Source organism: Rhododendron vialii, chromosome 11a, assembly GCF_030253575.1.
Source record: "Rhododendron vialii isolate Sample 1 chromosome 11a, ASM3025357v1".
In the NCBI taxonomy this organism is placed as follows: domain Eukaryota; kingdom Viridiplantae; phylum Streptophyta; class Magnoliopsida; order Ericales; family Ericaceae; genus Rhododendron; species Rhododendron vialii.
The window spans coordinates 3,140,882-3,212,970 of NC_080567.1; the positions used below are offsets into that span (position 1 = coordinate 3,140,882).

Here is a 72,089-nt window from a genome sequence, read left to right on the forward strand (position 1 = left end):
AAGGCTCGGATATTGATACCCCCAAGATGGGTATCAATACCCCCAAGATGGGTATCGATACCCCCAAGATGGGTATCGATACCACAGAGTTTTTTAGCGATTTTTAGACTTTCAAATGGTGAAATCCAACAATAAACAAGTCATAGCACGATCCAAGTACATAATCAACTCATAAATGCATAAAGAGAGCAAGAAAACCCTACCACAATGAACAAAAATGAATATCCATGCCCAATCAATTGAGCCCTAGAACTTGAAATTCGAATTCCTCCATCCATCCATTCATCCAACAAACCTCAACTCAAAGCTCAAACAACTTTGAAACCAAAAAACCAAAGATATAACACCTTTGAACTACATTCTGTTATGATTCTTGAGGGGGCTGGCAGGGTCAAGGCTGGTAATCAATACCAAGTCCTGACCTTAAAGCTAACAAGGTTTCAAAAACTGTGTTGCAGGTGACCAGCATGCGCCGGTCCATCGCACGCGCGCACCACTATGTGGCTGCGCGCGCAGATCTTGTGCTGGGAGTGGAACCTTGTTATTTCGTGTTCTCCTTTGTATATTGATCACTGCAAGCATGCTAAAAAATAATTTACTGCTTCCCTTAGTTAAAATTGCTAATTTTATTTCAATACTCATATCTGCTGCTATGGAGTACCCCTGGGGTCTTTCTGAACATGTCCCAGAACCATGTAGAACCAAGCATTGGTTTGTTGACTCAAACCTATGTGCAGCAGTGGTCTACTCGCGCGCGCAGGTTTAGTCTCGACCAGTGGCTGGCCTTTGCATGGGTAATTGGCTTTTGAGCCCTATTTTCTCCCCTCACACTATTTATGGGGTGTTTTATTCATTTTGAGGCTTTGTAGCCCTTTCAAACTGTCCATAACTGCCTATCAACTACCATATGAACTGCTTGGTTTGTCTTGGGTGTGCACTAGTCCTTCCAGAGCCTAAAGGGTTGAAAATAAGAACTGTGGGTTTGAACCTACTGTCGCGCGCTGGTCTTGTTGTAGTGCGCGCAGGTTGGGTTAGCATGCGGTGACTTGATCAGTGCATGCTGATTTCCTCCTGCGAATGACACTCCAAAATAATGGCCTTCTAGTCTGTTTAAACTCCCACAGGAGTCTGTTTTCATCCTATTCTAACTGTTTCAATAAGCGAGCATGGCAAACTTGTTACAGTTTTAATCCCCTTAAACTGTTCCCCCGCCTTAACTGGGTAAAAATTAATTAATGAGAGAGAATCGCAAATGTTTTACAAATGCCTGAGTAGAGACCGATCTTCGGATTAGGCGAGAGGTGCTTGAAAACCCTTCCCCTCTCGTAACCTAGCTCCCGAACCTCAGATATCAAGGTGACGATGGAACAGTCTACAAGCCTTTTGAAATTAAACAACGTGGCAAACGTTTCAAGTTCGGTTCTTATGGTGGTGGACCTTCAAACCCAAGTGGCGACTCTGAATTGAGCATTTCGCCGCGCTTTCCAAAAAAAGGGGCACACCCGCTTATTGCGATCGATTTTCGGGGCGTGTGTCCATAGTGGCGACTCTATTGGAGACTTTCTTCGTTAGTCTATACTTGAAAATTAATACACTCGTATCCGACCAATCGGACTGAGACTTTTCCAATTGCTCGCTGGAGTAGTTTTCTCCAAGTATTGATTAATAGTGAGCCACATTTTAAAAGGCATTTTTGCAAACGTTGCGATTCTCTCTCATTACTCAATCTTTTAGCATTTTCATGTGCATTAATGATGTTGGCTAGCCGCGTTGAGATGTTTTGAGTAACCGACATGGTTTACCGGAGCCCAGGGTCCTTGAATGCCCAACAACCTTGGATGATGATAAGTCATTTTGCCATCCGACCGTTGCTTTGCGATTATGCGGATAATGGGAGGTATATCTTGGCTTTAGTTTGAGGAACCATCTCGAACTAAAACCGGCCTTTGCATATACAAAGAACTAGAACTCACATTCAATCGTTCTGCGTAGGAGCATGTTTAGGGTAGCTTTAAGGGAGTCAGTCTTTCTTTTGAGTATGTCTCATGCTTGTAAGGATGCATGCTGGACCCAATGAAGAGTCGTGCATCTCGATGTTGCATGTTATCAATTTCAAAGTCCTTGGATCAACGAGACTTTGGGAAATCAAGACTTTCTAAGTCCTTGTCTAATGCCCGATCGAGGTTTCAAACAGAAAATAAGGAACAACAGAGAGAATGCCGTGATACTTACACCACCCAGGTTAAGTGCTAATCACTTACACTGATCAAGCTCCAGCACTGTGTCGCCAAAGCCGCCCCGGTTCCAGTATCACATCATCTACACCGAGTTGTTCTGACTCCAAAAGTTGAAACTTCAAGAGCGGAATAGTCAAAGTCTTAGACTATTTTGACATCTCTTAGTGTTAGTCGATTCAAACAAGGATACATTATCAAAAAAATTCTGAGGATTCTGGCAGCATCCGAACATCAAGAGACATACTCGTCTTTAGCAATAGAGTCGAGGCTCCTCTGTTCCGTATCTAGCCTTAAAGTATGCTGGTATCTAAGTTCTAGCAACCTCCTTGCATTGTCTCGGATGGTCTTTGATAAGGAGATTGGCTCTGATCCTAACAAACGGGATTTAACCTACTTGACACGACTTACCTATGGTTGTTGGAGCCCTTGGTACAAGCATGTCCCGAGTGAGATTTGGGGCTATGGTTGGTCTTGTAGAGTCTAGTTTGATACTAACGACAACGTGTACATTGCTTTCTTTCAAATAAACTGTTGCAGGGACACTTTCTGAGCCTCCAATTACTTTACTGTCTAGCTTTGAACCATTACACCGTCAAAGAAATTACCGAAAACAAGAGCCAAACCTGCTTGGGAACGTCCATGGGTCCGTACAGAAGAAGACTTGCTAGGCTTACTCCTCAATCAGTTGCAACGGAAGCTCTGGCAGTTTCACCGTCAAAGGCAGATTCACCGCCGTCTACACTGCACGAGACACCTCCATCCTCTCCTTCCTCGACGTCATTAACTACCTCTCAAGCATTTGTCATGGCCGTGTAGACACCCCAGTTTGGCCTAATGATTATTTCAAGTCCCACCTTGGGGACCATCCCGATGATGAATGGATACAGTGATTGCTGATTGACTTCTCGTGAACCCATTGACTTATGGTGAGTACTTTTAGCCACTTAGAGGACCCAATCCAGAGCCAAATAGCCTTTCAGACAGAAATACAGTATCCTAGGAAAATCTATCATTCGGCCATAACATTGATCTCATGGCCTCAACATCATTCTTTCACCCGTGAAACATGTTGCTTGAAAATCTCCCTGAGAGATCGATTCCTCGGCAGCCAGATCTATTCTTCAGCCGCCCAATCCATCCTTCGGCCGCCAGATCAATTGCTCGGCTGCTAGATCATCTATTTTTCAGATTCTGGAATGTTCTGTCATACGTTTGATCCGATCACCAAAACCCTAGCAGCCAAATTCTGATGCGTTCGGGCTACGTAAAGAGATTACCATGAAGAGTTAGAGTTGCCCTACACTTCCAATTTTAATCGTGCATTGTGATTGGTTGGAGTGAGTCACCCCCATGCCTATATAAAGAGGCCTTAGGGTTTCAAAATTAATATGTTCATACACCCTCTCAGGCCACGAAACTTTGCCAATATACTCTCTCATATCCCATCTACAAAAGCCCTAACCTCCCGAAGGCAGTTGCGATCCGACGATCAAACCCCAAAGTACAAACCCTATCAAGGCAGTGAGGCCTAGGGGCCTTTGGTTCGTTTTATTTTCAATTTATGCATGCTAATTGTAGCATTTTAATTCTTTGTTAATTATTTAGTTTGCTGTGAGGAAGAACATCAGCTGGATCTTCGATCCATCGGCCGGTAAATTGAACCAGGAGGGTCTCTAGGCCGTGACATCCATTCACCGGCTGCGAGATCCATCTCCTTGGGACATCTTGTTTTATTTTGTCCTTCTGATGCATGCTTTCAATTATCGTATTGGCTCACCTTATCAACTATTAAAGGCTAAAAATAGACTATGTGTTAGAATCAAATAAAGTAAGTATTAATCATATGTCGAACAATTATGGGCCAGTCTCACGACTGAGCAAAGAGGGATGCCTAACACCTTCCCCTCATTGTACTTTTGGCTCCCGCACCCGGAACCTCTATCTGTTTTTCCTAGTTTTCATAAACTAGGTGGCGACTCTATTTTGATGATAATCGATATCGTGTGGCTATGTTCCTAGCCATGGGAATATCCACGATCTTGGTTTATGAAGCAAACAACCAAACAAGTAACCAATGATGATCAATCTGTATGGCAACGCCCCGTTTGGGAGGTGTCTACAGTTTTTGGCGACTCTGCTGGGGACTTGAGAGCCATAACTAGAAAGTTTGACATAGGATTAACACTTGCTTTATCTAATTATTTTATCATTTGCATCGAGCGGGCAACCTCGTTGAGTTCACCTAATATCCCAGCATGTCACGGGCTATGTTAGGGGTTCCAACAAACTCCACATTCACATGTACCTAGTGGTATATCAAAAAAGGGAATCACCCGATTACCGCCTATGATGGGCTGGTGAAAGGACTAGTGCCCTTTTGACAACGGAGCACCCTTAAGACTACCCAAACCTTTCATGTGTTAGAAAACCATAGAACATATCAAAATAAGATAGAAACCTGCAGGCTAGGAACCTATTTGCATTTGTTTGTAAAAGTTGTTCCTCACACCCATTGTACATGTGTATGTTATAAAGTTCTCTTTTGCAGGTTAAACCTTAGGGACTTTTGAAATCAAGAAGGAAGGGGTAAGCTAAACCAACCTAACTAAAAAATTTTCAAGTGAGAATGGCTACATCACTGTTCACGTTCGATTCACACTTTCAAATTGTCACCAACCTGTTTGGCCCATTCTATCCTACTGCCCAGATTTTTTACCCTTCCAAGTACATCACTTATGTGGATCAACCAAAGCCTACGGTGATTATCTCTGAGGATAACCACATCATGTTCACAAGAACAACCGACGATGAAGAGAAAGAGGACATAATTGAAGTAGAAGGGCTTCGCAGGGTCCTAATCTATTTCTGTGACCCTTATGCACCTACTGACGACTACTAGCCAATAGACGAGGTCGACAACCTTGAGGTTGAAGAAGCAAGAGAAGAAGAGTCTGTTGACAATGATCCACTAGACGAAATATCACTAAACCTACTCTTTGATGAGGGGGTTACTAACAATGAAATAAGGGTGATCCACCCCATCATAGATAGGTTTGGCAACCGGTGGGGATTTGTTGGGACACGGACAATCGACAACAACGATGAAGTAGAAATCGAAGCTAAACTAGAAGAAGCAACAATAGTGGCAAACCAAATGGCCCTCCAAGACTTGCAGGGTGACAATAATGAAAGTGCGAATCAAGATGACAGTGAAGTGCTGATGATCAACCTTGGTGAGGAAAAAGATTGCTCTGAGCTGATTGTGGATACTACAAAAGGGGCTTACCCAAATTGGACCGTGGAACACACTTTAACATACAAAGTAAAAAATGCTGACTCCGATCTTAGTTCCGATTCTGATTCCGACTCCGAGTCAACCCAATCTGAGTCTAGCTTTTCATCTTTTCAAACAACCGAGTCTAGCAAGGAAAGCCTGGTCAAAGCAGCAAGGCATGATATCTATTTTGAATTCGATTCTGAAATGTCTCTTGACAATTTTAGCAATGAGAAGGAAGATTTAAAGTATTTCGCTTTGCCTATGATTAACTGTGTGGATTCTGACAATACAATTTTTGAGGAAGAAATTCCAAAAGAAATTCTAGAATTATCCAGAAAGAAGAAGAGAGGCACGCCAAACCTTTTTCTAAGGAAATAATCACAGCAAACGTAGGCTCTGAAAACGAGCCCAAATTGGTTAAAATTGGTGCAACACTATCTTCTCAAGAGAGTAAAAAACTAATCCTTTTGCTAAAAGAATACAAAGATGTTTTTGCCTGGTCTTACGAGGACATGCCTGGAATAGACCCCGAAATTGTTTAGCACAAAATTGCCCTCCATCCTAATGCAAAACCAGTTAAACAAAAGCTAAAACGTATGCGCCCTAATTGGGTCTTCAAGATAAAAGAAGTCACTAAGCAAATCAACGCTGGTTTTCTCATAGTCACCAAATATCCTCAGTGGGTAGCTAACATCGTTCCAGTACCAAAGAAGACTGGGGGGATCAGGGTCTGTGTAGATTTCTGAGATCTCAACAAGGCCAGTCCAAAGGATGACTTTCCATTACCGCACATAGACGAACGGGTGGACAAGACCGCATGACATGCACTGCTATCTTTTATGGATGGATTTTTTTGGATATAATCAGATTCTGATGTCTCCTGAAAATAGTGAGAAGACCACCTTCACTACGCCATGGGGAACCTACTACCACCGAGTGATGCCATTCGGGTTGAAGAACGCTAAAGCCACTTACCAAAGGATGGCAACAACACTACTGCACGACATGATGCACAAAGAAGTGGAGGTATATGTTGATGATATGATAGTCAAATCAAAGGAAAGAGAAGGACACTGTGAAGCACTTCAAAAGTTCTTTGAGAGGATTAGGCAATACAAGCTACGTCTTAATCCTCAAACATGCACTTTTGGGGTAACCGCTGGAAAGATGCTAGGATTTCTTATCACTCAAAGAGGAATCGAAGTAGACCCTTCCAAGATACAAGATATCAAGGAAATATCACCACTAAGGATAGAGAAGGAGGTAAGGAGCTTTCTGGGAAAAGTGCAATTCATCAGTAGGTTCATCTCCAAACTCACAGCCACCTGCGAACCTCTCTTCAAGCTTTTGAATAAAGATACGGATTTCAAGTGGAGCCAAGACTACCAACAAGCATTTGAAGCAATCAAAGAATACCTTTAGAATCCAACTGTGTTATCACCACCCATCCCTGGAAAACCATTGATTCTGTACCTCTCGGTAACAGACACATCCATTGGATGTATGCTAGCGCAAGAAAACGATGCCAAAGTAGAGTGTGCCATATACTACCTTAGCAAAAAGATGATGGACTATGAAACAAGGTACACTCCCTTGGAGAAAACCTACTGGGGGCTAGTATGGGTCATGAAGAAACTAAGGCATTACCTGTTACAACATCCGATAGTCCTGGTTTCTCGTTTAGACCCAATCAAATATCTTTTCAAGAAGCCAGCACTTATTGGAAAGCTGGCTGGATGGTTGTTGTTGCTAGCAGAGTTTGACCTCAAATACATGACAAGGAAATCAGTGAAAGGAAGGGCTATAGTAGAATTTTTGGCAGATCATCCTATGACAAAGGTTGAGGCAAAAGACTTCATGTTTCCAGACGAAGACATCTTATGTCTCCTAGACGACACCTGGCAGCTTTACTTTGATGGAGCATCGAACCAATGTGGATATGGCATAGGGGTATTGCTAGTTTTCCCAAATGACGCTCATATCCCTCTATCATATAAACTGAGGTTTGTAGTCACCAACAACTAAGCTGAGTACGAAGCCTGCATTGTAGGAATGGAGGCGGCCCTAGAACTAGAGGCAAAAAGGGAGGAAGTCATTGGAGATTCAAACCTAGTGGTGTTCCAAGTAAGAGGAGACTGGAAGGTCAAAGAAGATACGCTGAAACTATACCACTCTGTGCTGGAAGCTTTAATTCCACAATTCGACTCTGTTATCTTCACACACACTCCACGAGTGAGTAATAGGTTTGTAGATGCACTAGCGACATTGGCCTCTATGGTCGAGATACCCCTGGGATTCACAATGTGGCCTCTCATGATCGAGCAAAAGATCAGACTAGCATGCGAATGCGCTTTCGTTGAAGAATGTGAGGACGATGGAAAACCATGGTACGAAGATGTGAAGAAATTCCTGGAAGAGGGAGAGTATCCCTCCGAAGCCACCTCGAAGTACAAGATGGCCCTACGAAAATTTGCATTCCGATTTGTAGTTTGTGGTGGAGCACTGTAACGAAAAGCAAACCTAGGCCCCAATCAACTTTGTGTCACAACAGAAGAAAGCCAAAAGGTGATGAAGAAAATACACGAGGGAATTTGTGGGCCGCACATGAGTGGGGCAACAATGTCAAAGAAGATCCTACGTCAAGGATATCACTGGACTATGATGGAGGCCGACTGTGCTGACTATGTTCGTCGATGCTACAAGTGCCAAACTCACACTGATCGCTTGCGCATTCCTCCTACGGAATTATATAGCATGACATCCCCTTGGCCATTCTCCACCTGGGGAATAGACGTCATCGGGAGTATAAATCCGAAAGGAAAATACAAGCACCAGTTTATCCTAGTGGCCATTGACTACTTTACTAAGTGGGTAGAAGCAGCTTCTTATGCTACCCTCAAAGCTACTCGTGTAGCCAAGTTCATCCGCACCAACATCATCTATCGATATGGTGTACCTCATGAGTTCATTTGCAATAACGAATCTCACTTCAAAAGGGCAACGAAGAAGCTTTTCGCTGAATTTGGCATACAGAATCATTGATCATCTACATATCTACCTCAAACCAATGGAGCAATTGAGGCCGCAAACAAAAACATCAAAAAGATTCTATGGATGACTACCGACATCTACACAGACTAGCCAGAAATGTTACCCCTGGCACTATGGGGTTATTAAACAACTGAAAGGACTTCAACTGGGGCTACCTCCTATTCTCTAGTCTACAGGATGGAAGCTGTCTTGCCTGTTGAATTGGAACTACCCTCACTAAGGGTTTTGGCTGAGATTGAAATGATCGAAGAGGATTGGGTTCAGAACCGCTACGATGAGCTAACATTACTGGATGAAAGATGGCTGAGGGAGTTATACCATGTACAAGGGTATCAAGGCCGCATTGCATGAGCATTCAACAAAAAGGTGAAGCTGAGAGACATCAAGGTGGCAGATATGGTACTCAAAGCAATCCGTCGCCATATTTCAGACCCGAGAGGCAAGTTTAAACCAAACTGGGGAGGACCCTACTTTGTCAAACGCATACTATCTGGACGAGCAGCATACATTGCAGACTTAGATGGGATGGAATTCGCGACACCAGTCAATATCGACAAGCTGAGGAAGTATTACCCTTGAGAGACGCTTTGGGCCGAAAACCACAAGGGTGGGCGGACCCAAGCAAAAATTAGAGCAAGCCAGCTAGGTCGAAAACCCGCAAGGGTGGCTTAGAGAAAAACAAAGCCATAAATAAAGAGCTCACTAGACTGAAAACCCGCAAGGGTAGTTTTAGGCAAAATCAAGAGCATAAAAGGAAAGGAAAATACCCGAGTGAACCCCAACCAAAAAAAAAAACAACAACAAACAAAATCTTTTGGAACTATGTTTATGGCTTGATTCCCTCCATGGGATATGTAGGCAGTCTCCAGATTGAGATTCGGCCATTGCTATCACTATTACTTCCAAATAAAGCAACCAATTTTTATTATTTCCTAAAGAAAAAATGAAGAGCAAGCTTCAACAATTCTTGATCTATGAAAGCTAGAATCAAACAAAGAACAAAAAAAAAGCATAAGCAATATGTCAATCTCTAGGTCTTCCTTTTCCTTTCACTCTTGTCTTCTAAAAGGTTTTTCTCCAACCAACGCTTATACAAACCTGATAGCTTGTCAGCACAGTTCTCAGTAACATCTTGCATCACCCTATTTGGCCATAGGCGAAGCACATTGCGACAAAAATTAGCATCATGGATTTTGGAAGTTGCATACTCAAGGTCACCCAAGACTTTGGCTTGTTCAGCCCCAGAGTGTCTTTGAAAACGAGCAGGAAAGTAGAAGTTGACTTGAGTAATACCAATCACCGCAATGCCAAAAATGGTTCATTGTGCTTACAATCATGCTTTCAATGCCATACCAGGGGCAAACCCATTGAATTCGATCACCCTTGCGAGTATCCATCCATGCCTTCCAAGCAACCTCAGTTGGAAACTGTTTGGTTACATGACGCTCCGTGCAATGATTTGAACTATAGGGAAGCCGCTCTGGCGCATCCCACACCCTCAATTTCTCAAAAAGCCATTTCTATAGGAAACAAGGGAAAATTGCGAGCTGTGAGAACATGCGAGTCAAAAACAAAGGAGTGATGAGCAGAAAGATAATTTGGCAATAAACAAGTAAAGAGCGAACCTGTAGTAACAAAGGACTGCTTGAGAACTGAGCTGTTGGATTACCCTTCACTGCATCAAGACCTATGAAGGTCTCTACCAATACTAAACCAGCAAAACCTATACGGTTTCCAATCTGTTGGGTGAAATCAAGCAGCATAGAATCAGCATGGCCAGAGGAGGGGCCGAGCAAGTAATAGTGAAGAAGACAGACACATAGCGCATGAAAGCACGCTTTCTGTTGAGGAACTCGGCGATGAGCTTTAGCTGTACCAAAACACTGAATAAGCTGTAGGGTTTCCAACCTTCCATTTACCACAAAGAACCTGACTTCGTGTTTCTGAACTTGGAACAGAGCCTTCAAAAGGTCGCCATGGTTAAATAGAGGGTTAGGGATAATGAGACCTTCTCTATCCGAATGATCCATAATGGCTGCAAACTCCTTGAAGGTAGGACACAATTCTTTTGTTCTAAATCGAAAAACGTGAAGAACATGATCCCATAAGCTAGTGGCTGCACGAAGAAAAGCAAAATTCACCGAAATTTGGGAAAGGGAGAAGAGGAAATCCATACCAAAAGACCTAAAGAGTAAACGGTCAAGGCCATTGAAGGAATCCAACCACTGATCAAGAACTGGTTGTAGAACGCGTACTTATAGGCTAGGTCGAATCCCAGTCCAAATTTGAATTGGATTCTAAAATCCACGTTAACCAAGTCGGTCTCTTGGCCGGCACTTCGATATAATGGCCATAGGATCGATTCCCCAGCCCATGAAAATCAAGGCTGACTCAAAGTCAACCCCAGGAAGATGAATCAATCCCTCAGCCGCTTGATCAATATCTCAGCCGCCAGAATGGCTGTTTTACAAAAGAGTTCCATGGTTCTGCTCAATTTGTTGAGATGCAATTTTCATAATAAGCAAAACGGCCCAAATGCAGCATGCACAATCACATATCAGAGCAAAAAAATTTGTTTCATATAACAAAAGCTTTTTACATCACAAGGTGAATCATCCCACATTTCCTAAACAAACTATACATCGGTTTCCTGTCAGACTAACCTATGTAGGAAGAAAAACAGAAAAGAAAACAAGAAGGAGAAGAGGATGCCGAATTCTCTGGTGGTCCAAACACCAGAGACCAGCTGCAAAAAAGAAGAGGACACCCCCAGGGTGAGGTATGCCAGAGAAGTACTACAGTGCAGAAGAGACACCAAATGGCTCAAAAGAATCACCACATGGCCCAGAAAAATCATCATACCGCGTACAAGCGCCACTCCAGGAGTTCCGCATCACGGAAGTAAGCCCCCCATGCGAGGGTCCCTAATCAAGCAACAAGACAAGATCAAGAACAACGCAGACTCCCTCCGCAATCGCTGACCACACATCACCCATGGCCCGGACCTGATGGGAATGAAGGATAGAAGAAGTGAAGAGGCTCTGGGTGGAGATTTTTGGTAGAATGGAACGAAGAGAGAAAGGAGAGAAATGGAAATAAAACGCCAAGGTCGCGGCCTTTTATAAAGCTCTGGAAACCAAGCGATTAAACTGCTGAGATTTTGATCCTTCGGCCAAGGTATCCATTATTCGGCCGCTAGATCTATTTCCTAGCCCCTTAATCAATCTCCAACAACAGCTTCAGATTTTGCTTAGTGCACCAATTCAAGCAATTATGAAATTCTGGGTCTGTGACCAACAGAAACAATGATGGAATTAACCTTGGGGGCATGCCCGGGCACGAAGAATGTTATACACAAGCTTTCTCCATAGTGTTAAGCTTACCAGTTATTAATCATTTAAACTTTCACTCAGGCTCTACGCTCAAGTTACTGCACTCCAAAGCAAACAGCTCCATCAAAGCTACTCAAACAAACTCCACCGTCCCAAAAGCAAATCCATGCTCACCAAGCTTAGTAGCACCGCGTGCTTCATGACTCCGTGCTCACTATCTCGCCATCCCAGCAGCTTTGTGCTCAAGTAGCCTCGTACTTGCTCACCATCATCAAAGCTACTCCATCTTCACAACCCCATAACCCCTGGCCACCTAAAAGTCTAGCAGCATTCATCAGGATTTTTAGCCGCTCCACATCCCTCCGCTTTATCAACTCCATCATCACCATCAGCAGCTCTAAGCTTGCCTAGCAGCTCCGAGATCGCCATCTCAATAACTCCTTAGTGGTACCCACTACTATCAAGTCACTCGATAACTCCATGTTCATCTGTCTAATAGCTCTATACTCCCAACAACACAACAACCCAGTGCCTAAGTTACTCTATAGCACCATACTCCTTGCACCATCAATAGCTTTACGCTTACTCAGTAGCTCTATGATCAACTACTTCAGCAGCTCTACGCTTGCTACTAGTTCACCATCTTGATAGCTCTAGCTCAACAGCTCTATGCTCATTCAACAGCCTCGTGCTTAAGTCTCGCAGCAGTAGCTCTACACTCACTGTTGTAACGAACGCTATGAATGCAAACTAAGAACGAGAAATTGAAAACTAAACAAGAAATCACAAAGACACAAGATATATGTGGTTCCCCAAGATGGGTACATCCACGGGCGAAGAGAGAGAGGATTCACTAACCAACGTGAAGAAGAGATACAAAGAGCCGGCTATAATCCGTAACTCTAGAAAGGCCACAATCTGAAAGCCCAAAAGATAATTCCTAGAAGTCCCCCAAAAGCCCTATTTATAATAGGCTACAAAAACGGGAACAACATAATTAACCAATGTGGGACTAAAGAATACAAGGCATTCCCAACAATTCTCCACCTTGACTTGAATTCCACTGAACCAAATCACCAAATATAGCTATCCCCTTCTAACCTCTCACTCGCCAAATGCCCCCGAGGGGCGATCAACTACAAATACCAAGCAAGCCCGAGCAATGCTTGAACTTGGCAACCGGAACCGGTTTAGTCAACATATCTGCTGGGTTATCTGCCGTATCCACTTTCTTCACCTCAACTTGCTTCTGTGAGATGATATCCTGAACAAAATGATACCTGACATCGATATGCTTGGTCCTCTCATGATACATTAGATTTTTAGTCAAATGTATAGCACTCTGCGAATCACAAAATACTGAACTCACACCCTGTGCAAGACCAAGCTCACAAAGCAAACCTCTAATCCACAATGCCTCCTTCACAGCTTTAGCAATGGCCATATACTCCGCTTCTGTTGTAGACAGCGCGACTGTAGCCTGTAAAGTAGCTTTCCAACTAATGGCACTTCCGGACAGAGTAAAGACATAACCTGTCAGAGACCTCCTCTTATCATGGTCACTGGCAAAATCTGAATCAATATAACCAATAGCATGATCACCAGAATTGGCAACCCCAAATAATAAACCAACACCTGCAGTTCCGCACAAATACCATAGTATCCATTTCATAGCCTCCCAATGTGCCTTTCTTGGACGCCCCATATAACGACTAACGACACTAACTGCATGTGAAATATCAGGATGAGTACATACCATAGCATACATAAGGCTCCCAACTGCGCACGAATATGGAACCTGAGACATATACTTCTCCTCATCCTCCGACTGTGGTGACAACTCAGCTGAAAGTGTAAGTGTGCTGCCAAAGGAGTACTGACTGGCTTCGAGTTCTGCATGGCAAAGCACTCAAGCACTTTAAGAACATAAGACTTTTGATTCAAAAATAATTTTCCAGCTACTCGATCTCTGCAAATCTCCATACCCAAAATACATTTTGCCGCACCCAAATCTTTCATCTCAAATTCACCACCTAACTGTTGTTTCAACCTGTTGATTTCTGACACACTCTTGGCAGCAATAAGCATATCATCAACATACAACAGTAGATAAACAAATGAACCATCTGGAAGTTTTTGAAAATATACACAACTGTCATACTCACTTCTTGAATATGACTGGCTTATCATAAAAGTATCAAACCGCTTATACCACTGCCTAAGGGATTGCTTGAGGCCATACAAAGATTTACGAAGTAAACAAACGTGATCCTTCTTACCAGAAACAACAAATCCCTTAGGCTGACGCATATAAATCTGTTCCTGAAGCTCGCCGTGGAAAAACGCAGTTTTGACATCAAGTTGCTCTAACTTAAGATCATAACATGCAACAATAGCAAGTAAAGTACGAATGGAACTATGTTTTACAACTGGTGAAAATACCTCATTGGAGTCAACACCCTCCTTCTGGCTGTATCCTTTTGCCACTAGCCAAGCTTTGAACCGAGAGTCTTCTACCCCTGAAATACCTGGTTTGCGCTTGAAGACCCACTTGCACCCCACAATCCTCTTATCTTTTAGCTGTTCTACTAACTCCCATGTCTGATTCTTCTGAAGAGACTCAATCTCCTCATTCATAGCAACAAATCACTGTGTAAACTCAGCACTCAAAACAGCTTCTGTATAGCTTGAAGGCTCCTCATACTCAACTATTTCATTAACTGATAAAGCATAGGCCACAATCTCAAAATAAGCCGAATACCTTTCAGGAGGCCGAATTCCCTCATTGGCCTATCTTTAGCAATAGTGCGTGGTTGCTCAACTAACGCATCAACCTCTATGTCTGAACTCTTGAACTCCTCTTCAATTGGCTTCTCAATATGCTCTTCCCTGAGTCAGAAGATTCACCCAAAAACTCCACCTGCTTTGGAACACTATGTTCCTGAACTGTATCATCAACCTGCTTAGACCCCTTAATCAAATAATTTTCATCAAAAGTCACATCCCTACTGATCAAAAACTTCAAATCATCAGAGCACCATAACCTGTACCCTTTGACACCTGCTGCATAACCCAAGAAAATACACTTCTTGGCCCGTGGCTCCAATTTACCTTCATTCACGTGAGCGTAAGCTGGACACCCAAAAACACGCAACACAGAATAATCAGCCGGATGACCTGACCATACCTCAAACGGAGTCTTACACTCAATAGCAGTCGACGGAGGCCTATTCACCAAATATCATGTTGTGGAAACGGCTTCAGCCCAAAATTCTTTGCCCAATCCGGAATTGGACAACATACAACATGCCTTCTCCAAAAGAGTCCTGTTCATTCGTTCAGCCACACCATTTTGCTGAGGGGTTTTTCTCACTGTGTGATACCTCACAATGCCCTCATCACTGCAAAATCTATCAAACTCGCCAAGACAAAACTCCATACCATTATCAGTTCTCAAACGTTTTATTTTCTTACCAGTCTGATTCTCAATCAAAGTTTTAAACTGTTTGAATGTATTAAAGGCGTCACTCTTATGTTTCAACATATACACCCAAACCTTACGAGAGAAATCATCGATAATACTCATAAAATATCGAAAAGCACCTTTAGAAGTTACCTCTGCGGGACCCCAAAGATCCGAGTGAAAATAATCCACTGTACATTTGGTGCGATGAACAGCTGTACTGAATTTTACCCTGCATTGCTTGCCACAGACACAATGCTCACAGAAATCCAGCTTCTCAATTTTCTGGCCATATAGCAAACCCTGTTTGCTCAAAACTGTCATCCCCCTCTCGCTCATATGCCCAAGGCGCATATGCCACAAACGAGTCAAGTCTGAATCTGAAACCTTGGATGAAGCAACCGTTGCCGCATCACCTATAACTGTACTGCCCTGGAGTGTATAGAGGTTATCACGCTTCTGACCCTTCATCAGTACTAATGCACCCCTTGAGACTTTCAAAACTCCACCTTCACCGAGGAATACCGAGGAATTTGCAATCATGAGAATCAAGAGCACCCAGGGATATAAGATTTTTCTTCAAATCCAGAACATGTCGAACCTCAGATAAAGTCCTAACAATACCGTCATGCATCCTAAGCTGAATCGTTCTAGAACCAATAGTCTTACAGGCCATGTTGTTGCCCATCAAAACTGTACCACCATTGACTGCCTCATAAGTAGAAAACCACTCTCTATGCAGACACATGTGGTATGAACATCCAGAATCTAGAACTGTAACGCCCCGAATTTTGGGTACGTTAAAAGGACATTTTATTCATAAAATCAAATGGAGTCTGGCTCGTTATTACAACAAAACTCTCTCAAGAGTTCAATATTTACATAAACGGAGGGGGATTCTAGGGTTCCTAACTACAGCTCCTCAGCTCCTCTATTCTTGCCAGCTCCTCAGCTCCAAAGCCTCCACGGTGATCTGCTAACCCTGATTATCTACAAAATCTGACACATTATACCAGCGTCGCCACCGATATAATATGTCAGGGTCACCAAAAAGGCAACACCGTGAGCTACAAAGCTCAGCAGAGTAATCCCATACCCGCTACCCCATAACTTATAAACAAAACTATAATACAACATCAATTTCCACATGATAAGTATAAACACAGTTTTAATCAATGACACATCCACATTCATTAATCATCTATCGTTGGTGTCCAAGAGTTTCGTGTTTCTCCTACGTGACTCATCGTAGACTGTGTCAACAATTTCATTTACAAAACAGTCTTTCAAAAATCATTTGCATTGGCTCCGTACCGCGGATAACCAAGCTACACACCCAACCTTTTAAAATCATTTGCATTGGCTCCGTATCGCGGATAGCCAAGCTACACACCCAACCTTGGTTCCGCCGCGCCGGGTTCCCAAGTATCCTCACAATGGTTCCGCCGCGCCGGGTTCCCATTGGCACACAAAAATATTTGCATTGGCTCCGTACCGCGGATAACCAAGCATACACACCCAACCTTGGTTCCGCCACGCCGGGTTCCCAAGTATCCTCACAATGGTTCCGCCGCGCCGGGTTCCCATTGGCACACGAATATATTTGCATTGGCTCCGTACTGCGGATAACCAAGCATACACACCCAACCTTGGTTCCGCCGCGCCGGGTTCCCAAGTATCCTCACAATGGTTCCGCCGCGCCGGGTTCTCATTGGCACACAAAAATTTTTGCATTGGCTCCGTACCGTGGATAACCAAGCTACACACCCAACCTCGGTTCCGCCGCGCCGGTCTCCCGAGTATCCTCACAATGGTTCCGCCGCGCCGGGTTCCCATTGGCACACAACCTCACAATGGTTCCGTTTTTCCCGGATCCCATTGGAACACACACCACACAATGGCTACCACGTCCGGCCACATTGTGGTTTTCACAATCCACGCAATGGGCTACGAAGTCCGGCCACATTACGAGTTTTCAACGGGCTACCAAGTCCGGCCACGTTGCGGTTTTCAAAAATTCAAAACCTTTTCAAAACACATCTTTTACACACGCACACAACTCACATAATGCTACCCAAAACCGGTCATTATGTTGTTTCAAAAATATTTCCTTCCTCGGAAAACATTTCTTTTAATTAACCACACCCTAGGTGTCATGTTTACATACAAAGACCCCGCGGTAGGACAAACGTAAGCAAGAATCATCCTAACAAGATCATCCAATTCTATATTACTGATCACGCTCAATTACTACTTATAGCATAACGCCACATATACGGACGCCTTTGGAGTGTATCACTTATGCTTTATTCAAAGCACTACGCCACATGTACGGACGTCTTTGGAGTGAAATCACTTATGCTTTATCACATACCACAAATAATACAAGCAACTTATATATACATACTCATAATCATCTTAAAGATCGAAATACAATATTTCTAAACAAACGATAAGTACGTAAATAAAGATAACCTACTTTATACTTAGGGAAGTGAGTAGAGGTATTCTACCTTACTTCTTGGCGGTAGTCGGCTACGGAAGGTACGTCGGTGGTCGGGCGGAGTAACTTCCTACTGTGGTCTCCGGTAGCTTCGAAAGAGAAAGGTTTCTCTCGAAACTTCTACTTGACTATTACTACTACTACTTTTGGATCGAGAGGGTGGTCGAGTGGCGGTCTAGTGGCGGCTTAGGTTGAGTTTCTTGAAGAACTCAAGAACAACTCAAGAACAAAGAAAGAACTAACAAGAACAAAGAAAGAACAAGATTTTTCTAGAGAGAGAAGTTGCTAGGTGAAGGTGTGAGTTGAAATGGCATGGGAATGGTTCTATTTATAGGCAAAACTTTGGGCTCTCCCTCTCTCTCTATGGCCGGCCCTCTCTCTCTCTATATCTCTCATGGATTTTGCTCCATTAAGTCATCAAATCACCTCACATGACAAGCCATGCCTTGTCCAATCCAAATCTTAGGTGTAAGGCTATGTAATCAACTAAGATCTTAGGCTTTTTAGGTGAATCTAGGTAATTATAATCTAGGTTTAGCTTGTAGTCAAGGTCTAAGGCTAATAAAGGCTAGGATTGTGTCATAAAGGTCCATCATAGGTTGTCATTAGGCAAAATAGACTTAGGCCTAATAAGGTAGCTTGCAAGGCTAGGTTTAGTCCTTGGATTTGATCTTTGGGAGATTTGTTGGAAGAAAGGGGACTATGGTACAAGATTTGGTCATAAAACAAATATGGAAGTACAAATGGGGAGTTAAGTTTGGTTAGGGGAAAGATTCTCCCATGGACTTGAAAGGATGAGGAAGGATCATGGAAGGATGAAGAAGATCATGTCAAGTACCACAAAATCTCTCTCTCTCTCCTCTCTCGGCTCTCTCTCTCGGCCTCTCTCTCCTCTCTCTCTCTCTCGGCCCCTCTCTCCCTCTCTCTCTCTCAAGTACACACACACACACATATATATATACAAATGCAAGAAAGAATAAGAAAGGTACAAAGTACAAGATTTCCAAAATCAAATACCTATTTAAAGAAATCCAATTAGGCACATGCCCCTTTAAATAAATAAACTAGGGTACTTTGTAATCTAGGTAGATCACACCTCCCATTAAACAAATCCAATTGGGTACAAAACCCCAATAAAATAATAAAAGGGTACTTAAGAAAATCTTAGGCTTTAAAGGCTACTAAGTACTTTTATAATAAAATAACATGTACTTTATCACATGGGGTTTAAGAAAAAATATTATTTTAATGAACCCATGTACTTGCTTGGAAGAATAACTCTTTTACCCAATGGATAATAAATACCCTAACTTTTATTATCCAATGGACAATAATAACTAGGGAACTTTTTATAATAAAATAATCAAAAAGTACTTTAAAGCAATTATAAAAGTCTATTCAAGTACTTTTGCTCAAAACCCTTTTAATATAAAGAATTGGGTTTCTATTATCCAATGGATAATAGTTCCCCTAACTTTTATTGTCCAAAGGACAAAGAATAAAACCAAATTAATAAAAGGAAATAAATAAGTAATTTTCTAGGGTTGAAAAGGTTGACTAGTCAAATCAACTTTATTGGAAGGTTCCCTAGTCACATCGGTACTTTATTTGGTCAAAAGACTTTATTACCCAAGGGTTACTAACTTCCCTAGCGGTTATTACCCAATGGATAATAATTTCCCTAACGGTTAATAACCATTGGACAAAAGAGTACAAGTACCATTTATTTTAAAATAAGATTTTGAAAAACTACATGTACTTTTATAATAAAAAGTTTATTATCCAATGGACAAAAATTACCCTTGTGGTTATCAACCAATGGATAATGGAGGGGTGGGAGAATCCCCAATAAACAAAGAATAAATGTACTTTGCACATGTGTTTATAAACCCATTAAAATACTATATCCTTGTACTTATCAAAATATTTTAAAGGAAAGCCTATTGTCCAATGGACAAAGATTACCCTAACCATTATGGACCAATGGGTAAAAGCAAAAGGTTCAAAAGGTCCAAAAGGTTCATCTAGTAACTAGGTAAGTCGGTTGCTTGGTTCCTCCAAGTAGTCGGTTGGAAATTAACTAAATTGGTCACGTAGGTTTTTCTAGTCAAGAGTTTAACCAAGGACCAAAATCTAACTACGGCGAATATTAACAAGAAATCATATAACACTCAAGAGAAAATAAGTAATTAAAATAAAATTCAAATATTTAACGAAATTTTTATTGACCAAAATTCAGGGTCGTTACAAGAACCCACTCGGTATTAGAGTGAGAATCGCCATCTGTAACTGATAACACATTATCTGACTCATCTGAACTTTCAGCAATTACTTTACCCCATTTCTGGTCTTCTTTTTCCTTCTCCTTGAGTTTTAAACAGTCACTTTTCCAGTGCCTGGGTTTCTTGCAATAATTGCACTTTCCCTTCTTCTTACCTGATGACCTGGATCTTCCCCTATTACTCGACTCCACCTTTTCTGTTGTTCTTCCCCTAACAAACAAACCCTCCGCATGCGCATCACCCTCACCTGACACTTTTTTCCTCAATTCTTTCGAATATAGGCTGGCCTTAACATCCTCCATAGATATCATGTCTTTGCCATACAATAGGGTTGTAACAAAGTGCTCATACAAAAGTGGTAAAGAACATAGCAAAATTAGGGCTTGGTCCTCATCCTCAATTTTACTATCAATATTTTTCAGATCCATAATAATACGATTGAACTCGTCTAAATGATCCTTAACAGGTATACCTTCTCGCATACGAAACGTATAGAGACGTTGTTTGAGATATAACCTGTTGGTGAGCGACTTCGTCATATATATGCCTTCCAACTTCAGCCAAATTCCTGCTGTTGAAGTTTCTTTTTCCACCTCGCGAAGAACATCATCTGCCAGACTCAACTGAATAGAACTCAGAGCTTTGGCATCCGTATCATCCCAATCTTCCTCTTTAATTCCAGAACTAGTCTTGCCTGACAAAGCCTTGTGCAATCCTTGTTGGGTTAACAAAGCCTTCATCTTTACTCTCCAAAGACTGAAACTACTGCTCTGCCCATCAGACTTCGCAATCTCGAATTTAGCCGCCATAGCCACAATCGGAAACGAAACCCTAGTTTTTGCAACCTAAGGCTCTGATACCAGTTTGTTGTAACGAGCGCTATGAATGCAAACTAAGAACGAGAAATTGAAAACTAAACAAGAAATCACAAAGACACAAGATATACGTGGTTCCCCAAGATGGGTACGTCCACGGGCGAGGAGAGAGAGGATTCACTAACCAACGTGAAGAAGAGATACAAAGAGCCGGCTATAATCCGTAACTCTAGAAAGGCCACAATCTGAAAGCCCAAAAGATAATTCCTAGAAGTCCCCCAAAAGCCCTATTTATAATAGGCTACAAAAACAGGAACAACATAATTAACCAATGTGGGACTAAAGAATACAAGGCATTCCCAACACCCACTATCTCATACTTCAAGCGGCTCTATGCTTATAACCATTCAATGGCCTCGTGCTCTCTATCCCGCTTCAGCAGCTTCGCCTACTTAGCAACCATCTTAACAGTTTCACTACCTCCTAGCAGCTCACTCAACAGCTCTATGCTCACTATTAGCAGCTCCATGATCAAGTTACTCAGCGGCTCTACGCCTGTGCTCACTACCATTCTAGTAAGTTCTACACCTCGAGCTCTGTAGCCTCGTATTCAGCAGCCTCGCGCTCGCCATCTCATTCACCCAGTGGCTCTATGCCCAAGTCCACTATCACAGCGGCTCTACGCCCACTATTTAGCGGCTCTATGCCCACTCACTCAGCGGCTCTATGCCCATACTCACTATCGCTTAGCAGCTCTAAGCTCACTCAACAGCTCTATACTCACCAATCGCTCAGCGGCTCTACGCCCATGCTTACCCTGACCATTATCTCAGCAGCTCTACACTGGTAATCACTCCGTGCCCGCTAATCAACAGCTCTAAGCTCATTATCAGCAGCTCCAAGCCCATTATCTCAATAGGCTCCACGCCACAATCAATAAGATATCATCTATTCTCAAGCTCTGCTTTTGAATGCTCAAAATCCAAGATTTTGAATGCTCGAAGCTCTTCGAATGCCCAACCACTCTGTACTGGATGCTCAAGTTCTGTACTTGAATGCTCAAGCTGTACGGTTGAATGCCCAACCACTGCGTATTGGATGCTTAAAGCCTATACTTTGAATGCTTGGATTCTACCATCTGAATACTCGAGCTCTACGCTCTGAATGCTCAAGTCTAGAACTTGAAAGAAGCTCTATGCTTAAAACAAACACACACGCACGGGCCTGTGCACATATTGCATTGTTCACATCGAGTCTGCATCAATTACATCACCGTATCCATTATCATATCTAACCATCACCATCATATACATACTATATTTTGCATCCCTCTTCTCACTCATGAAACAGGTAAATCCTATAATCAACCGGCTTCACGCCTCGATTTTATTGATTAGTCCAGTACCTCGATCCTCTGGCTCTATGCCAAAATTTATGATAGGAAAGCTTTGTGCACAGACCTTCAAACTGCAACTGGCTCTATGCCTTGGTTCTATCAAGCTCCAAGCTCCAAACATCCTAGGCTCTCGCCATATGATTGCAACTGGCTCCACGCCTCGGTTTTATCACCTCAAGCCCAAAACTTCGACTCCTCAGGCTCTCGCCTTATGATTATAACCGGCTCTGTGCCTCGATTTTCTCATCTCAAGCTCCACGCTCCAGTTACTGGCCTTGTGCTCCCCATATCTTAAAAACCGGCATTCGATTGTCTCCAGGAGATGGTTTGGATTCCACCCAATTACATCTATTCCATCAACCTCATTTGTAAGGATAGGCTACTCTACTGAGCTCTCCTTAGTCAAAGTAAGGATGATCAAGAAAAGTAAATGACTCACCCGTTGTGTATTGATCTACCACAAAATTCTGAAGATGCTCTCCGCAAAAATTTCCCCGGCAGCTCTGTGCTCCTTCAACTACTCTCCGCCAAAATCCTAGTATTGCCCAGGTACGTTGCACTACGGCTTTTAAAGCCCGAAGGTATGTCTTCTATTCTCAATCCTCCAAAATTTTTATTTTTCTTTATTGCCCCGAACTATGGTTGGTCTTAATTTCCCTTGTGGAATACGTAGGAAGCCTGCCGACCCGACCATAACTAAAACCTTTTTCCAAAACCCTTGGAATAGTGATTGGACCAAGTTGAGTTGCTTTTACAGCTTTCACTCTTACTTAAACATGTCTCGCGATCCGTCAAAGTTCAGTCAAAGAGGGGCATCTGTAGACACCCCAATTTGGCCTAACGATTATTTCAAGTCCCACCTTGGGGACCATTCCGATGATGAATGGATACAGTGATTGCTGATTGACTTCTCGTGAACCCATGGACTTATGGTGAGTACTTTTAGCCACTTAGAGGACCCAATCCAGAGCCAAATAGCCTTTCAGATAGAAATACAGTATCCTAGGAAAATCTATCTTTCGGCCATAACATTGATCTCACGGCCTTAACATCATTCTTTCACTTGTGAAACATGTTGCTCGAAAATCTCCCTGAGAGATCAATTCTCGGTAGCCAGATCTATTCTTGCCGCCTAATCCATCCTTTGGCCGCCAGATCAATTGCTCAGCTGCCAGATCGTCTATTTGCCAAATTCTGGAATGTTCTGTTATATGTTTGATCCGATCACCAAAACCCTAGCAACCAAATTCCGATGCGTTTAGGCTACATAAATAGATTACCATGAATAGTTAGAGTTGCCTTACACTTCCAATCTCAATCGTCCATTGTGATTAGTTGGAGTGAGTCAACCCCATGCCTATATAAAGAGGCCTTAGGGTTCCAAAATCAATATGTTCATACACCCTCTCAGGCCATGAAACTCTACAAATATACTCTCTCATATCCCATCTACAAAAGCCCTAACCTCCCGAAGGCAGCCGCGATTAAACCCCGAAGGACGAACCCTAACCCTATGGTTTTCGAGAAGCAAATCAGTCAATCCCCCATAATCCGAAGCAATCAAGCCACTGAGGGATCAAGGCGGTGAGGCCCAGGGGCCTTTGTTTTGTTTTATTTTCAGTTTATGCATGCTAATCGTAGTGTTTTAGTTCTTTGTTAATTATTTAGTTTGGTGTTTGGAAGAACATCGGCTGGATCTTCAATCCATCGATCGGTACATTGAACCAGGAGGGTCTCTCGGCCGTGACATCCATTCACCGGCCGCGAGATCCATCTCTGTGGGACATCTTGTTTTATTCTGTCCTTTTGATGCATGCTTTCAACTATTGTACTGGCTCACCTTATCAACTATTAAAGGCTAAAATAGACTATGTGTTAGAATCAAATAAAGGAAGCTTAATCATATGTCGAACAATTATGGGCTAGTCTCATGATTGGGCAAAGAGGGGTGTCTAACACCTTCCCCTCATTGTACTTTTGGCTCCCGTACCCGAAATCTATATCTGTTTTTCCTAGTTTTCATAAACTAGGTGGCGACTCTGTTTTGATGATAATTGCTATCGTGGGGCGATGTTCCTAGCCATGGGAATATCCACGATCTTGGTTTATGAAGCAAACAACCAAACAAGTAACCAACGATGATCAATCTATATGGCGACGCCCCGTTTGGGAGGTGTCCACAGGCCGATGCTCCTCAAGACCAAGCCGCTATACTGGCAGGCCTCCAGGATAACATGGGCATCATGCAGCAAAGGGCTGATCAGGCTGAGGCTTCTATGGCCAACTTGCAAGCACTGATAAATGAGCGACTCTCGCCGAGAGCTAAGCCAAGAGCTGAGGAGGAGAGAGCCAATCCCGAGCTCGAAGTTTAAATTGCTCACCCTAAAGCAGTTGTTCAAAATCTTGAAATGGCTGCTCTGATAGCCAAGATGGCCAAGCTCGAGGAGACTGTCTCCAAATCTGAAAAACTAGGGGCTAGCAGGTTTGGACATGGACCGGGTTTGCCTTTTTCCGAATGCCAAGCTACCCAAAAGGTTTAAAATGCCAGACTTCTCCAAGTTCGATGGGACTGGTGACCCGAAGACTCATCTGTTGGGTTATCATGTTGCTATGAAGTTGTTTGGGGTCGAGGATGATGTGATGGTCCAGATGTTACCTCAAACGCTCTCTGGCCCGGCTTTTCAATGGTTTCTGTCTTTCGACGTCTCCAAAAGAAGGACTTGGGAAGACATAGGGGCTGCCTTTGTCTTGCAGTACAATTACAACTCTCAACTTGAGATGACCACTCGAGAGTTGGAGTCTACAAATATGGAAGCAAAGAAGTCCTTTGTTGATTTTATAAAAAGGTGGATGGGCAAGGCCGCCCTAATGACTGATTGCCTGAGAGAGAGGGATCAGATTCGCATCATTTCCAAAAATCTGCAACTCGACTATGCCAGGCATCTCGTGTTGGTTCAAGCATCTGCAAACTTTGAGACTTTCTTTGAGTCTGGTTTGGCCATTGAAGATGCACTGCAAAGTGAAATTCTGCATAAGGGAGAGCCCTCCTCAAAGAAAGCGAAGTTGCGTCTTTGTTCTAGAAATAGTAGCGCATTGTTTGGTAACAACAACTACTCCAATACAACTACAAGTGGGAGCGATGCTCCAGCTTTCAACTCCAATTATACTGCCAATATCAACCAAGTTCAAAATGCTCAAAATAGCCGACACCGAACCCAACGTCGGAACTTCTTTGCCTTTGAGGCGTCTTTGTCTGCTGTGATGGAGAAGCTTTTCCAATCTGAGCATTTCAAGCCTTTGACCCCAACTTCCTTACCCAAGGTCCTACCTGCCAACTACAATGCTAGCCACTTCTGTGCCTTCCATCAAATGCATGGCCATCTCACTGATAGCTGCTTATGTCTCTGACATGAGATTCAAGATCTCATTGATAATGACACTATTCAAATGCCGCCAAAGCCCAACGTCATCTCCAACTCCTTGCCTCAACACAAGTTTGACCCTCTGGTTGGTCAGATATCTGTCACCTCCTCTCAAATCAACCCAAGCTCCACCATATTGAACCCTAGCCACTATATCGTCCCTTAAAACTGACGCAAACCAACTGTGTCTATCCTGTCTGAACCCGAGGTTAGCATGATGGCCGTAGGTTGTAGAGTAGAAGATGGGGCTGAAAGCTGGAGAGCACTAGCTGATAATTTGATCGATCAAGCAAGGGAGCGGACTGACGGGCTGAGGTCCATTGATCAAGGGAGCACCGAGTAGATTTGGTCGAAGAAGCTAAGGAAGCTGAAGTGATGTTGCTTGGGCCTTACATCCTCTAGATCCTACCTCTCTATGAGGAAGCCATAGGTAACTATAAAAGTTGCATTTTCAAATCGTGTTTATTTTGCATTGACACTTTTGAGCCTGAGAGTGACACAATGTCTGTTAGGTCTGTCTAAGTCTAGCTCTGAGTCGGAGTTTGTGCCTCTTGACCCTCCATGTCGTACCATCTATTTTCAATTCGTGTCTTTTGCTATACTTGGCAACCCCGAGGGGCTTTCTTTTTGAATGAACTATTTTGCTTCTAAGTACTTCGCTGGCTTTTACATAAACTGTGTCCACCCTGACGATGAAGGGATAGATTTCAATGGGAATGTTCCCAAGGAAATGCATTCCCTCGCCGAAAGGGAAGACAAAAGGCATGCTCAGCCTATAATTGAAATAGTAGTTTCAATTAAACTTGAAATATGAGGGAGAACCCCTGCAATTCTTTGACAAATTCAAGATTCAAATGCATCAATTCAACAGTCTACCATCCACAGGAAAAACGGGGTAGTTAAGGCAACTGAAGCGCTCTGGATCCTTCATTATTAAAGCCATCTTGTCTGGAGGAGCAACCAAGATCACCGATTGCAACGGCAATGGATTCTCTACCATAGTCAACCAGGATCAATTCAAAATGTTACTATCCTTGAGAAAGGCTTGTTGGGCTGCAAAACCACAAGGGTGGGTGGTTCTAAGCAAAAGTTAGAGTAGCTTGCTAGATCGAGAACCTGTGAAGGCGGTCTAGGAAAAAATGATTAGGCAATTATCGAAAGCTTGCTAGACCGAAGACCTGAATGGGCGGTACCAGGCAAAAGTTAGAGTGTAAAAGGAGAAGTAAATACTCGAGAGTAACCTTGGCCTGAACTACGTTTTAACCTGATTCTCCAAAATGGGATACGTTGGCAGTCTCTTTTTGAATCTCAGTCACAATCTAGCAGCTAGATCACAGGTTTACAGCTTTGGTGCACTGCAATGGTCTCCTGAATGGGATACGTAGTCAAACTTCACAATCTATCAATTTGATCCAAGGCTTTTGTAACACCCCGAATTTTGGGTACGTTAAATAGACAATTTTATTGGAACTTCAAAATAGAGTCTGGCTCATTATTACATCACAACCTCCATAAGACTACTTTCATTACAAAAGGGATGGAAACTAGGGTTCCTAACTATAGCTCCACCTGTTCCTCCATTCTAGCCAGCTCTTCAGCTCCAAAAGCTTCCAAGGTGTAGAGTTCACCCTGTTCATCTATGAGGTCTGACACATTATACCAGCGTCGCCACCAATATAATATGTTAGGGTCACCAAAGGTAACACCGTGAGCTACAAAAGCTCAATAGAATAATCCATACCCACTAACCCTTAACTTACAAGCAGAAGATCATAGTTTGACAATTTCCACATAGTACTTGCATATCTAACAAATAGTTAACAATGACACATCCACATTCAATATCCAAACTAACGTTGGTGTTCATGATTTTTCTAAGTTTCTCCTACGCGACTTCTCGTAGACTGTGTCACCATTTTTATACCAAATCAACATTTTCAAAATTCGTCTTTAACACACCCAACCTCGGTTCCGCCGTTTTGCTCTCTCGAGTATCCTCACAATGGTTCCGTCGCATCGGGTTCCCATTGGCACACAAAAAACATTGAATTTGGCATTGGCTCTTTTCCACGGATAACCAATTCACAATTCAAAACCCTCGGTTCCACCACTCCGGGTTCCCGAGTATCCTCACAATGGTTCTGCCGGTCTGGTTCCCATGTGGGTTTTCAAAAATCATTAAACCAATTGCGTTGGCTCCTCTCCGCAGATAACCAAACCATAATTCATCCCTAGGCTCCGCCGCTCTGGGTTCCCGAGTATACCACAATGGTTCCGCCACTCCGGGTTCCCATTGGGTTTTTTGAAAATAGTTTACACACGCACTCCTCACAATGGGCTACCAAGTCCTGCCACATTGCAGTTTCCAAAACATTTCTCTTTTGCAAATCACATTACTCCATTAACCACACCCTAGGTGTCATGTTTCTACTTTCTCGATTTCTGTGTCTTGTTTTCATGCAACGACTCCGCGGTAGGACTTTTCACATACGTAATCATAAATCATTCATTGTAATCTTGAAACTAAACTAGCAAGATCATCCAACTCTATATTATTAATCATGCTCAAATCACCACTTAAAGCATAACGCCACATGTACGGACGCCTTTGGAGTGAAAATCACTTATGTTTTATCACACAACAAGTAATACAAACAATTCATGTATACATGATCATAATCATCCTAAAGATCAAAATACGAATACTTCTATCAAATGATAAAGTCTTATCTTTCAAAATCCGTTCTTTCCTCATTTGTGGGAAGTTCAAAACAACATATGTTTATTGGAGTAAAAGCTGGTTATTCCACATGTTCATATCTCCATTAGCAAAAATAAGATTATTAACTAACATGCATTTCAAACATACAAGTAATATACTACTTCTAGTTATACTTAGAGAAGTAAGTAAGGGTAATCTACGTATACTTAGAGATAACGAGGACGGAAAAATCTACCATTCTTCTTGGCGGTGGGTACGGCTACGGAAAAGTAAGTCGGCTATCGGACGGAGTGACTTCCTACGGTGAGCTTCCGGTAGCTTCGAAAGAGAAACGTTTCTCTCGAAACTAGATCTTGACTAAAACTACTAATTTTTTGGATCGAAAGGGTGGTCGAGTGGTGGTTTGGTGGCAGCCTAGGCTGAGTTTCTTGAAGAACTTCAAGAAAAACTCAAGAACACTAAGAACAAGAAGAACAAGGAACAAATGCAAGGATTCTAGAGAGAGAAGTTAAAGGATGGAAGGTGTGAGTTGAATGGTAAGTGAGAGGTACTATTTATAGCAAAAATCTTGCCTTCCATTGGCAAGACTAACTTCTATTATCCAAGGGATAAATTTTTCCCTAGCAATTATTGTCCAATGGGTAAAGGGGTAATTATGATAGGTATGGCCTTGAAATGACAAATCATGAAGGGTTTTTGGTCTTGTCTTGTCCTAGGATGGCTTGCTTGCAAGAAAGGACAAAATAAATTCTAGAAATGGGTTGTCATGTTGTACTTAGGTTGAGTGTGAGAAGGGCTAAAAGGGTAGCTTGTAAAAGTGCCCAAAACACAAGCACAGACTTCACTCCTCCCTCTCTCTCCCATTTGGCCTCTCTCCCTTTCTCCTCTCTCTCTCTCTCTTTGTCTCTTCCTCTCTCTCTCTAGTACCAAGTATGTATGTGTATATATATATATATATGTACATCTAGGAAAATCTAGGAAAGTAAGTCTAGGAGGGGAATTTGGTTCAAGGCTATTCTTCCTAGGCTTGCATGCATGAACTCCTACAAAAATCTAGGAATACTATTCATGGAAGCAAAATGATGGGATTTGGTTTTGACTTGTCTAGTCAAATCTATGTGTACTTCTTGGATTTTGGGAAGACTTATTTCTATTACCCAAAGGATAAAATTTTCCCTAACAATTATTATCCAAGGGTAAAGGAATAATAATGATAAGTAAGGCTTGAAAAGACTAGACATGAAGTGTAATGATTACCTCCCTAGGTCTAAAAGGTTCAACTAGGGTTGGAGGGCTTCATAAGGCTCAAAGATGGTCAAAAGGTTCATCTAAGATTAGGAGAATGTAACTAGGTGAATTGGTAGTTAGGTTTCTCCAACTAATCGGTTGGAAGCTAATCCTACTTGCCATGTAGGATTTCTAGCCAAGAAATATAATTTTAGGATTTTATTTAACTTGCTAAGAAAATATACAAGTGCTTCTACAAGCATACTTGTCTTTAGAAAAGGACTAAATTGTCCGGGATGAAAAGATATAGTTTTATAAATCTCAAATCTAATTATGACGGATTATTAGAAATAAAAATGGAATTTTAAAAGAAATCCAAGTAATTAAAATAAAATTTAAATATTTAACGAAATTTTTATTTACCAAAAATCAGGGTCATTACAGCTTTGGTGCATCGTCGTGGTCGCGAATAAGTCAAGTTTCATCTGTTTAGAAGGGGGAAAGCCCTTCGTCTTTCAATCTTATTTGAAGCTACTATTTCAATTTCAAAGCTGAGCAAAAGCCTTAAAATATTTGAACCATCAAAAATAGGACGAAATGCTTACGAGGCCTAGTGGGTCCATAGCTTATTCTAAGTTCAGCAAAGTTTGGTGTGAACAGGTGCAGTAGTAGTAGTATTTGTTTTGTGTATGCCTGTGTACTGAAGCCCTATTTCCAATTGGCTTCATTGTTCTTCTTCTCTGCCTAAAATCCGGAGTATTGCTCGGGCATATCCTGCCCATTCTCCGCCTCGCAAATTGTATCACAAAAGTCATTGCAAAGGCCCAATGGCCGAAGAACCTGTTATCCGTACTTTGCGTGAATATCTCAATCCAGACCAAGGTCCTCAAGTATCGCCTATAGTTATTCCGACTCCTACTGCTGGGAATGCATTTGATTTCAAAGCTGAGTATCTAAGGGTGGTTCCAGAATTTTGGGGGCGAGAATTGGAGGATCCGTATTCTCATATCCATGAATTTGAGTCTGTTCTGCATTCCTTCGTCCATGCTCAGAATCAACTCGATCAGGCTCGCCTCAAGTTGTTTCTGTTCACTTTGAAGGATAAGGTGAAACAATGGCTTAATTCTCTAAAGCCTCGGTCATTGCGTAACTGGGGAGAGGTTCAAGATGCTTTCATGACCAAGTTCTTTCTGGTGAGCCAAACAAAGTTGCTTATGGATCAGATTCAGAACTTTAAGCAAAAGGATGGAGAGACTTTTCACAAGTATTGGGAACGGTATAACGACTTACTCATGGCGGTTCCTCATCACAACTTTCCTTTGTATCTGCAAGTCAATTACTTCTACATGGGGTGTTCTCAAGAGAGTAAGCAACTTGTAGACACAATGGGTGGTGGTGACTTTATGGGAAAAACACCTGAGGATGCTTGGGATTATTATGAGTCATTAACAGAGAAAACGCAAACATGGCAATTCACGGATCTTGGAGAGTGGGCAATGCACAATCAAGGTTCTACCGGTTTGGGAAATTCTCTATTGTTGAGCAAAGTGCTTTTGAAACTCGCTTGGAGGAAATTTCTCGGAAGCTCGATAAGTATGAATTGAAGAGTGCTCAATCTCAGGAGGTGAAAGTAGTACATCAAGTGGAAGAGGTGTGTGTCATATGCGAAATGGTGGGCCATTCTACCGAGGCATGTCCCAATATTCCTGCTCTCAAGAATGTGATTAATGGGATTGCTTCGGAGGAGGTACATGCAGTGCAACGTTTTGATCCCTTTTCTCAATCTTACAATCTGGAGACAAGACAACATCCAGCCTTCCGATGGAATCAATCAAATGATGCAGGTTCTTCTTAAGTTCCACCTCCCGCTCCACAGTTACCATGGAAGCAACCTCAAAATGTTTTCCGTTTTCCTCAAGCACAAGGTTCGCCATGTTTTGTTCCATCCGAGCCCTTTCCAAACTCAGGCCAATTTCAGCAATAGCCCCCGAAAATGTTCATTGGAGGATCAACTGAATATGTTCTTGCAAGGGCAAACAATCTTCAATGAACAATGAACTCAAATGATGGGTGACATCAGGAACCAGTTGGGCAAGTTGACAACTACGGTGGGTCTGTTACTGCAAAAGAAGGGGAAGTTTCCTACGCAACCTCAATCTAATCTGCATACTACTTCTAATCCGCCTAATGCGCTTTCTCAAGGTCTTCTCTTTGCTAGCTCTTCAGTGACTTTCCCCGAGCAAGCAAAGGCTATTATTTCTCTTCGAAGTGGCAAGACGGTGGATAATCAAGTGGTGATGCCTCTGGAACCTACCTTGTTACCCCCTCCTATCGATTGTTCAATTCCAACATCAACCCTTGGGGAATCTCCCAAGGAGGCAAACAAGGAGACTCTAGAAGGAAAGGATAAAGGCAAAGAGAAGGAGAGTGTACCGGATCCTAAAGTTATTCCAACACTGGCACAGTACCCTAATCGTTTGAAGGCCTTGGCGAAACTGAATTTCAATGTGGAGTTGCATGAATTATTCAATCAAGTGAAGATCAATATCCCTCTCATGGATGCGGTCAAGCAAATTCCTTTGTATGCTAAATTTCTTAATGATCTATGCACTCGGAAGCGGAAGCTTAATGTTCAAAAGAAGATGTTTCTTACTAAGCAAGTGAGTTCTATCTTACAAACGAATATCGCGCCGAAGTACAAGGATCCGGGGAGCCCTACTATTGAAGTAGCTATTGGAGTAAGGCGTATCGAACAAGCCTTACTCGATCTTGGTGCTAGTGTAAATCTACTACCATATTCCGTATATCAAGAACTTGGGTTATGGGAGATGAAGCCTACTCGCGTCACACTCCAATTGGCCGATCAGAGAGTTCGTGTACCAAGAGGGATAGTGGAAGATGTTTTGGTGCAAGTTGATCAATTTATCTATCTGGTGGATTTCATGATTCTCGATACGAATCCAAATGACTCTTTTACTGCTTCTACTCCGGTGATTCTTGGGAGACCTTTTCTAGCCATGGCAGATGCGGTCATCAACTGTTGGAATGGACTTCTCAATATGACATTCGGTAACATGAAGATGGAGGTCAATGTTTTTAATGTGGGTATTCAAATGGGGATGACGAGAACGTGAATGAAGTGAGCCTTATTGACACTCTTGTAGAAGAACACGTGGACAAGTTGCTCTATAGTGATCCTTTGGAAGTTGCTCTTATGGCCAAAGAGGCCAAATTTCTTGACTCTTTTGAAGTGAATTATTTGTATTCATTGCTCAATGAGGAGGATGAAGCTTGTGCTATTAGTTCTTGGACTCCAAAGTTTGAAGAATTTGAAGAGCTTCCCCTAATAGAGAAGAAGGTTCTTCCATCTAGCGTTGAGCCACCGAAATTGGAGTTGAAACCCTTGCCCCACACTTTGAAGTATGTTTTCCTTGGAGATAATGAAACCTATCATGTGGTTATTTCCTCCTCTCTTAGGAATCAGCAAGAGATGGAGTTGATCAATCTATTGAGGAGACACATGAAGGCTATAGGGTGGACCATTGCTGACATTAAAGGGATCGACGCTACGCTTTGTTCTTATCATATCGCCTTGAAGGATAATGTCAAGCTGTCCCGACAACCCTAATGCCACTTGAACCCTATTATGAAGGATGTAGTACGTGCAGAAGTCTTAAAGCTGCTAGATGTGGGAATCATTTACCCCATTGCTGATAGTAAATGTGTGAGCCCGATTCAAGTTGTACCAAAGAAATCCAGGGTTACAGTTGTACGCAATGAGGAGAACGAGCTCGTGCCAACACTTGTTCAGACAAGTTGGCGGGTTTGTATTGATTATCAAAAACTCAATGCAAACACAAGGAAGGATCATTTCCCCTTGCCGTTTATCGAAAAGATCTTGGAAAGAATAGCCGGGCACGCATTCTACCATTTCTTGGATGGATATTCCAGGTATAATCAGATCGAAGTTGCTCTAGAGGACCAAGAGAAGACGATATTCACTTGCCCATCTGGAACTTTCGCTTATCATCGTATGCCGTTCGGTTTGTGCAATGCACCGGGGACTTTTTTCAAGATGCATGATGGTGATCTTTAGTGATATGGTTAAGAAGACAGTAGAGGTTTTCATGGATGATTTCTCTATATTTGGCGACTCGTTCAAGTCATGCTTGGCCAATCTAGAGAAAGTGTTGACAAGATATGAAGAGAAAAACTTGGTGCTGAACTTGAAAAAATGTCATTTCATGGTCACTCAGGGTATTGTTCTGGGTCACATCATTTCTTCTGATAGTATCGCGGTAGATAAGGCAAGATCGACCTCATTTCCAATCTCCCGACTCCAAAGTGCGTGAAGGATGTCCGTTCATTTCTCGGGCATGCCGGATTCTATCATCGTTTCATCAAGGATTTTAGCGCTATCTCTCGGCCCCTATGCCAACTTCTTGCCAAAGACGTTCCATTCGAGTGGACCCCCCTTGTGAGCAAGCTTTTACTAGGTTAAAGGCCAGTTTTACCACTCCTCCGATTGTGCAACAGCCAGATTGGAGCCTACCATTTGAGCTTATGTGTGATGCAAGTGATTATGCTGTGGGTGTTGTGTTGGGACAAAGGAAGGACAAGCGTCCGTATGTGATTCACTATGCAAGTCAGGCATTGAATGATGCGTAAATGAATTACACTACGGCAGAGAAGGAATTATTGGCGGTGGTGTTTGCTCTTGACAAGTTCCGATCTTACTTAATCGGTGGTGGTCCTATTATCATTTATACGAACCACTCTGATCTCAAGTATCTCCTCACAAAGCAAGATACCAAAGCCCGGTTGATAAGGTGGATTATACTTCTCCAAGAATTCAACTTAACCATCAAGGATAAGAAGGGTGTTGAGAAGGTGGTAGCTGACCACTTATCGAGATTACAGTTTGAGGATCCTACTTCGAGTCTCCCCATTATAGACACGTTTCCAGATGAACAATTGCTGACCATTTCGAGTACCCCATGGTATACCGATATTATAAACTATTTGGTGACGGGATTGACTTCGGCTCATTGGAATACCCAAGAAAGGAGCCGTTTTCTAGCTGAGGTGAAAAGGTTCTCCTTTGATGATCCATATCTTTTTAAGTATTGCGCAGACCAACTTGTTTGTCATTGTGTTCCAGATTCCAAGCAACAAAGCATAATCGAGTTTTGCCATACGGAGGCTTGTGGTGGCCATTTCTCATTCCAAAAGATCGCCGCTAAGATCTTGCAATGCGGGTTTTATTGGCCAAATTTGTACAAGCACACTTTTGGCTTTTGCCGAGGTTGTGCTCGGTTCCAACTTTTAGGGTGTGTTACTCAACGGAATGAGATGCCTCTAACCTCTATCTTGATCATTGAAGTTTTTGATTGCTGGGGCATCGACTTCATGGGCCCTTTTCCTTCGTCCTTCGGGTACCTCTGCATTTTGTTGACGGTTGACTACGTCTCCAAATGGGTAGAGGCAATTTCGACGCGCATTAACGATCATTCAGTTGTGGTCGAATTTCTGAGGGACAACATTCTATCAAGATTTGGGATGCCGAGGGCTATAATCAGTGACCAAGGGTCTCACTTTTTGTAACCGGTCCATTGCCACTTTGATGAGGAAGTACTCCATTATTCATAAGGTTTCAATGGCCTGCCATCCTCAAACAAATGGTCAAGCGGAGCTAGCGAATCGGGAAATTAAGAATATCTTGGAGAAGACGGTTAACCCTACCCGTAAGGATTATTCAACTTGTTTGGTCAACGCCTTGTGGGTTTACCGTACTGCGTACAAGACAATTTTGGGTCTATCTCCCTACTGACTCGTCTATGGAGAAGCTTGCCATTTGCCGGTGGAACTTGAACACAACGCATATTGGGCGATCAAGAAGCTCAATTTCAGTATGCCTCTTGCCGGTGCCCACCGGAAGCTCCAATTGACAGAACTCGAGGAGATGAGGTATGATGCTTATGACCACTCTGGTGCTTATAAGTCTAAAATCAAAGCCAGCCATGATAAAAAGACTGTGATTAAAAACTTTGAACCCGGTCAAAAAGTGTCATTGTATAACTCTCATTTGCATCTTCACCCCGATAAATTGCACTCACGCTGGGCCGGTCCTTATGTTGTTAAAACTATTTTCCCTCATGGGGCGATAGAAGTAGAGAGCATGAGTAACAGTTCTTCTTTTAAGGTGAATGGTCAAAGGCTTAAGCCTTTCCTTGGAAGCTTCGAAATAGGAGAGCCCGATGAGGATTTGGTCAATCCTGTTTACACAGATGACCCTGTCGAATAGATTGTGTTAACTTAATTTGCATGGAGAGCAAAAGCGTAACTGCTTAACTTAACTGTTTGTCAGACCCGGCCCTCGGGTAGGGGGCACCCACTATTGACTTGGGTATATAAAGCTTCGCACGCCGCTATTAAAATAAGGATTGTGTGCCCAGCTCCGGTTCGAAGGGCAAAAATTAATATCAGTGACATAGGACTTTAATTAGTTCTTCTGATAGGAGTAATTCATAGTGAAACACTCACGTCTTCTAGATTAGCCCCAACGGCGGCGGTATAGATCCTTAGGTTAGGCCTTGATATTCTCATGCTATCACGCTTGGCTCTATCTTGTTGCTTGCCTGGTTATGATCTTAGGGGACGCTGGACTTCATTGTTTGGCAGAGTCTAGCTGTGACTTGGACGCTCCGACTTCTGATATTAAATCTGTATATATTGTACATACTGCTTTCTTTCTTGTTTCATCATGTTTTGCCATGTTTTGTTACGTTTTATTGTGTTTTGCTTTCAATAAAGTCTTGGAGATTATTCACATGTAAAAGATTTCACCAATGTGTTAGTATAAAAAAGGCTTTAATTAGTTCTTCTTGGTAATAGTTTGTTGTTAATGATCCATGCTCTCCGAATATGCCCCTATCAGTGGCAACTTAGGTCTATGGGTGAGATTTGATATTTCCTTGAGTGCACGCTAGGTTGTATCTTTTCTTGCTTTGTTTTGATCGTAGGGGACGCCAGACTTAACTGTTTGGCGAGGTCAAGGGGTAAATTTTATAACAGGCGCTAGCATAACAAATCTCAACGATCTAGCAGCCAACCGTTTCTTACCCCACCGATAGGAAATGGGAAGAAAAGTATGAATCGTTTGATCCCGTGATGATCAGGTGGTGTTTCTGTCATTTGTTTTACATGTCTTTGTGTTTTCTATATGTTTTCTTTATTTTATGTCTTTTATGTTTCGTTTGGTTTGAAGCCGGATAACACGAGCCGGCGGTTCTAATGTCATTTGTCTTGTGGAAGGTCGTTCTCTTAAGTCTTCTGCAGGGTTAACATGCTACCACACCACCCTTGGTAGTTTGGGCCTAAAACCAGGGTGAGTGAGGCATTCAGGAGCCCTAAGCATGGGTGCAGCTAAGAGCCGCTGTTGTTAGTCTGATAAAGCCTTGGATATGATCCTGTGTGACTAGCTATGGTTTCAGGTTGGAAGAACCGAAGGAGTGAACCCTGGAAGCATCAAATTTGGCCGGAGCAAGACATTGGCATCAAATCCTCCAACTTGGTCGAGGTATTTAGGGGTTGACATTCCCCTTGGAAGATACATTCGCTCACTTTCCTCTCTTCGCTCTTGTTCTTCATGCTATGAGGGCATAGCATTGCTTTAAGTTGGGGGGAGGGGTTAGCTATGTGCTATTTGTTTCATTTGTGTGGAAAATTTGAAAAATCCAAAAACAATTGAAAATTGAAAAACCAAAAAAAAAATTGAGAAAATTCAAAAAATTTAAAAATAAATAAAGCTTTTTACTTGCAATCCTTCTTTTTGTCATTGTTTTTAGTTCTTTTCATGACTTGTTGCATGCTTAATAATTGTTAGTTGGCAAGAGTTTGGTGCAATTTTAAGAATTTTTGTGCTTCTCAACTTGCATGCATGGTAAAGATTGAACGGTCTAGGTGTTGAGTATAGTTTTTGAGCAAGTTTTGCCCATATCCCCATCATTCAATAAACATGTTCGTAGTGTATGTGAATAATTGCATGTCCATGTCTAATTGTGTGTGATGTCGACGTTGAATCATTTTGGAATCCATGGCGCACTTAGGAAAGGACGTAAGGCATTCTTTGCATGATCATACCACATATGTGTCACCTCGTCCTGCTTTGCATCCTATTCTTTTTCTGTTCTTTGCTTTAACCTAGGCGACCTATTGTTTGGAGGGTTGTTGGGATGAGTGTTCAATGTTCAAAGGTGTGTCTGAGGTGTGTTGAATGAGTATTTAGAAGTTTAGGGGTTTGAAATGAAGAAGGGTAAAAGTTTTGAGTTAGCAGCTTTAATATCGATAGTCTCATGTCAGATGGGGTACCGGTACTGAGGAGATTAGAGAGATCGTAGTCAAGCAGTTTGGTACCAATAGGAGGTTATCAAAGGTATCGGTACTGACCACTCTACAGAAACAGATTAGTCCAGATTCCAGTGCACGATCAAACCACCCCTCATCTCCCAAGTCTGAACCTTCCTCTCACTAAAACTTCATTGTTCCTCCAAAATACCAAACCCTAAACCTCAAATTACCCACTCAAACCTCCATGTTCCTCCCCAAATCATTCATATCCTTCATATCCCTCAAGAAACTCCAAGTTTTTCCCCACCAATTTCAAGGTTACAAGCAAAAAATGGGGTAAACCCTTTCCCCCTTTCAAATCTAAAATTTCCACTTTTTCCCAAAAAATTCCAAAATTCCTTCCTATTTTTCACATATATATCCACCCTCCACCATATTTTACCCCTACATTCCCTTTTTCCATCCAAAAATCAAAAATCTCAAAAACCCTATCCAAATATCCAAAAATTCCAAAATTAAAAAAAAATGAAAACCCCAAACCATTAGCCTACAATGCCGAGAATCAAACAGACCGCACACTAGGCTACCTCTTCTCAACCAGTAATTGAGGAGGAGGATGATTTTTATGGCCGAAATGGAGGAGGAAAATCAGCCCGGGAAAGCTTCGGGATCTTGGGGTCTGAAGAGGAGAAGAACTCCGCAAGAAATTGTAGTGGACAAAAGGAAAACTTGGGAATCAAGCATGGACACCAGGAAATTCAAAAATGAGCGGCAAGCGGATGCCAAGGCATTGCCCGATGATCACTTTGGCCTCCGCTACATCAATCATAAAGGTTTGAAATTCTGGACTGAGAGATTAGTTGGTTATAATAGAAATGCAATTATTGAGTTTTATAAGTTCATGCAAATTCCTGAAGGTGAATGGGAAAATGATCCTGCTGTGAAAATTACTTCAAGGGTGGGGGCCATAGACATTGAAATTGCCCCTGATGATATTGCTAAGTATCTGAAAATCCAATGCTCCCTTCCCGAGTCTGTGAATTACCCAAGGAAAGATGAGATGATTGATTTGCAAGTTGTGAATGAGGCCCTTTATCGAGACCCTGCAAAGGCTTCAATGCCCCATGTGCCTGGTAATTTCAAAGCTAGTTACAGGTTTTTGAATAAAGTGATTCATTTCAATCTTTATCCTCGAGGCACGGAACACAAACCTTCAAGGAAAGTGGAGAGATTTTGTATGCTTTCACGGCAGTTGACCTTGTGGTAGATTGGGCCATGTTCATTTTTACTCAATTACATGATTTCAGGGCTAACACATTGATTACTGCAAGTATGCCTTTTCCTTGTATAATTACGAGCTTGTGTAGGGAAAAAGGAGTTAGGGGGGCAACATACGATAAATTGGAAGAACTTTCTTCGGGGCCAATTGTAACGCCCCTAATTTTGGGAACATTAAATAGACAATTTCATTGAAAAAAACTAAATAGAGTCTGGCTCAATATTACATCATAATCCTTAAACAAGTAATTTTATTCAAATAAGGGAGGGAACTAGGGTTCCTAACTACTGCTCCGCCTGTTCCTCCATCCTGGCCAGCTCCTCAGCTCCAAAGGCTTCCAAGGTGTAGAGTTCACCCTGTTCATCTATAAGATCTGACACATTATACCAGTGTCGCCACCAATATAATATGTCAGGGTCACCAAAGGTAACACCGTGAGCTACAAAAGCTCAATAGAGTAACCCATACCCACTAACCTTTAACTTACAAACAAACGATTATAAATTCAATGATTTCCGCATAGTTCATACGTATTCAACAAAATAGTTAACAATGACCCATCCACATTCATTATCCAAACTAACGTTGGTGTCCATGATTTTTTGAGTTTCTCTTATGCGACTCCTCATAGATCGTGTCACCATTTTCCACATTTCATAACCATATCAACATTTCCAAAATCGTTTTAACACACTCAACCTCGGTTCTGCCATTTCGGTCTCCCGAGTATCCTCACAATGGTTCCACCGCACCGGGTTCCCATTGGCACACTTTGCATTGGCTCCTCTCCGCGGATAATCATGCCACACACCCAACCTCGGTTCCGCCGTTCCGGTCTCCCGAGTATCCTCACAATGGTTCCGCCACACCGGGTTTCCCTTGGCACACAAAAACACACACCACATAATGGGCTACCACGTTCGGCCACATTGCGGTTTCCAAAATATTTCACCTTTTCAAAACACACATTTTCATTAACCACACCCTAGGTGCCGTGTCTCTACTTTCTCGATTTTTGTGTCTCATTTTCATGCAACAACTCCGCGGTAGGACATTTCACATACGTACTCATAATTCATTCATTGTAATCTTGAAACTAAACTAGCAAGATCATTCAACTCTATATTACAAATCATGCTCAAAACCATTCTAAAGATCAAATTACGAATGCTTCTAATCAAACGTTAAATACTTATCTTTCAAAATCCGTTCTTTCTTCCTTTGTGGGAAGTTCTAAACAACATATGTTTATTGAAGTAAAAGTTTATTATTCAACATGTTCATACTACCATTAGCAAAATGAGTTTGTTAACCATCATGCATTCTAAACATTATAAGCGATAGATAACCTTATCTACTTAAAAATATTTCATGTTATTCTTTGAACTAAAGAGTAAAGACATCCTATTTTTCAACATACGAATCTACGCTATACGTTGAGTTAGGGGACAAGGGATTCTACCTCTCTTCTTGGCGGTTGGTCGGTTTTGAGAATAGGTCATCGGTTTTTCGAATCGGCGGCGTAATGGCTCCGAAGTGCTTCGAAAGGAAGAGAGTTGGATTTTCTCTTCCTAGAAACAACTGTGCTAACTAAACTAGGCTACTTTAAAGATCTAGAGGTGGTTTGGTGGTATCTCTCAAGAACTTCAAGAACTTAAAGAAACTTGAACTTTGGAACTTAGAATTTCTAGAGAGAAGTTGGAGCAAGGAGTGAAGGTGAGAAATGACTTGGGTGAGCTTGCTATTTATAGGCCAAGGCTCTCCTCTCTCCCTCCCCCACCCGAAATCTCTCTCTCTCTCTCTATCTTTGATTTTTTTCACTTGTCAAGCTTGATTGAAAGCTTGATAGGTTAGGTTAAGGGTTGCTTGTACATCTCCCACCTAGTTCTAGGCTTGCATGGCTAGATTTAGTACTTCTAGGGTTGGTTTGGAAAGATCTTGTGGAAGAAAGTAGGGTTTGTACAAAATTTAGTGATTAAAAGAACATATAAGGACAATGGGAGATAGATTTTGCTTGGAGAAGTGTATAACCATAGATTGGAAGGGTGTAAGAAGATTATGGAAGATCAAGACAAGGTACACTTCAAATCTCTCCCTTACTTTTCTCTATCTTCTCTCTCTCTCTCCCTCTCTCGGCTACTCTCTCTCTCTCTCTCTCTCTCTCTCTCTCTCTCTAGTACTAGGTGTGAGTATATATATGTATGACCAAGCATATATATAAATAAAGAAGTACATAATGTACTATGTAATCTACTAAGATTTCCAAGTATCCAATAAAAAATTATAAGGTCAAGATTTCCTAATAAACTAATCTAATAAGCGCATGTTCCTATTACATTATTATATTAGAGTACTTTAGTACACATATCTATATATAACAATATCTTTAGAAAATCTAGGGCTATAGATTTATAAGGTACATATACATTGTAACAACCCTGATTTTCGGTAAATAAAAATTTCGTTAAATATTTGAATTTTATTTTAATTACTTGGATTTGCTTTTAAAATTCCTTTTTAATTTCTAATAATCTGTCATAATTAGATTTGAGACTTATAAAATTATATCTCTTTGCACCGGACAATCTAGTCATTTTCTAAAGATATGTACGCTTGTAGAAGCACTTGTATATTTTCCTTGTAAATGAAATAAATCTTAAAATTATATTTCTTGGCTAGAAATCCTACATGGCAAGTAGAATTAATTTCCAACCGATTAGTTAGAGAAACCTAACTACCAATTCATATAGTTACTTTCTCCTAGCCCTATCTTTGAACCTTTGCCCATTGGACAATAAAAGTTAGGGAAACTTTTATCCATTAGACAATAGGAAACCTAGATTTTCCACCTAAGGTACCATTCTAGATTTATTAAAGTACATGTATAAGATTATATAGTCCTATGTACTTCATAGATTATTATAAGCATAGTCATCTCAAGTATTATTCTAGTATATAATACCTCACTCCTTTAACCATTGCTCAATACATGCTAGGGTAAACTTTACCCCTTGGATAATAAGTTAGTCTTACTAACTAGTACTAGGATTTATTAAATAAATCACTTCCTAGATTTTCCTATGTGTTTATATGCATTAAAGATATGTGAATATCTAATTTCCTAGATTTTTAAGTACACTTATAATTCATTACATCAGTACAGAGGATCGGGAAAGAACTAACCTTATTATTAGAGGGAAAGAGAGTGCAAATATTACAAGGGGGAGAGAGAGACCGAGAGCTTGGTTTTTACAGAGAGAGAGGGCAAAACCAAAAACCTACCTAAACAAAAGCAGACGCGTCCTTTATATAGAGGACTCTACAGGAAAAGAAATTATTACAATACAACTGTACAACTGTGGAAAAAATTGACAGACCAACTTTTCCACCGAAATTTACTCTATTATTGAGTAACTTTGAAAATACTCCATTATTGAGCTTTCAATACACTTCATTATTTTGCTTTTACGCTAAGCAACCATTATTGGTCCCGCTTTTCTTTTCCTTTACGGGTTTGGGTGGTCACAATTTCCACCATGCTGTCCCAAAAGTCACCCAATGTGGGCTCATGTTGATCTTCTTCATAAGGGTCTTGAGATTCGCCAGCAAGACAAGTAAAAGGATTGCTGTCAGCCTCATTGCTGGTGGCTGATGTCATGGATGCATCATCGGAAGCTTGATTGACCGACTGTAAAAATTGATCCTTCATATAATCCATTGTTTTAATAACAATTTCTTCATCAGAAAGGGATGGATTTTTGGCCCTTATTTGAGCAGAAATTTCCAAAAACGGATTCTTGATTGAGGGTTTTTCCCTCTGCTGAACCTGCTTGGCTAGCTCTTGATTTTTCAATTTTATTATAGATAGCTGCTCTTCAATTTGGAGCCCTTTCCACCATTTGTGTTGGTAGAATCGTTCTAGAATTGGAAAGCCAAAATTATCTTTGGCAACCTGAATATCCCATCTCCAGATCCATGGGATTCCGCAACATGACATGGCTTGAAGGAATAATTTTCCTTTTGGAATATTGGGTCCCCATAATTGAGACTGAAGATTCATGAAGGACTCCATATCCTCTTGTAAATCTTGTGGAAGATAATCCGGATGAGGCCCAAATTTATTCCACCAAGATTTGAACCAATTTGGAAAATCATTTTGTCCAACAGATTTTGGACATATCTTGAAAAACCAAGAATGTTTCTTCTTGGGATTTTGATAATAAAAAGCTTTGGTCCAAGCTTCAATATAATCCCAATAATTATATTGAATTGTGGAAGTTATATTGTCCTTTTTCATAGTCAGAATTCTTGACTTTTGTGGGTGAATTCCCCATCTGTGGACTGGAATAACCATCTTTATTATGGCTTTGCTATAACTGATTGGACCATTCTTTTGATCCACTTTTTCGAAGGTGTGGCTAAATTCCACTGATCCTGTTTGAATTAGCATTTGTTCATAGCAAGGACGATATTTCCCTTCAGGAACTGGATATCCCATTATATCCATGTATCGGGACTTAATTTCCCAAGGATCATTGAATTGCTCATCCTGAGATTCCAGGATCATAATTGTCTCAGTTAATTCTGAGGTTCTGAAGATTTCTTCAGTTTGAACTACCTCCGCCATTGAAGGTGATGATGGTGAGGCGAAATTGGCCTCTTGCAGAGATGGATATTGCAATCTCTGAGCCTTCAAGTAGGCTTCTACTTCTGCTTGGGTCACCTTTGGACGACCCCTGCCTCGAGGAGAATTTCCTCGACCACGCCCTCTATCCGGTGGTCTGTTCATTCTGCAAAATTAAGCAGTAGACAATAATATTAGCTCCGATTGAAGCCTGTCAATTGTCAACTGGAGAAATTCCATATCCCAGTCTTCATCATCATCAGTTCCATATTTTTGATAATGTCTCAATAATGCCTCTCTGGTATGAACCCATCGTAGGACATTACTACGAGTATGAGGCCATTTTAAAATTGTCATTTCAACATGGGAGTTGAAAACAGCTCTTTGCAATTTCAGATATTGCAATAATATTGTTCTTTGTAAAACAAAATTATTATGATTCATCCCTGCAAAAATTCACGTGTAAGGAAATCAGGTAGAGAATTATTTTCTCCCTTAATGTATTCAATTTCAAAATCGAAAGCAGATAATTCAGATTGCCAACGAGCAAAAATTTGCTTTGAAGCAAGATTTTTAATATCCTGTTTCAAGACTTGTTTAGCTGCACTGCAATCAACTCTGATTAAAAATTGTTGATTGAGTAAATCATCTTGAAATTTATTTATACATTTGACAATTGAAAGAATTTCTTTCTTTATTGTACTATAATTGGTTTGAGCATTTTTAAACAAACCAGAAGTAAATCTTACTAATTCTTCTTTATTAGAATTAGTATTATATTGTTTCAAGATACCTCCGTATCCTAAATTCGAGGCATCTGTCTCTACAATTTTCCTCCAATCAGGATTAGCTATTGCTAGACAAGGCAATTGCTTTGCTTTTAATTTAATTTTTCGAACAGCTCTAGTATGCTGTTCAGACCAAGGAGGAGGATTCTTCTTAAGTCTATCGTATAATGGTGCAGAATCCTGAGCCAATTCTTTATAATAGTCTCCTATATAATTGAGACTTCCTAAAAATCTTTGCAATTGGGTTTTATCCCTAATTTCATCTGGGAATTTAGAAGCAAATTCTATACTTCTATCAATGGGAATAATTTTTCCCTGGTGAATATTGTGTCCTAAGAACCTGACCTTAGTCTGGAATAATTTCATCTTAGGAGCAGAAACTACCAAACCATTTCTTTTAATCACATCTTTAAAAATTCTAAGATGCTTAACATGTTGATCTATGTTCTCTGAAAATATTAGAACATCATCAATATAACATATTGCAAAATCAGCATGGGGATAAAAAATATCATTCATAATGTTTTGAAATTCTGAAGGTGCATTCTTCAGACCAAAAGGCATAACATTCCATTCGAAATGACCAAATGGAACAGCAAATGCAGTCTTATACCGATCAGATTCCTGTATTTGAATCTGCCAATAACCTGATTTTAAATCAAATTTAGAAAAAATGACTGCTTTATTCAGTCGATCCAGCAAGTCTTTTTTATTAGGAATAGGATACCTAATCCACATTAAGACTTCATTTAATGGTTTATAATTAATAACTAATCTAGGAACACCTCGTTCCTTTTCAGCGTTTTTATTAACGTAAAAAGCTGTACAACTCCAAGGAGAATAGCTTTTTCTGATTAATTTCTTTTGAAATAAACTGTCAATCTCATTTTGACATAATTTCAAATATTCTTGTTTCATTTGAGAAGGTCTAGCCTTTGTAGGAATTCTTTTCTCATTAAAATCCTTCTCATAAGGTAATGAAACCACATGCTGTTTCCTATCCCAGAAAGCATTTGGGATATCACTACAAATTTCTTTTTTAAAACTCTCTTCTATTTGAGAGATTTTCTCTTTTAAAAAGGGTTTTTGAAGAACCTCTTCAATATTCATTATTTGAATCTCTTTTTTGAGAAAATTTATTTGTTTATCTTTATGAGAAATTTTTCTCATTATATCATTGATTTCTTTGTAAACAGGTGGAGATACAAATTCAAAAAATATCTCATGACCATCAATATGAGCAAATATTCCATCTGTGCTAGTCTTCATGGGAAGCAACATTGATAAAAAAGGAGTTCCCAGAATTAACTCCTGTTGAAGATTCCGAATACATAGAAAAGTTGTTTCTAAACAAACTCCCTTATTACAAATGTAAACATTATTGAGTTTGTATTTAATTATCATTTTTTCTCCACTAGCATTAGTGAGACTTTGAGAAGTTTTCTCAAAATATTGGGTTGGAACAATTCCTTCTTGGATACAATTCATATCCGCACCACTGTCAACCAAGGCTGTAATATTGTTGATAGTGTATTCTTTATGAATGACCAAATTAACCTTAATGTGCCATTTTTGATACACCACATTATTTACAGAATTTAAATAGGCCAAATCATCAACTTTGCTTGATTCGCCTCTATTCTCTAAGACAACCAATCTTGTCTTCATGTCATAAAATTCTTGAGCAGCTTTGCTCTGAAAAGTTTTTAATGACCGAATCTCGGCCTTTAGAGTATTTATTTCACTCTTAAGATCAGGAATTGTAACAGGTCTAAAATTATCTACCTGTTCTAGACGATCAAGAATAACCTTTAAACTATAATTTTCATTAGGAAGCTGGGGTTTTTCTTCCTCTTCTTCCTTCATTGAAGATATACAAGTTTCTATTACTTTCATCTTAAGCTGGGGATCATCAATTTGATCGATAACTTCTAGAAGACCCTGCTGTTTCTCAGTTAGAACATTCACACTGAGACCATTCATTTCTACTATAGCCTTCCAATAATCATCAGAAGTAGAACATTCAATACCATTGCAATTGCAATTATCAGTGATCTCCTCCTCTTCTGAAGTGGAAGAAGTATCTTCATTCTCAGACAGATCATTAATTTGATCTTCAGAATCAGAATCACTAGAATCAATTAGAATTTTGTAAAGGGTCTGTTTTAACCCTTCATCCAATTGAAGTTCTTCTAATTTCTTTTTGGTCTTGCATTTGTTTGCATAATGACCTATTCTGCCACATTTATAACATTTGGCAGAGACCTTCTTTTTCCCCTCATTTTTCTGCTTTCTAGCAGCCTTTCTAGGATTTTTTGAGCTTGATGGCTCATCCCTATCCTTATGTTTCTTTTTTCCATATTTCTTTTTGGAATACTTTCGAGTAGCCTTATTACTACTCTTATTTTTATGAGGTTTAGAATACTGGGGAAGATCATAACCAAATTGGTCACAAAATTGTCCTAACTCCTGTTTACCTGTTAGGTTTTGCTTTTTTAATTGATTATGCAACTTTATGTCATTACACAAAGTTAATCCTTCCTGAATAATTATGGCTATAAGCTGGCCATAAGTGTATCTATTATAATCAATTGGTAGACCATTATTTTGGTCACGTAATTTCTTCCTAATTTTCTCCGCAAAGAAATAAGGTAAACCATCAACAAATTTTGACTTCCAATGCTCACTATTAGCATCAATTCTCTGCATAACTTTAGCTAGAAACACATCTTTATACCAACGAAAATGAGTTAACGTTGGACATTTTAAATTTTGAAGTAGCTCTCTACTCCTCTCTCGTTGGTTATCCCAATGACCAACAAAATGTAATATAATCGACTGGACAAGAGTGTAAACAGCATCTTGCTTTATTTCGCCAGTCTCAGTCGTTTTTATAGCATTTAAAATTTCTTGCCTTTGGTCTGTGGTTAAAATATTATCCCACCAACCTTTAAGCATACCAGTGAATCCAACTGTGATCCAACCGGCGACTTCCTTATCTTTATTATTATTATTAGTACAAATTGTGCTATACATCATCATTTGATGTGCAACACCAAAAATTTGATATTCAGTCATACCATCTATGTTCCATTCATAGATAGTCCTGCCACTATAAGACATCTGTTTTTGAAAACCAGATTCTTCATAAAGCATATCCTGTGGAGTAGGTCGAGGATAATAATACCTATCAGCTCCACTATAAGGAAAGTTTTTGGGATATTGAATTTTATTAATAGTCTCATGTTGAGACTGAAGAAAAGAATTTTCTAATTCTACCACATCCTGAGGAGATATCTCCTGGTCGTGATCATCCGAGATAGCATTAAGGGTTAAACCTTTAAATCTCGTTTGTAATTCTTTTAGTAAATCAGAATTTTTATTAGGGTTTGTAAGATTAAACCCAGTTATTGGCAATGGTGGCCGGATATTAGATGGTGAAATCTCATCCTCTTTATTTCCGGTCTTAGGGCTTATAAGTCTAATATCTTCTCTTGTTTGAGCTATCTGCTCTTCCATTCTGACCAATTGGTCTCCAATGGTATTAAGACAAGCATTAGTATGATTATTCTGCTTATAAATTTTACCATTTGGATCTGTGTTAGTAGGCCTAACAAAAGCAGCAGTTTCCAAAGGTGGATCAGACTCAGAATTGCCCTCAATAGACAAAGGTATAGTTGGAGGATGAACTGCCCGAATAACAGTCCCTGTCATAGACCTCCAATTCCTATGATAATCCTGTATAACATTTATGGATCTATCACATTCAAGCCAATACCTTCCATAAAACCATCGTGTGAAAGGTATAATTTTTTGTTGACTTTCCAGGCAATCATAAAATTCACTCTTGAATTTTTGTAATTGACTAGAATTATATTTATTGAAATACCAACTCCTAAACTCTTGATATTTTGGGAGTTGAAATTCTGCATTAATTTCTTTTCTAAGCTCAGGTCCTATTATCATTATTAAGACTAAACGCCATTTCACTAGCAGTAGGTGATTCTACTGTGTTGTTTTGGTGAGTATAAACACCATGAGGTATTTGGTTTTGGGACAACCTTATCCCAATCAAATTCTCATCCTCCACGGGATGATGAGACTCTGGAATCTCAGATGTCGAATGTCGACTAGTTGCTGGTATGCTAACTCTATAAGGAGTTTGATTATTTCGAGAACTCAAACTTCTCGCATAACTTCCAGCCTGTGAGTTTCTAAAATTTAAGAAAACAGTGCCATCATTATCTTGAACAATTTGTTCAATCGTATTACTAATGGGTCTAGGTGGAACCGCATTAGGCATAGTCCAGTTATCAGGGAAGGTAATTTCTTCCCAATTAATCAACCTATTAGTTGCAACATTTGATGTTAACATATTAGATTCAACTAAAGTAGTTCTATCTGTGGGTCGCATCATTCGTACCCTGGGATTCATTGTATTCATAACTTTGTAATAAATTCTATAAATTACAGCAATAACTTCGGATCCAGGTAGGAAATCATAACCCCTAGTCTGGATTCTACAATTTAAAGCTTCTCCTATATTCCTATCCGTAAGAGATAAAGATAAATCAGGGAAAGCATTAAAATAAACAGGACCATGACTTAAGCTGGTCTCAATTGCCCCAATAATTGAGGATCTCCAATTATTACACCTTCCATCACGCAAAGTGACTTGTAAACAGGTGTCCATTCCTAGCAATGTTAAAGGTTTAAGGGCAATTTGCACTAAACCTATATGAACATACTTATAATTTTGCATGTGTGCAAGCAGATCAGTGCGATCCATAAGATTAATTATCTTATCATTCAATTCTAGGCTTTCTGTTCTTTCAACAGTTTTAATTGCCATACTACTTTTTAATTCAAACATTCCATGTCTATATATAACAGAATGACGAACTGGAGGAATTGTCCAGTGATTTAATTGTTCTTGCACATTAGCATATTCTACTAATTCAGAATTTTTAATTCTATCATTATCAGAACGAAATAGCCTTCTCATATTGAGATGGGTGTGTTAGTGCTTACATACTCCATTATAACATAATTCAGCCTTTTTTTTTTTTTTTTTTTTTTTTTTTAAATGAAAGGAAACATTCCTGATAGCACGTCTGTCAACGATTTACCGGAGCAATAGGCCAAATCACCCTTCCCGGGTCCTCATGGCCGGACAAATCCGAACGCGACTTGGGTGACGTCCCACTACCTTGAATGTTATCTCACATTTAAGTTTTCACAAAATGATTATAAAACATTTTATTTGAAGTAAAGGCTTCATCATGATATCATGGCTTATGCTTGCACTAACACCTAAATTTAAGCCATAGTGGCTCTGATACCAAAGATGTAATGAAATGAAATCAGTACAGAGGATCGGGAAAGAACTAACCTTATTATTAGAGGGAAAGAGAGTGCAAATATTACAAGGGGGAGAGAGAGACCGAGAGCTTGGTTTTTACAGAGAGAGAGGGCAAAACCAAAAACCTACCTAAACAAAAGCAGACGCGTCCTTTATATAGAGGACTCTACAGGAAAAGAAATTATTACAATACAACTGTACAACTGTGGAAAAAATTGACAGACCAACTTTTCCACCGAAATTTACTCTATTATTGAGTAACTTTGAAAATACTCCATTATTGAGCTTTCAATACACTTCATTATTTTGCTTTTACGCTAAGCAACCATAATAAGAAATTATGACTTGAAAATCTAGGTAGATCACATAGTACCTATGTACTTTTATCTATATATACTTGGTCATACTCATACATATTTATATAATAGACATTGTACAAGAGAGAGAGAGAGAGAGAGAGAGAGAGAGAGAGAGAGAGATTGCCGAGAGAGGGGGGAGAGAGAGAAAGAGAAAGAGAGAGGGAGAGAGGGAGAGATTGGATTGTACCTTACCTTGATCTTCCGTCCTTTCAATCTATGATTATATATTTCTCCAAGCCAAATCTATCTTCCAATGTCCTTTTATGTTCTTTTAATCACCAAATCTTGTACAACCCTTCGTTTCCTCCACCAATCTTTCCAAAATCAAATCCAAAGTACCAAATCTAGCCATGCAAGCCTAGAACTAGGTGGGAGATGTGCAAGCAACCCTTGACCTAACCCATCAAGCTTCCAATCAAGCATGAAAGGTGAGAAAAAGATGAGATATATATATAGAGAGAGAGAGAGATTCGGGTGAGAGAGGGAGGGAGGAGAGCCTTGGCCTATAAATAGCAAGCCATTCTAATCTTAAACTCACACCTTCATTCCTTGCTCCAACTTCTCTCTAGAAATTCTAAGCTTTCTAAGTACCAAAGTTCAAAGTTCTTAAGTTTCTTGAAGTTCTTGAGAGATACCACCAAACCACCCCTGGATCTTTAAAGTAGCCTAGTTTAGTTAGCAAAGTTGTTTCTAGGAGGAGAAAATCCATCTCTCTTCCTTTCGAAACTGTAACGCCCCGGATTTTGGGTACGTTAAAAAAAACATTTTATTCATAAAATCAAATGGAGTCTGGCTCGTTATTACAATAAAACTCCCACAAGAGTTCAATATTTACACAAATGGAGGGGGTTCTAGGGTTCCTAACTACAGCTCCTCCTGATCCTCCATTCTTGCCAGCTCCTCAGCTCCAAAAGCCTCCACGGTGATCTGCTTACCCTGATCATCTACAAAATCTGACACATTATACCGGCGTCGCCACCCATATAATATGTCAGGGTCACCAAAGGGTAACACCGTGAGCTACAATAGCTCAGCAGGACAATCTCATACCCGCTAACCCATAACTTACGATAATAGGTTATGATAAAAACATCAATTTCCACATGATACATATATACACAGATACAAAAGACAATGTCAAAAACACATCCACAATCGTTATTCGAACTATCGTAGGTGTCCATGATTCTCTTTGTTTCTCCTACGCGACTCATCGTAGATTGTGTCAGCATTTTCCACATTTCATAAACGTATCACCTTTTCAAAAACTCGTTTTTAACACACCCAACCTCGGTTCCGCCATTCCGGGTTCCCGAGTATCCTCACAATGGTTCCGCCGTCCCGGGTTCCCATTGGCACACATTGCATTGGCTCCATACCGCGGATAACCAAGCACACACCCAACCTCGGTTCCGCCGTTCCGGTCTCCCGAGTATCCTCACAATGGTTCCGCCATCCCGGGTTCCCATTGGCACACAATTGCATTGGCTCCGTACCGCGGATAATCAAGCTATACCTCACCATGGTTCCGCTGCTCCGGATTCCCATGGGAACGCACACAACCTCACAATGGTTCCGTTTTTCCCGGATCCCCATTGGAACACACACAAAAACACACACCACACAATGGGCAAGTCCGGCCACATTGCGGTTTCCAAAACATTTTAAAAATCGTTCGTTTAACTCACCCAACCTCGGTTCCGCCGTTCCGGTCTCCCGAGTATCCTCACAATGGTTCCGCCGTCCCGGGTTCCCATTGGCACACAAAACACACACCACACAATGGGCAAGTCCGGCCACATTGCGGTTTCCAAAACATTTCAAAAATCGTTCGTTTAACTCACCCAACCTCGGTTCCGCCGTTCCGGTCTCCCGAGTATCCTCACAATGGTTCCGCCGTCCCGGGTTCCCATTGGCACACAACACACACACATAATGCCACACAAAACTGGTCATTATGTAGTTTCAAAATATTTTCTTCCTCGAAAAACATTTCCTTTCATTAACCACGCCCTAAGTGTCATGTTTCTACTTCTTCGGTTCTCGTGTCACGTTATCATGCATAGACTCCGCGGTAGGACAAAAGTAAGCATGAAACATACTAACAAGATCATCCAATTCTATATTACTTATCACGCTCAATCACCACTTATAGCATAACGCCACATGTACGAACGCCCTTGGAGTGTATCACTTATGCTTTATTCAAAGCACAACGCCACATGTACGGACGCCTTTGGAGTGAAATCACTTATGCTTTATCACACCACAAATAATACAAGCAACTCATATACACATACTCATATCCATCTTACATATCAAAAATACAAATACTTCGAGATAAATAAGTAAGGATGCACTACCGTTCTTTCGTAACAATTCAAAACAACAACGTTATACTTGAGTAAGTAAGTAAATAGGAAGTAAGTAAGGATTTCCTTACATATACTTAGAGATAGTGGACAAGGGATTCTACATATACTTAGAGATAGAGGACAAGGGTTTCTACCTTACTTCTTGGCGGTAGTCGGCTACGGAAAGTTAGTCGGCGGTCGGATGGAGTAACTTCCTACGGTATGCCTTCGGGAGCTTCGAAAGAGAATGGTTTCTCTCGAAACTTCTTCTTGACTAATACTACTCTACTTTATGGATCGAAGGGTGGTCGGGTGGCGGTTTAGTGGCGGCCTAGGATGAGTTTCTTGAAGAACTCAAGAACAACTCAAGAACATGAAGAACAAAGAAAGAACAAAGGAATTCTAGAGAGAGAAGTTGGAGATTGGAAAGGTGTGAGTTGAATGCTTGGAATGGCTTGCTATTTAAAGGCAAAACTCTCCCTCTCCCTCCATCATGGCCGGCCCTCTCTCTCTCTATATCTCCCATGGATTTGCTCCATCAACTTACATCAAAGCATGTCATGCTTTGTCAAATCCAAATCTTTAGGCATAAGGCTATAAAATCAAGTAAGATCTTAGGCTTTTTAGGTGAATCTAGGTAATTACAACCTAGGTCTAGCTTGTAGTCAAAATTCTAGGCTAATAAAGGCTAGGATAATGGCCCATCATAGGTTGTCATTAGGCAAAATAGACTTAGGCCTATTTAAGTAGCTTGCATGGCTAGGATTTGTCCTTGGATGGGATTATGGAAGATTTGTTGGAAGAAAGGAGACAATGGTACAAGATTTGGTCTCTAAAAAAATCATGGAAGTACAAAGGAGAGTTAAGTTTGGCTAGGAGAAAGATTCACCCATGGATTTGAAAGATGTAGGAAAGATCATGGAAGGTACAATCAAATTTCCTCTCTCTTTCCTCCTTTCTCTCTCTCCTCTCTCCCTCCTCTCTCTCGGCACCTCTCTCTCTCTCTCTCTCTCTCTCTCTCTCCCCTAGTACACTATATATATATATATATATATATAACAAGAAAGAATAAGTCAAAAGTACCAAAGTACTAGATTTTCTAAATCTAAAATCCCATTAAAGAAATCCAATTAGGCACATGTCCCTTTAAATAAATAAACTAGTGTACTAATGTAATCTAGGAAGATCAACTCCCTAATAAATAAATCCAATTGGGTACAAAATCCCAATATAAAATAATAAAAGAGTACTTAGGAGAATCTTAGGCCTTAAAGGCTATTAAGGCTAATAAGTACTTTACTAATAAAATATATGTACTTTATCACATGGGCAATTTAGGAAAATGACTAGTTTAATAAGCCCATGTACTAGTTGAAAGAATAACTCTTTTACCCAATGGATAATAAATCCTCTATCATTTATTGTCCAATGGACAATAGCTACTAGAAAACTTTTATAATAAAATAATCAAAGTTGTCCTTTTTAAAGCATGTGACAAAAGCCCTATATTTAAATATAGGTGTGGTACCAAGTACCTCAATTAAATAAAAAGGCTAGGATTCTCCCCATTAGTTTATAGTAGAGTACAAGTACTAGGAAATCTAGGGTTTAGATATACCCCAATAGTTTAATGCATAGAATCACATGGGAAATCCATACTTGATTATTTAAATAGAACCTTGTACCTTGTTAGAAGATTAGGGCTATTACCCAATGGATAATAATTCCCCTTGTGGTTAAAGACCAATGGATAAAAGAAGTACAAGTACTTTTGTACTTAAAATAAGGTTTTGAAAAGACTACATGTACTTTAGTCACATATTATAATGAAAAGCTTATTGTCCAATGGACAAAAATTACCCTAACCATTATGGACCAAAGGGTAAAGGCAAAAGTTTCAAAAGGATCAAAAGGTCCAAAAGGTTCATCTAGTAACTAGGTGAGTTGGTTGCTCGGTTCCTCCAAGTAGTCGGTTAGAAACTAACTAAATTGGTCAAGTAGGGTTTCTAGTCGAGACCGAAATCTAACTACGACAAAAATTAATAAGAAATCATATAGCCACTCAAGAGAAAATAAGTAATTCAAATAAAATTCAAATATTTAACGAAATTTTTATTGACCAAAATTCAGGGGCGTTACAGAAACACTTCGGAGCCGTTACGCCGCCGATTCTCAAAACCAATGATCAACTCTCAAAACCGACCAACCGCCAAGAAGTAAGGTAGAGTCCCTTGTCCACTAACTCAACGTATAGCGTAGAACCGTATGTGGAAAATAGGACGTCCTTACTCTTTAGTTCAAGGTATAAAATGAAATATTTTTAAGTAGATAAGGTTATCTATAGTTTATAATGTTTAGTATGCATGATGGTTAACAAACTCGTTTTCTAATGGTGGTATGAACGTGTTAAATAATGAACTTTTACTTCAATAAACATGTGTTGTTTTGAACTTCCCACAAAAGAAGAAAGAACGATTTTCGAAGGATAAGACTTTATCGTTTGATAGAAGTATTTGTAATTTGATATTTAGGATGGTTATGATCATGCATACATGAATTGCTTGTATTGCTTGTCTTGTTGTAAAGCATAAGTGATTATCACTCCAAGGGCGTCCGTACGTGTGGCGTTATGCTTTACGTGATGATTTGAGCATGATTTGTAATATAGAGTTGGATAATCTTGCTAGTTTAGTTTCAAGATTACCATGAATGAATTATGAGTACGTATGTGAAATGTCCTACCGCGGAATCGTTGCATGAAAATGAGACACAAAAATCGACAAAGTAGAGACATGGCACCTAGGGTGTGGTTAGTGAAAAGGCGTGTTTTGAAAAGGTGAAATGTTTTGAAAACCGCAATGTGGCCGGATGTGGTAGCCCATTGTGTGGTGTGTGTTTTGTGTACCAATGGGAACCCGGTGCGGTGGAACCATTGTGAGGATACTCGTGAGACCGGAATGGCGGAACCGAGGTTAGGTGTGTGGCTTGGTTATCCGCGGAGAGGAGCCAATGCAAAGTGTGCCAATGGGAACCCGATGCGGCGGAACCATTGTGAGGATACTCGGGAGACCAGAACGGCGGAACCGAGGTTGGGTGTGTTAAAACGATCACTACAAGAAAATTTGCATTGGGTGACGAATGAAAATTGTCGTAAATTGTATGTTTTTCGTCTCAAATAATATAGGTGACGAAAAAAAATTTGTCGACTAAAGGTTGACGAGGATTCCTACCTGGTGACGAAATCTCTTTTTCGTCATCTGTAGTGCCTTTTGGTGACGAAAAATTTCGTCACAGAAAAATGACTTGGTGACAAAATTTTCTTCGTCACCTATTGTGCTTTTTTGATGACAAAAATTTTCGTCACAAATTATTCCCTTTGGCTCGTCAAAGGTGACCCATCGGTGACGAAATTTTTCGTCGCGAAAGACATTCTTATATGTAAAAAAAATCTCACTTTCTTGCTCCTGCGGGGTTTCGAACCCGAGTCTCCTAAATTTTGCACGCAAGCTTTAACCAACTACACCACGCAAACTTTTCAGCATATGTTTGAAATATCTAATATATAACACATACATTGAACATTAAAATATATTTTGAATGGCATTTTGAACTATTAAACATTAAAATTAGCAATTTTAATAAACATGAAAGTCGTAGCTCTTTATGTTATTGTTCAAACCCAATTTAAATTATCTCAATCGGAGTTCTGAGCAAAGAGTTATGCCCGAAATATATTTGGTGACAAAGCGTAATTCATAAATTTCGTCACCGAAGGATAAATTTTTTGTCACTGAAAACGTAAAAAGAAGACGAAAATATTTTTTGTCGCCAAATTGGTTCATTTGGCGACAAAATATTTTTTCCGTCACCGAATAGTTATCTTTGGCGACAAAAAATAATTTCATCTCCTTTTTTACTCTTTTGGCGACGAAAATTTTATTTCGTCGCCAAATAGGAGCCTTTGGTGACAAAAATATCTTTTTCGTCACTAAATAGTTATAATTGGTGACAAAATAATTTCGTCAAGGAAGTTATCAAAACAGTGACGAATTTATTTTTTTGTCGCCAAATATACTCATTTAGCGACGAAATTAAATTTTGTCGTCACTTTTTCGTCACTAAACATACTTTTTCTTGTAGTGGATTTTGGAAACGTTGATATGGTTATGAAATGTGAAAAATGGTGACATGGTCTACGAGGAGTCGCGTAGGAGAAACTCGTAAAATAATGGACACCAACGTTAGTTTGGATAATGAATGTGGATGTATCATTGTTGACTGTTTTGTCGAATATGTATGAACTATGTGGAAATCATTGAAATTATGATCGTTTGTTCGTAAGTTTAAAGGTTAGAGGGTATGAGTTATTCTATTGAGCTTTTGTAGCTCACGGTGTTACCTTTGGTGACCCTGGCATATTATAGTGGTGGCGATGCTGGTATAATGTGTCAGATCTTATAGATGAACAGGGTGAACTCTACACCTTGGAAGCCTTTGGAGCCGAAGAGCTGGCCAAGATGGAGGAACAGGCGGAGCAGTAGATAGGAACCCTAGTTCCCTCCCTTATTTGAATAAAAGTACTTGTTTTAGGATTATGATATAATATTGAGCCAGACTCCATTTAATTTTTAATGAAATTATCCTTTTAACGTTCCCAAAATTAGGGGCGTTACATACATATATATATATATATTTTTTTTTAAGGATATAATCACATGAAAAATCTAGGAAGTGATTATTTAATAAAATCCTAGTACTTGTTGGTAGACTAACCTTATTATCCAAGGGGTAGAGTTTACCCTCGCATGTATTGACCAATGGTTAAAGGGGTGAGGTAATATATTTTAGAATAATACCTTAAAGGAGTAAAGTCCTTTAAGCAAGCTTATATAAATCTATGAAGTACATAAGTGTATATATAATCTTATATATGTACTTCAATAAATCTAGAATGGTACCTTAGGTGGAAAATCTAGGTTTTCTAGTGTCCATGGATAAAAGTTTCCCTAACTTTTATTGTCCAATGGGTAAAGGTTAAAAGATAGGGTTAGGAGAAAGTAACTAGATGAATTGGTAGTTAGGTTTCCTCAACTAATTGGTTAGAAGCTAACTATACTTGCCAAGTAGGGCTTTTAATCAAGAAACGAATTTTAAAGGGCTAAAATCTAATTATGACTGATTATAGGAATTAAAAAGAAATATTAAAAGCAATATTATGAAATTAAAAAGAAATGAAGAAATTTAAATGAAATTTTTTATTCATTAAAAATTAAAGTCGTTACACCAATTGACGATAGTTTTGATGAAAAGAGCTTGTCCCAAACTCATGCTGCAAAAGAAAAGCAAGTGGAGGCCGGGGATTATTTGACCACTATGCCGTCGAAGAAGGCAAAACTGGTGTCTTGGATCAAGAAGCTATTTTGCCAGGGGGTTGCAATTATAAAGTGTCAAAGGAAGGAAAAGATTGAGAGGAGGAAGATCATGAGGGAACAGGAAAGATAGGCGAGAGAATTGGCATGGCAAACATCACTCTTAGAGCAACAGTATGGGGTGAAGTATGTCCCCGAACCAATTGATGAAGGAGATATGAGTGATGACTTTGCGGGGTATGCTAGTGAGGAGTTGGCCGATTGAGATGATGGCTTGGTGAGATGGTGATGTGGTAGCGAGTCGGTGGTTAGAAATTCTCCTTACTTGGTCGGGGTCTAGGTTGGTTGACATACCAACCACTCTATCTTTCATTTTGTTGCATTTCATTAGTAGTTAGTTTATGCACTTCACATTAGTAGTTGGTGGTTATTGGTTTGGCCGTTGACTCGGTTGATTTTTCAGTGTTGGCGGCAGTCAATCGGGTAGATATCCAAGCTAGTAAATGACCGTCACCCATTTGGCTAACCCTTTTTATTGTAACCAAGGTCATTAGAAGCTAAACAAGTCCTTAGTTGATCTTATGCGTGCCTGGATTCCTTTATGATTAACTGTCTAATATTTGCATAGTTAGTATTATGGCATGTTTTCCCTTCGTTATCCAAATATCATCTGCTAGTTTTCAATTATGTTAATAAAGTGCTCTCCTTGTTTGAGGCATGGTAGTTATTGTTCGCTTTTGCCTTTTGTCAAGCACTTTTTCGTGGGATATGGTTACTAGTGTGAATTCGCAAGCTTTATGTCCCGTATCCTCCCTTTGTTCAAGGACACAAATCCTTTTTAGCTTGCTCTTAACTTGCTTGATACTTAGCTATTTAGTTGGATGCTAAAGCTGTGAATTGTAGAAATGAAATAAAAAGCCAGATTGTTGAACTCTTGTTAGTTGGTAGTTTTGAGCATGTTTTGAGTTATGACAGCGGAAGGATTGTATAGTTGCTAGTTTTCAAATTTTCTGCAGTTCGTTTGCTAGGGACTAGCAAAGTTCAAGTTGGGGGGTGTGATAAGTACCCGATATTGCCAAATAGGGTGCGCTAAGTCTCCAGTTTATTTTAATTATGTCGTTAATTTAGTTGTTTTTACTTATTTTTGCACGTAGGGTATGTTAGTTCTGTTTTGTAGAAAAATCGCTCAATAAAGAAGTTTTAAAGCCTAAAGCGTATCAAACACATTCAATGACTCAAAGATGTTCAAGAACGGAGTCACCGGGACCCCAAACGCCAAAGCTATGAAGGCCCGGAGGTGACCCGACAGCATGAAAAGGCAATACAAGGATCAAAAGAGCAGTACTGAAGAAGAGGCTCGATGTCGGTACCAACCCATACATGGTATCGGTACAGAGATGATCAAGAGAAGCCTGTTAACAGCTTCAGTACTGATACCACCTTATCTAAGGTATCGGTACCGAGTGGTCCAACGGTAGCAGATAGCAAGCTCAGTATCGGTACCACCTCATCCAAAGTATCGGTACCGAAGGCCTTTGGAGAGCATTTTCAAGGCTTCTTTGGGAATATTCTGTACGCAAATGGAGCTTGTATAAATGGTGTGATGTCACCAAATCCAAACAAGTAGATTTTATTGCATTTCTAGATCTAGAATAGGATTTGAATTACTTTCCGAATTGTTCTTGGTGTTCTTCATTTTTCCAGCACTTAAACTTTAATTTTCTGCCTTAAGTAAAATAGTTTTGCTATTTTCACCTTCATTAAAGTTGTAGCTACGCTTCCGATCTATCATAATCTCTAGTTTATTTCCAGTTTCGTTGATTCAATATGTTAGCTAGATTGCTTCTATCTCTCGAGATATGAATGAGTTTTTTTTCAAGGCTAGGTCATGGGATGACTAGCAACTCATGGCTTGAGTCAAATTTGCTTTTTTCATCATAAAGTTTGAATCTTTGGTTTGAAAATCAATGTGTAGTTCAGATATGTTTGTCAAATTGCTAAGGTCTTAACCTCCTTGATCATGTGTAGGCAAGAGCAAGCCTACTTGCCACTAGGGGTGTCAAATGGGCGGGTTTGGGCCAAAATGGGTAAATTGTAAGTGGGTTGGGTCTTTAATGGGTCATTGACCTATTTAGACCTATTAATATGAGTCTAATTACCCATACCCAACCCAACCCATTTATTTAAAAGCAAACCCGACCCGCCCATTAACCCAATTACATATTATATACTAAAATGACAAAAATACATATGTACACTAAAATTACCATACTATCCCTCCACTACAAAAATGACCAAATTACCCCTGTACACTTAATTACCATATTAGTCGCTCTTAATTACTGAATCGCAGCGTATCCAAGTGGCTTATTTTTTTGTCGTTATTCAAAAAAAATTCGCATTTGTTAGTTTTTTGTCAAATTTTTTAGGTGAGGGTGGCGGCGTTGTGGTGGTGTTGGCGGCGGTTGTGGTGGTGGCATGGCGGTGGTGGCGTGGTAGGGCGTGATGGTGGCGGTGGTGGTGGTGGTGGCACTGGTAGAGGCCATAGACGATGTCGGCTTGGGTGGAGCTGGGGACGGAGATCTTGAACTCGTTGAAGTTGGAGGAGGCTGAGTTGACTAGGGAGGTGAGGAGCGAGTTGATGTTGGACTCGTAGGTCGTGCCTTGGCCGTATTTTTGCTGGGAGCAGCCGCCGTAGAGGAAGGATTGGGTGGAAGGGGTTGATGGGTGTGGGAGGGTAGAGATGGTGAGGAAGAAAGTTAGGAGAGAGGGGAGAGAGAGAGGGGGTGAATGGACATGGTGTTTTTAGGTCTAGTTGTAGAGAGAGAGAGAGAGAGAGAGAAGCAGAGGAAAGGAAGAGAGGGACTTCTGGAGGGTAATGGAGAATTTTTCATGGGTTACTTTCATGCCCATTGGGTCATTTAAGTTGACCCAATTGATGCCCAATTAAGACCCAACTAATAATGGGTTAGTTGGGTTTGGACCCATTCTTACCCAACTAATAAATGGGCTGGGTTGGGTCTATTTAGTTGATGGGTTTGGGTTTGTTAATGGGTCTGGGTTCAATTTGCCACCCCTACTTGCCACCATGATGCTTGGAGCTCAGTCGCTCGAGTTGTTTGCCAAATAAATTCTAGAGCTAGCTTGGTAACCGAACCATGTATCTTCTGGGTTGAGAAGCTTAATTGAGTATGTCAAACAAAGTAAAAGGATGAGAAGAGTGATTTGATTTGAGTCGTGAGTGTTAGGAATCTCCTAGACCTAGCCTGCCTTTTATTCTAGTTAATTCGCTGTTTAATTTAGCCTTTTAATTTCCGCCGCATAAAGTAAAATAAAGTTGGCTGTCTAAATGCCGAAAACCTTGCTTACATCTACAAATCCATCCAAGCCGTATTAATTATCCCTTGGGTACGATCCCGGTCTTCTCAAATGACGTATTTACCCTACGCTTGGGGTGATCATATTTCGATATATTGACGGACGAAGCACTGCCACGTGGTGGCGCGCGCGTGCGATGGATCGGCTCATGCTGGTCACCTGCAACACGGCTTTTGAAACCTTGCTAGTTTTAGGGACAGGACTTGGTATTGGTTACCAGCCTTGACCCTACCAGCCCCCCTTAGGGATCAGAACAGAATGCAAATCAAAGGCCTTATACCTTTGGTTTTTTGGTTTGAAAGGTGTTTGAGCTTTGAGTTGAGGTTTGTTGGATGAATGGATGGATGGATGTATGTAGTGCTGCTTGTCAATGGCTTTCTTACACAAGAAAGAGATGAACAAGAAACTTGGGTTAGAGCTTTGTGCTTGGAGCTTTTCAACTTGGTAACCCTTTGCTTGGGTGAGAGAGGGAAGTATATATAGAGGATGGGGTGCGAGAGAGGAGTTCATCCAGTCAAAGGGGCTCACTTTGCTTCCCTCTCATTGGATGAGTGGGAAAAGGTGAAACAAAAAGGTTAAAGGTTGTCCCCTGGCGAAGACTGCTCCTTGGATAATACAGAGCCTTCTTTCGGTCCCAAAATCTCGTTTGATCATGGTTGAATAAAGGAGATGGGATAGGGTTAAACTATCAGGTGTGGGTCCAAGCAACACCATGCTGGTCAACGGTCATAACAGACCGATGACAAACACATGGCACTTGGACCAGCGCACGCTGGTTTCGGACCAATGCGTGTATGTTGGTTTTTTCTCTGGCTAGGTTAGGTTCAAAAGGGTGTCAAACACTCAAAGCTCAAACATACTAACATTCTCGGGGTGTTCTTAATCTGTTTCATCATCAGGGAATCAAAAATTGAAAATAAACTAATCTAAAAAGTCCAAATTGGGGTGTCTACAGTAGCCCCTCTTTGACGGAACTTGGAGCACTAGGTAACGTCAAAGATTTCTAGACACCCCTACAAGGCTATCCAGAATAAAGCAAGCTAGAACTGTTGACATATATAGAATACCGATTGATGAACAGACGAGGATGAGCAGACCATCGTTGGGGTGGTATGAGAGATTCCTATCGTCTCTCAAGCTATTAAAGATGACCTTGCAAGTGCCAGGGATGTTGTGAGACCAGCTGGGGGAAAGAGCAGCAAAACCAAGGAGATTATCGCCTCCTCCTTTGGCAAAACAAATTGAAGTTAGGGAGATTTCCATCACCTCCACTAACACAGGTAACAACTCAGCAAAAGATTTTCATCGCCTCCTTCGGAAGTTAGGGAAATTTCTATCGCCTCCGGTAACACAGGTAACAACTCCGCAGAAGATTTTCATCGCTTCCTTCGGAAACTCCTCAACTTTGATTGGATTTGCCAATGCCTCAACATTGACGATGGAACGTGTAACAACTCCGCTTTTTAGTAAATAAAAATCTCATTTTAATATATTTCTTATTCTTGAATTACGTTATAGTTTTCCTTTTAGCTTTAATAATCCGTCATAAATAGATTTGAGACTTATAAAATTATATCTTTTCACACCGGGCAATCTAGTCCTTTTCCAAAAGACAAGTATGCTTGTAGAAGTACTTGTACGTTTTCCTAGCGAGTTAAATAAAATCTTTAAATTATATTTCTTGGTTAGAAATCCCACTTGGCAAGTAGAACTAGTTTCCAACTGATTAGTTAGAGAAACTTAAGTACTAATTCAACCAAGTTACATTCTCCTAACCCTAGATGAACCTTATGAACCTTTCCAACCCTACTTGAACCTTTTGGATCAAAGGAAGTCATCATTAGGCTACCAAAAGCAATAATCATCATGCTTGTCATGCTTGTCATGCAAACCTAAGGACCACAGCCTTAAACCTAATTACCCACCAAAGTTACTTTCCTATATTCTTCTCTAGGGGTGTGTGTGTGTGTGTGTGTATATATATATATATATATATATAGGTATATATACATAATAGCGTACCCTAATCATGACCATGTACATATATGCACTTTCTATGAAAATATTACCCAATGGACAATGTTCTTGTCATTGGAAGCCACCTTTTATCATTACCCTTTCCTCCTAGGCCTAATAGGACTAATTAGTACCTAAGTATTCTTAGCTATGTATGTATATATATAGGCATGTACCCTTTCTAGGGGAAGTATTGACCATTGGGTATTGTCTAGCACTTGAAAGCCTTGACTATCATCATTACTCTTCCTAAACTCTTAAAGCTACACCTAAGCATGATTAGTCTTACACACACATATATATATTTCTATATATACATAAATACATACATAGTACAAGAGAGAGAGAGAAAGAGAGAGAGAGAGAGAGAGAGAGAGAGAGAGAGAGAGAGAGAGAGAGAGAGAGAGAGGAAGAGAGAGAGGCCGAGAGAGGGAGGGGGAGAGAGAGAGAGAGAAGTGTGTGTGTGTGTGTGTGTGTGTGTGTGCATGTGCCAAATTTCTCCTAGGAAGCTATGCTTTCTTACACCATCTTTAGCCCATTCTTACACACAAACTAGCACTACTTGACAATCCCATCCTAGACTACTTCAAGCACAATCTAGCCTTTAATCATCCTAGAACCTAGCTCTTAATTACCCTAGATTTTGACTATAACCTAGACCTAGGAATGACTAAACATGGAAGGCTAACCTCTTAGACTTATAAGTCTTGCATCGTAGACTATAATTACCTAGGATTTACTTATAAGCCTTAGAAAATCTCCATGATACCTAGTCTTACACCTAAGTTGGAAAAGACAAGTCATGGCATGCTTGGAAGGTTTGATTGGACAAGACAATGGAGCAAATCCATGAGAGATAGAGAGAGAGAAGGAGGCCGGCCAAGAGGGGAGAGAGGGAGCCAAGTTTTTGCTATAAATAGGACCCCCCTCATGCCATTCAACCCACACCATCCATCCTTCAACTTCTCTCTCTAGAAATCCTTGTGTTCTTGCTTTGTTCTTGCTTGTTCTTCATTTGTTCTTGAGTTCTTCAAGAAACTCATCTAAGGTCGGCACTAAACCACCACTCGACCACCCTCTCGATCCAAAAAGTTTAGTAGTTTAGCCAAAAACTAGTTTCGAGAGAAACCTTTCTCTTTCGAAACTTCTGGAAGCTTACCGTAGGAAGTCACTGCGTTCGATCGCCGACTTACTTTTTCCATAGCCGCCCTACCGCTAAGAAGAACGGTAGAGTCCCTTGTCCACTATCCCAAAGTATAAAGTAAAATCGTATGTTTGAAATGAAAGTAGATTTTCCTTTACTCATTAATCCTAAATATAGAAAATTTGTATGATCATGTAGATTATCCTTTCACTCTAACTCTAAGTATAAGTAGATTCTCCCATACTTACTATCTCTAAATATAGAAATGTGTATATTGTTTGTATGTGGAAATGCATGAGAACTTGAAAGGTGTTTATTAAAGTTTTGAAAAGGAAGGGGAGTATGTTGAATATATCGACTTTATTTTCTGGAAAAGCATGTGTTGTTTTGAACTTCCCTAAGAGGAAGAAAGAACGGATTTTTGAAATATAAACTTGATGGCAAAGTATTCGTATTTTAGGATGGTTATGAACATATATACGTGATTACTTGTATTACTTGTTATTGTGTGATAAAGCGTAAGTGGTTTTCCACTCCAAAGGTGTCCGTCCATATGACACTATGCTTTATAATGTGTGCTAAATGTTTGAGCATGACTACGTGATAATATGAGCATGATAAGTAATATAGAGTTGGATGATCTTTCTGGTTTAGTTTTAAGATTTCAATGAATGATTTATGTGTGTGTACGTGGAAAGTCCTACCGCGGAGTCCATGCATGTAACGGACACAGAAATTGAGAAATGAGAAACATTACACCTAGGGTGTGTTAAAGACAAGGTGTGGTTTGAAACCGCAATGTGGCCGGACTTGCCCATTGTGTGGTGTGTGTATGTTTTTCGAAAACCCAATGGGAACCCAAACCAGCGGAACCATTGTGGTATACTCGGGAACTCGGAATGGCGGAACCGAGGGATGAATTGTGGTTTGGTTATCCGCGGAGAGGAGCCAACGCAATTGTTTTAATGATTTTCGAAAACCCAAATGGGAACTCGGACCGGCGGAACCATTGTGCGATTCTCGGGAACCCGGAACGATAGAATCGAGGGTTTTGAATTGTGGACTGGTTATCTGTAGAGAGGAGCCAATGCCAAATTCCATGTTTTTGAGTGTCAATGGAAACCCAGAACGACAGAACCATTGTGAGGATACTCGGGAACCCGGAGCGGCGGAACCGAGGTTGGGTGTGTAAAAAAAATGATTTTGGAAATGTTGATTTGAAAAAAGAAAAGTGAAAATGATGACACGGTCTACGAAAACGTTGCTTAGGAGAAACTCGGATTACACAGACACTAATGCCAGTTGAACAGCGAATGTGAATGTGTCATTGTTAAGTGCTTTATTGAATATCCATGTGCTATTTGAAACTCCTTGGTGGCATATTATCTTTATGACCTATTGTTTGTGCTTTTTGGGTTAGTGGGTATGGGATTATTCTGCTGAGCCTTTGTAGCTCATGGTGTTATTGTTGTAACCTTGACATATTATACTGGGGGCGACGCCGGTATAATGTGTTAAACCTTGTAGATGAGCAGGGTGAACTCTACACCGTGGAGGCTTTCGGAGCCGAGGAGCTGGCTAGGATGGAGGAGCAGGCAGAACAGTAGGAACCCTAGTTCCCCTCCCTGTGAATAAATGTAGTTTTGTGAGAATTATGCTGTGATAATAAGCCAGACTCTATTTAGATTTTCAATAAAATTGCCTATTTAACGTTCCCAAAATTCGGGGCATTACAGAACGCCTCAACGCTGATTTGATTTTGCCAATGCCTCAACGTGCTTTTGAATTGCCAATGCCTCAACACCAATGGTAGAATGCCTCAACGTGCTTTTGAATTGCCAATGCCTCAACACTGAACGTAGAACGCCTCAACGTTGATTTGATTTTGCCAATGCCTCAACACTGATGGGAGAACTCCTCAATGTGCTTTTGAATTGACTTGATGCAATTTCCTGCATATAGAATATGCAACGATAATGTATGCTAAACACATACGTACAAATTGAAAATGCAAGCGTATAGAAGGGCGGCTCCTAGGGAAGGGACGACACAAACGACGACCAGGACAATTTTGATGATTGAAGGCTACCATTGAGCCATACTAGTGCTTTACTACTTCAAGTTGAGATTCGGGCTTGCACTCCCAAGTAGATAACTTTTGAGCAGGTCAAAGCACCCTTTGACTTGCTTGATTTGCTTTTGCGTTGGGCCAATGTATCCCTCTGTACTTAATGTCTTGTTGTTTTCACTACGGATGCCGTAGCGGCACTGTAAATGCTGCATTACCTTCGGTTCATTGACCCTCTATGAAATCATTCAAAAGAGAGTACAAACCAACCACTAATATCCAAGTTATATTGACGAGCGAATTGAGTTGACACATAAACACATGCACACGTATAGACTTGCCTAGCTCGGGCGATAAAGGAAGAAGAGTCCCAAGATATGACACAGACTCTTAGACACATGGAAGATAACGAAATTTTGGGCATTAACAAGCCAAAACCCAGAATATTCCTAGACAGGTGAAACTGACGCTCACGTACGGTCAAATATGTACAAAGATCTTTACGAACAAACAAAATCGAGAAGAAAGCCCCAGAATGGGAAACAGATTGAAAAACTCAAAAAATGCCACAACGATGGAAAAAAAGACGCAAAGGGATGACTCATATAAGTCTCGGATTGAAACCGACACCCTCGTATAGTGACATTAGGCCCATATAACCTATATGGTATGAGAAAATTTGGCAAACACTATAGAACAACTTTCAAGGCATTGAGACCTTGATTTGAACTTGAAATACCCCCTCGGGAGTCCAAAATCTTTGTTAGGCGTGATGCCCCTGATTCGATGCTTCAACACAGTGACATACATAGTGACTTGCTGGAATTGATAGAAGTGCAAAGACACATTTAGAATTGAAGACGGACCCTTGAAACTAGAGGCTGCCTATTGCTGTCTGCTATAAGAATTGAAGTAGTGCGTGCAAGTTTGAGACCAACGCGTATCACTTTAAACAAGCGCTTGTGAACCTCAAACTAACACGCATGATTACAAGTCTGTTGCAGCTGCTCACACCAGACTTCGCTGAACTTAGAATAAGCTATGGACAGACGGACCACTGGCCTTTGCATGGGTAACTGGCTTTTGAGCCCTGTTTCCTCCCCCACACTGTTTAAGGGGTGTTTTATTTATTTGGAGGCTTTGTAGCCCTTTCACACTATCCATTACTGCCTATCAACTGCCATATGAACTGCTTGGTTTGCCCTGGGTGTGCATAGGTCCTTCAAGAGCCCAGAGGATTGAAAATAAGAACTATGAGTTTGAACCTACAGGTGAGCGTAGGTCTTGTGGTAGCGTGCGCAGGTTGGGTTAGCATGTAGTGACTTGATCAGTGTATGCTAATTTCTTCTTGCGAACGATACTCCAAAATAGTGGCCTTCCATTCTATTTAAACTCCCACAGAATGTCTATTTGGGAAGGATTTTAAAATGTGGTTCACTTTTATTAATCGATACCTGGAGAAAACTACTCAAGCAAACAATCAAAAAAGTCTCAGTCCGGATTGGTTGGATACGAGGATCCTGTTAAATCACCATTCCATTCTTCAATTGCGCGAAGCTTACTGTTTTTACAAACTTTTGAAGGATTGTTCTCAAGTGTATTAATTTTCAAGTATAGACTAATGAAGATAGTCCCCAGCAGAGTCGACACTGTGGGCACACGCCCCAAAAATTGATTGCGATAAGCGAGTGCGCCCCTTTTTTTTGAAAGCGCGGCGAAATGCTCAATTCAAAGTCGCCACTTGGGTTTGAAGGTCCGCCACCCAAGGAACCGAACTTGAAACGTTTGCCACATTATTTGGTTAGAAAAGGCTTGTAGACTAGTCCATCGTCACCTTGATATCTAAGGTTCAGGAGCTAGGTTACGAGAGGGGAAGGGTTTTAAGGCACCCCTTTCGCCCAATCCAGAGATCGGTCTCTGCTCAAGCATTTGTAAAACATTTGCGATTTTGTCTCATTAATCAATTTTTAGCCAGTTATGGCGGGGGAACAGTTTAAGGGGATTAAAACTGTAACAGGTTTGCAGGATGTGATAGATGGCATGCTCGCTTATTGCAACAGTTAGTATAGGTTTCATGTGCGAGTTTAAACAGACTGGAAGGCAACTGTTTTGAAGTGTCATTCGTAGGAAGAAATCAGCATGCACTGATCAAGTCACTGCATGCTAACCCAACCTGTGTGCGCTACAACAAGACCTTTGCGCGCTAGGAGGTTCAAACCCACAACTCTTATTTTCAAGCCTCTGGGCTCGGGAATGACCAGTGCACACCCAGGACAAACCAAGTAGTTCATATGGTAGTTGATAGGTAGTTATGGACAGTTTGAAAGGGCTACAAAGCCTCAAAATGAATAAAACACCCCATAAATAGTATGGGGAGGAAACAGGGCTCAAAAACCAGTTTACCCACACAAAGGCCAGCCACTGGTCGAGACTGAACCTGCACGCACAAGTAGACCACTTTTGCACATAGGTTTAAGTCAACAAACCAGTGCTAGGTTCTACATGTTTCTGAATTCTGGGACATGACCAGAAAGACCCCAGGGGTATTCCATAGCAGCAGATATGAGTATTGAAATAAAACTAGCAGTTTTAACTAAGGAAAGTAGTAAATTGGGTTTTAGCATGCTTGTAGTGATAAATATACAAAAGAGAACATGAAATAGCAGGGTTCCAGTCCCCGAGCAAGACCTGCGTGCGCAGTCGCATATTGGCGCGCGCGTGCGATGGACTGGCGTGCGCTGGTCACCTGCCACAAAATTTTTGAAACCTTGCTAGCTTTAGGGCTAGGACTTGGTATTGATTGCCAGCCTTGACCCTTCCAGCCCCCCTCAGTGATCAGAACATAATGTAGTTCAAAGGTGTTATACCTTTGATTTTTTGTTTTGAAAGGTGTTTAAGCTTTGAGTTGAGGTTTGTTGGATGAATGGATGGATGGATGTATGTAGTGCTACTTGTCAATGGCTTTCTTACATAAGAAAGAGATGAACAAGAAACTTGGGTTAGAGCTTTGTGCTTGGAGCTTTTCAACTTGGTAACCCTTTGCTTGGGTGAGAGATGGAAGTACATATAGAGGATGGGGTGAGAGAGAGGAGTTCAGCCAGTCAAAGGGGCTGGCTTTGCTTCCTGTAGACACCTCCCAAATGGTGCATCACCATACAAATTGATCATCATTTATTTGTTTGGTTGTTTGCTTTATAAACCAAGATCGTGGATATTCCCATGGCTAGGAATATTGCCACACGATAGCGGTTATAATCAAAACAGAGTCACCACCTAGTTTATAAAAACCAGGAAAAACAAATAGAGATTCCAGGTACGAGAGCCAAAAGTACAATAAAAAGAAGATGTTAAGCACCCCTTTTTGCCCAGTTGTGAGACTGGCCCATAGTTGTTCAACATACAATTAATACATGCTTTATCTAAATCTAAACACATAGCCTATTTTTAGCCTTTAAACAGTTGATATGGTGAGCTAGCACGATAATTGAAACATGCATCAAAATAAATAGAAAAGTTAAACTGTTCCAGGAAAATAGATCCCTCGGCCGGTGAATGGATATCACGACCGAAGGATCCCACTGGATTTATGTATCGGCCGAGGGATTGATTCCCCAGCTGATGTTCTTCCTCACACCAGACTAAATGATTAACAAAAGATCAAAACACTATAATTAATGCATAAAAGCATAAAAGAACCAAACCATAGGTCTCTGGGCCTCAACACCTTGATCCCTCAGTTGCGTGATTGCTTCGAATTAAGGATTGATTCCCTAGGGTTAGGGTTTGTATTTTGGGGGTTTGATCGTCGAATTGCGGCTGCCTTTGGGATGTTAGGGTCTTTGTAGAGGAGATGTGGGAGAGTGTTTTTGCAGAGATTCGTGGCTAGAGAGGGTTGATTGTGATATGAATTGTATTGTGGTGCCTTATCAAAACCCTAAGTGCCTCTTTATATAGGCAATTGGTGACTCACTTCGGCCAATCAAATGGCATGAATCAATAAAGCAGTATAGGGTTAGAAGATCTCTAGACAAATCTGCTTTCGTAGCCCGAACGCATCAGAAAAAGGCTGCTAAGGTTTTGGTGATCGGATCAAACAATTGATAGAACATTCCAAAATCTGGAAAATAAATGATCTAGCAGCCGAGCAAAGGATCTAGCGGCCGAGTGATAGATGTGGTGGCCGAAGAATCGATCTGGCTACCGAGGAATCAATCTCTCAGGGAGATTTTCAAACAACATGTTTCACGGGTGAAAGAATGATGTTGAGGCCGTGAGATCAATGTTACTGCCGAAAGATGGATTTTCCTAAGATGTTGTATTTCTGTCTGAAAGGCTATATGGCTCTGAATTGGGTCCTCTAAGTGGCTAAAAGTACTCACCAAAAGTCCACAGGTTTGCAAGAAGTCAATCAGCAATCACTGTATCCATTCATCATCGGGATGGTCCCCAAGGTGGGACTTGAAATAATTGTTAGGCCAAATTGGGTTGTCTACAGATGCCCCTCTTTGATTGAACTTAGACGAATTGCGACACATGTTTAAGTAAGAGTCAAAGCTGTAAAATGACTTCAATTTGGTTGAACCACTATTCCCAGGTCTTTTCGAAAAAGGTTTTAGTTATGGTCGGGCAGGAAGCTGCCTACGTATTCCACAAGGAAAATTCAGACCAATCATAGTTTAGGGCAATAAAGAAAAATAAAATTTTAGTGGGTTAAGAAAAGAAGACATTCCTTTGGGCTTTAAAAGCCCTAGTGCAACGTACCTGGGCTATGCCAGGATTTTGGCGGAGAGTAGTTGAAGGAGCACGGAGCTGCTGGGGGAATTTTTGCGGAGAGCTTCTTCAGTACTTTGGGGTAGATCAATACACATCGGGTGAGTCATTTGCTTTTCTTGATCATCCTTACTTTGACTGAGGGGAGCTCAGTAGGGTAGCCTATCCTTGCGAATGAACTTGATGGAATTGATGTAATTGTGGTGGAATCCAAACCATATTCTAGAGATGATCGGATGCCAATTTTGAGATATGGGGGCACAAGGCCAGTAACTAGGGCGTGGAGCTTTGAGATGAGAGAACCGAGGTGCGGAACCGGTTGTAGTCATAAAGCAAGAGCCTAAGGGTCAGAGCTTTAAGCTTAAGGAGGAAGAATCGAGGCGTAGAGCCGGTTGCAATCTGAAGGTCTGTGTACGAAGCTTTCCCATCATAAATTTTGGTGTAGAGCCAGAGGATCGAGGCACTGGACCAATCAATAAAACTGAGGCGCAGAGCCGGTTGA

The 72,089-nt window shown here is 40.7% G+C and overlaps 3 protein-coding genes across 3 annotated transcripts; all 3 read left to right on the forward strand.

The window, feature by feature from the left end:
• The first annotated feature begins 24,897 nt into the window (after nucleotides 1–24,897).
• LOC131306766 (uncharacterized) lies at nucleotides 24,898–25,764 on the forward strand. The gene is made up of 2 exons (XM_058333189.1): nucleotides 24,898–25,210; nucleotides 25,364–25,764. Exons 1-2 carry the CDS (start codon nucleotides 24,898–24,900, stop codon nucleotides 25,762–25,764), a joined length of 714 nt encoding a protein of 237 aa, XP_058189172.1.
• Nucleotides 25,765–32,024: 6,260 nt separating this feature from the next.
• Nucleotides 32,025–33,355, forward strand: LOC131306767 (uncharacterized). Its single transcript, XM_058333191.1, has 2 exons — nucleotides 32,025–32,796; nucleotides 32,934–33,355. Exons 1-2 carry the CDS (start codon nucleotides 32,025–32,027, stop codon nucleotides 33,353–33,355), a joined length of 1,194 nt encoding a protein of 397 aa, XP_058189174.1.
• Nucleotides 33,356–35,383: 2,028 nt separating this feature from the next.
• On the forward strand, nucleotides 35,384–36,031 carry LOC131306768 (uncharacterized). The gene is made up of 2 exons (XM_058333192.1): nucleotides 35,384–35,471; nucleotides 35,574–36,031. The coding sequence occupies exons 1-2, from the start codon at nucleotides 35,384–35,386 to the stop codon at nucleotides 36,029–36,031; spliced, it is 546 nt and encodes a 181-aa protein (XP_058189175.1).
• Nucleotides 36,032–72,089: the final 36,058 nt, after the last annotated feature.

Bases quoted from the DNA above. Each gene is read 5' to 3' on its own strand.
- LOC131306766 (XM_058333189.1), top strand. From the start codon at position 24,898: ATGCCAGACTTCTCCAAGTTCGATGGGACTGGTGACCCGAAGACTCAT. The intron at 25,211-25,363 runs GCAAGGCCGCCC...TGGCCATTGAAG, and splicing joins TTTTATAAAAAGGTGGATGG to ATGCACTGCAAAGTGAAATT.
- LOC131306767 (XM_058333191.1), top strand. From the start codon at position 32,025: ATGCCTCTGGAACCTACCTTGTTACCCCCTCCTATCGATTGTTCAATT. The intron at 32,797-32,933 runs GTAACATGAAGA...ATCCTTTGGAAG, and splicing joins ACTTCTCAATATGACATTCG to TTGCTCTTATGGCCAAAGAG.
- LOC131306768 (XM_058333192.1), top strand. From the start codon at position 35,384: ATGGCCTGCCATCCTCAAACAAATGGTCAAGCGGAGCTAGCGAATCGG. The intron at 35,472-35,573 runs GTAAGGATTATT...TCTATGGAGAAG, and splicing joins GAAGACGGTTAACCCTACCC to CTTGCCATTTGCCGGTGGAA.